This window comes from Tursiops truncatus, chromosome 6 (genome assembly GCF_011762595.2).
Source record: "Tursiops truncatus isolate mTurTru1 chromosome 6, mTurTru1.mat.Y, whole genome shotgun sequence".
In the NCBI taxonomy this organism is placed as follows: domain Eukaryota; kingdom Metazoa; phylum Chordata; class Mammalia; order Artiodactyla; family Delphinidae; genus Tursiops; species Tursiops truncatus.
The window spans coordinates 45,181,706-45,253,794 of NC_047039.1; the positions used below are offsets into that span (position 1 = coordinate 45,181,706).

Sequence of the window (72,089 nt, forward strand, 5' to 3'; positions counted from 1 at the left end):
ATTTGCAAATCATGTATCTGATAAGGGGTTAACATTCAAAATATATAAAAACCCGTATAACTGAATAGCAAATAATAATAATAATAATAATAATCTAACTGAAAAATTGGCAACGGACCTGAATAGACATTTCCCCAAGATATTCAGATGACCAAAAGGTACATGAAAAGGTCCTCAACATTAGGGCAGTGCAAAGCCACAATGAGATAACACATCACGCTTGTCAGAATGGCTATCAGAAAAAAAAAAAAAAAGAGATAAGAAACGCTGGCAAGGATGTGGAGAGAAGAGAACCTTTGTGCAAGGTTGGTGGGAATGTAAATTGATATAGCCACTATGAAAAACAGTATGGAGGTTCTCAAAAAAATTAAACAAAATCACCATGTTGAAGAGCTATCTGCACCCCCATGTTCATTGCAGTATTATTCATAACAGCCAAGACATGGAAACAAACTATGTACCCATTGATGGATGAATAAAGAAAATGTGGTATGTATATAAACAGTGGAATACGGTACAGCCATAAAGAGAAGGAAATCCTGCCATTTGTAACAATACTGATGGACCTTGAGGGCATTATGGTAAGTGAAATAAGTCAGATAGAGAAAGACAAATACTATTCATCTCATTTATATGTGGAATCTAAAATAAAACAGAACACTAAACTCATACAAACAGATATCGGATTTGTGGTTGCCAGAGGCAGGAGGTGGAGGGTAGGGGAATTAGGTGGAGTTGGTTAAATGTACAAACTTCCAGTTGTAAGTTAGTACCGGGGATGTAATGTACAATATGATGACTATAGTTAATAACGCTTTATGGTATATTTGAAAGATGCTAAGGGAGCAGATCCTAAAAGTTCCCATCACAAGGAAAAACATTTTTTTTTTCTGTAACTGTATGAGGTGATGGATGTTAACTAATCAGTTTGCAATATATACATATGTCATTATGCTATCTTAAACTTACAATATTGAATGTCAATTATATCTCAGTAACACTGGAAAAGAAAAAGAACTAAAGATGTTCAGGCAAAACGTCTCTTGGAAGGACAGGCTGTCATCCAATATTAGAATTGTGTTGTGTGGAAGAGATTAGATGGCTCCCTAGTAGTTCCAGAGAGGGACAAATGAAAGTTACAGGTAGATTAACTTCAATTCAAAATTTAAGAAAAAGAATTCTTTCTAACCATCCCCTGTCCACCAGTGGAATGGGTTATGTTGGGAGCAGCAATCAACAAGCTCAGCAGAGGCTGGAAGATGCAAAACACAGAAAGGGGGACTGAGACACCAGTACTGAAATGTGTGCACAATTTCAAGATGGCTACAAACCTCAGATTACTATGTCCCAGACTGATGACTTCTAAAAAAGAAACTCTAGGGTGGGATCATGCAGTCTGGCTTAAGAAGCCCTCCAGGTGCTGCTAATATGTGTATTGTCAGAAAAGACAACAGAGGGGAGAGCTTGGGGGAGGGTAATGGGGGTATGCCTGGAAGTTGTCTGCTGATGCTTCAGTTTTGTCAGTGAAGAGAGAACTGAAGTCACTCGCTGAAAGTGAAGACGGAGGAGGAGGTGTATGAAGAGCTGATGGAGGTTTTATGTAGGAAAAATAGGATCAGATTTTCACTTACGCAGATATTCACTGATCTTGTGCTAAGTACAAGGAACAAAGGATCCCATAATAAGTAAAAAAGATGTTTCCTGCTTTTATGGAGGCTTATCAGTAGTGAGAGAGGTTAGTCCAGAACTGAACAGCCCTTTAAATATTTGAAATGCTCACATAAGATTTTCTCTTAAATAGTTAGACATATTCAGTCCCTTTAACCATTATATACGTGGCATGGTCTTCCCAGTTCCCATACGCTTCTTTCGGTGCTTTTCAGGTGGTCAGAGTTCCCCTGAAAGTGTTGTGCCCAGAAGTAGACACACTGTCCCGGACATGACCTCGCAGAATTCAATGTCAGGTTAAAGAGGTTATTTTATATAAACTGCTATAGAGCAAGGCCTCCCCTATTCTCCATGCCTCAAAATGAATAAACCAAGAGTAGATAAGATGCCTATGGTAAAAAGTCCAAAGAGTACAGAAAGGTCCGAGGTAGACAGTAGGTCCCTTGGCTTGTACCTCAGAGGTTATCACTCAGCTTCTTTCCAGAAACTCTGTGGACATAAGCATAAATATGCTATCCACACACCCACACAAACTGCATTATTTTACTTTACGTATTTCTCTGGTTTCCACTTTTATCACCAACATTGTTTTATACTGGCACATAAAGATGTTATTTATTTGAATTAATGTACCTTATTTAGACCCCCCCCCCCCGCCCCGCCCCACACCACTGAGAATTTTAGCCGTTCTTAAGCTTTGGCGTATTATGAACAACTCCAGGATGCACTGAGGCTAATCTGCGAAGTATTTTCAGGTCTCAAATGTAAGCCTGCTGTTCCAGCCTTCTCCACTCTTTTTGGTTAACACTGAATATGAACTGTTCTGGTTATCTAATTGTCAAAATCATGAACAACAATGCAGAACAAAAATAAGCAGCTCACAATGCCAATACACATTTCTAAATAGATGCAGATGTACTAATTAGTAACTCAGCACTCTTCCAAGGGGCTAAGTCACTAAGCTAGAACTTTTCCATTATGCCCATAATCCACTGGGGAAACTTCGAAATGCTCAAAACTGATCACAGTGTCCACTTATTTTTGTAGCTAAGAAAAGGAGTGAAGAATCATAGAAGTGGAAGTGTTCTGGGAAGAAATGGTCAGCAAAGTCCTCGAGAATGAGGTAGGAGGAAAATTATATTATTGGCTTTGTTTAAGGAGTGAATGATGGGTAACAAAACGAGTACCATGTACTCCATTTGAGAAGTCTAAAAATGAGGCTGCAAGAAAAGGCTACTGGATCGAGAAAAGAACTTCTTTAACTTGGGAAGCACTGTACTTTGGGAAGGCAACAAGAAAAATGCCCACATTTTGGCCTTGACATCCTCAGACACCTACCAAAAATGAAGGAAAGTAAGGCATAGCATATATTACAGGGTAGTGAAAACAATCATGGGGTATAGAGCCAGAGAACCTTAGGTTCAGACCCATCAGGTCCTCTGTGGCTCCCTCATATGCAGAGTTGAAACCACTGCATCTGAGAATCCAAGAGCCATACTCACATGTAACCCACACAGCTTAGTATTAATGCTGAAGGGTGGGTAACTAGTTTATTGTTTACAATTAGCAGCTTATTATCTTGAAGACAGTTTCTTAGACACAAACACATTCATTCTACAATCTCTTTAAACAGACGAGATACATCACTAAAGGACCCAGTAACAGACCACAGTGAGAAGGAGTAATTTTGAGGGAAGTATGATCTCCCTGTGATAAGAAAACAAACCACATTCCTAAAAAATTGACAATAAAAAACAGTAAGAAGCTTCCATTTTCTTTATTAAAAAACAAAAATCACCAACTCATGGAAAATAATTCATCAAATCATAAAAAGGAGTAGAAACAAAAAATCAAATGTCAATTTAAAGAATATCTGACACACTATAATGTGTGTATACAGTCTCTTAAATAATTTAAGATTAGCTCCATATTAAACACCCAGCTTTTCTCACATTGTTGCAAACCCAAGTATTGTTCTGACTATACAGTCATTAATTATCTTTTTTAACAAAAATGAAGATTGAACTCAAACAGAACTCCTCTTAGTATTGCCATTTTAACTTTTGCTGCATTACCAGAAACAGTGCGTTTTCAAGAACTGGGTTTTTCTAAGCCCATTTTTATTTTATTTTTTTTAGTTTTTATTTTATTTATTTATTTATTTTTTTTGCGGTACGTGGGCCTCTCACTGTTGTGGCCTCTCCCACTGCAGAGCACAGGCTCCGGACGCGCAGGCTCAGCGGCCATGGCTCACGGGCCCAGCCGCTCTGCGGCATGTGGGATCTTCCCGGACCGGGGCACGAACCTGTGTCCCCTGCATCGGCAGGCAGACTCTCAACCACTGCGCCACCAGGGAAGCCCCCATTTTTATTTTTAAAACTTCACTATTTGATTATATTCATTGTAGAAAAATGTGAAGATATGGAAAAATATAAAGAAAATTAAAAATTTATCCAATATCCCTCCCCCCAAATATAATAACAAAAGAGTATATATCTTTCTATTCTTTGTAAATATTTAAAACAAAATTAGTACTGTAAAATGCTTCTATATCCCCATTTCATATTATACAGCAACAATTTCCTTAGTACGTTAAATATTATGTGAAACCATGATGTTCAGTTGGCTGCTTCACAATCTAATTAGAGCTTAACCATGATTACCTCCAGTTGTTGGATATTCAGATTGTTTTGAATATCTGCTATTAAAACTATGTTCTACATCCTTCTTTATACATAATTATTTGTATGTATCTCTGATAATTTCTTAAAGATAAATTCCTAGGAGTAAAGTAACCAGCACAAAGGGTATTTTTTAAGCTTTGTGATACATTTTACCAAAATGCCCTCCAAAAAGATTATACCAATTCACAGTCACATCAATAAATAGTCTAAGAGCTATTTCTTCACATTCCTTGGCAACATAGGAATGTTACTGCTTACCTTTACTGTTACAAATTTGGGGGAATGGTGAAAGGTGTCTTCTTTTTTTCTAATGTGTAAATATTTCCCCACGTTTTCTGGTTATTTGCTTTCCTTCTGTTATTTGAAGCAGTCCAAGTCTTTTAGAAGGCATCTCTGATGTGAGCAATGTCTTGTCTTATCACTTGTTCTTCCTTAGGGGGCAAGGGCACAGAAGCTGCATATCTCTTCTGTGTTTTCTCAAGCAGGAATTCCCCAAATGATTGGAGTTAGAAGGTTACCTTGTCTTCTGGGCAGCCATGCTATTTTAATGTCTTGGTAACATAACAGAAAACTGGGCCATTTTCTGAAAGAAAGCAGGCACAAATTATGGGACTTTGAGTGTAACTCCTAACTTTTTAGTTCTTCATTCTTCTTTCATGTAAGGTGAGGTTCAGAATGTTTATCTCAGAGGACTGTTCTGATTCTCACTTATCTCCATCCGCCTTCACATCCACTAGGACATATTTTATACACCAACCTCTAGCCTGGATTGTTGTTTATGCAACCTCCATCATTTGCCTTATTCCACTGAAAAACATCATTGAAATTTCTACGTTAGTATCACCAAATAGAATCGGAGCTTCTTCATTACAGCGTCTTACATATCTTGACATAGAGTGGGTGCTCACTAAGTGTAGTGAATTAATGATACACACTTCAGTGCTGAGAGAGCTGAAAATACTGCCCTGGAATAAGGGATTATTAGTATGGTGTTCCTTAATGCTATAGAATGGAGGCCATGATTCTTAATTTTGTCTAGAGCAGCAATTCTTCATTTTCTCTTTTCTACACATATTGACCCTCTTAAAAAATGCATACATACAGAAACACACAATTTTACACACACTTTCAGAAGCGTCACAGAAAGAACACCAATTTCTACTATCCATACATCTTTACTTAAAAATGCAGCTGAAATAATAAATTTATTGCTTGACAAATTATCTTTAAGTTCAAGGGACTATGGTCAAAATGGGGTCAGAAACCTAAAAAAAAAAAACGAAAAAAAACAAACCCAAAACACACCATCCCATCTTGCAGGTTATATTCTCAGCAGCAGCAAAAGTAGAGTCACATATCCTGCCAATCAACAGTGTGTTTATTTAGACAAGCCAAAGTCATGCTGCTCTATCACATTACACTCATTATGTTTAGCTAAATGTAACTGTTTCTAGTTTAAAGTGACATTCTCCAATTCTTAGAATTTGTTTTCTGTTCCCCTTTTCTTTATCCTTATAATAAGGGCTGCCTGTATTTCAATTATGATGAAATACTTCATGGGGGGAAGGGCTTAACATTTACTCATTAAAGAACATTTATCTCCTGGGTATATAGGCTGAAACCAATGGATGTGTTTCCTGCTCCTTATGGATTTAAAGTCTAGTAGGGAAGACAGATTACAAATGTCAATATTCCTGACTTTGCCAGTCCTCAAGGCTGAGAGGCATATTATTACAGTGGTGTGCTGGAGCCTGCTTGTACCAGCTTGTAAAAACCTGATTATGTACATCACTTCCCAGCTTACCAGTGGCTTCATGTTAGTAGCTTGAAGTCGGCCGTGCAAGAGCATTTATACCACAGCAGTCAGCAAACACTACAAATCTTGGCACCTCCATGCCCAGCAATTGGCAATCATTTACTACCACATAGTGTCCTTGTCACACTAAAACAGTGGCTCTCATTCCAGGGCTCCTCGGTAGTAATTCAGGTAGAGAGGGCTTTTATCAACTTTTCGAATCCTCTCTCAACTACTTTTCTTAAGACCTAAGAGTACAGATGTGTTCTAGGAGACTTTAGGATATACTGGCTACTAGGTGAATGTAACATCTGATCAATTTCAGGCAACTTCTTATCCAAGGTCGTTAATCAAGAGAGTCTCAAGATGTCCAGATAAAAACCACACATCTCTGAGCTCAGCAGTCAGTTCAAATTATATTCTGGGAATTAATACTAGAATTGAAGAGCTACCAATCTGCAACCCATCACTTGTTTATCATTAATTACTGTCTTAGTTTGATGCAGCATTAACTGTAAGTAGACATTCCCTGGCACCATTTCAGTATTGCTGTTGTCAGTGTTTTGGCTTTAAAGGCTGCCAACACTTTGCATGGATCTGCCAAAGAGAAAACAGCCTTGTCTGCAGTGTAATCCATGTACAGAGCAAATATTACCGATCTTCTGAAGTAAAACTTAGGGATATACTGCAAAGCAGGACAATGTTAAGAACCTGGTAGACTAGATAATAAAACTCTCCCCACCTTAACTTCCAGTGCTCTTGCATTACCAGCCAAAATGTGTATCTATTCCATTTATGGTTAGTAGTAGTAAATAGCATGAAAACTTGTAGAAAACATCTAGTCTAGTATAGAATACATAAGAAGATGGACCAAGAGTGAAATGCAAATTAAGAGAAAAAGGCAGCTGAGGGTCTATGGAAGTGTCTGCTTACAGATGGCTGAGGATACTTACCCTAATGTTATGGAGGGTTTCTGACCATTCCGTGGATCCTATCTGAGGTATGGTAGTGAGAAGTAAACTTTTGGCTTTATTGGCATTTTCTTTCAGGGTCTTTAAGACCCGGTCTACAGAAACCTAGAGAAACAACAACACGGGATGTTAACAGCAATTTAAAATTCCACTGCTTTTCACAGAACATCTTCTTGAGTTCCTACCTGATCTGTTAAAGTCAGTTTACCCCAGTTTCAATCCCCTGAGCGCAAGCTCTGCATATATCAGGGAGAGCTCTTGGAGAAACCCAATGACATCTCTGAAAAGCACTACTGGTTTTCAGTATGGCATCCAAGAAAGTTTCTCAGATATATAATGTGTTAGCATGGCCTAAAAAGATTGTGGCTCTTCTCATGTCCATAGAATGGATTCCAATTTTAAATACTGTTGCTATACTGGATAAATCAGAAGATAAGCACATTTCTCTTTAGAGAAGTCTTCCAGCTAATAAAGAAAAATGATGGAGTCAAAGCATCAACCATTTTACAGTCCCAGTGAATTAATGGATGGGCTGTTAACATCACAGAACCAAAAAACCCAAACCAAACAAAGAAACAGTCCACTTTAATGAGCTTCCTTGTGGATTATGATGACCGAATATGATCAAATCTCTAGATCCTACTGCAAATTTACAGAAAATAACAGAGCACTGAGAAATTGGATAAACCACCCTCAGGAGATGATTTCACCAATTCGGATGGTGGGAAACTCTACAGGACAAATGACCTGCTTTTCACAGAACATCTTCTTGAGTTCCTACCTGATCTTTTAAAAATACCTGGAAGAAAAAAATCACTTATACTAGTTGAGATAACTAGAAAATTGAACTTCGCCTGGATGTATTAAGCAATTATTGTTGGAATGCGATAACAGTAATGTGGTTATGTTAAATGTTTCCTAAAATGTTTATGGATAAAATTATGGATCAGAGTATAGATGAAATATGATTGGCCTTAAGTTGTTATGTTTCTGATTGAAGCTGGATGTTGGATTCCTGGACGTTCATTACCATTGTCTGTTTCTGAGTAAAGTTGTTTAATAAGAAAGCTGAAAAAAGTTACGTGTAAAACAGATGATCAGAAAGAGTACTTGTCATGTTTCACTATGCTTAGAAGAAACCCAAGATTCAGGGGCAAGGCATCAAGTCCAGACCCCTCCCACAACATTGAGATGTGTTTAGAACAAAATGATGAGCACTGTAGCAGAGGAGAGTCCCATCACTGTGCGAGGAGATCACAGCACAAGGTGGTGACCAGCTAGCTGGGTGCCTGGCCAGCTATGAATCTTCAAATGCAGGGTCATGAAGCAGCCAAGAGATTTACCTTGTATTTTACTCTTTTCCTCACACTTTGTGACTAATATAGATTCTGATCTCCTTTTTCTCTTTGTTTCTGCTGTTGTTCTTCACCCAAAATGTCCTTTCTACTAACTTCCTCACAATAAATTCTAACCTTCTGTTCAACATCCAGCTTAAATCTCAGAGAAGTTTTCTTCAGAAACTATCCCCCTCCCCCATTCCATCACACCTACCATCTGATGACCACCCTCTCAGGAGCCAGCACTATACTAGATGCGCTACATTTATCATATGGCTTAATTCTCCTAATAATCTAATCTCCTAATAAATCTGCTAATAATCTGCAAGGTCAGAAATGTAACTACACAACCCCCACCCATGCGAACAGGTTAAATAACTCAACCAGTATTACAAGTAAAAAGAACAACAGGAATTTGAAGAAGGGTTTAGGCAACTCTAAAACCTTTTTGCCATGCCAGGCTACACATCTGGTTTAAAGCACAATGACACACATAGCTGACTGAGATGATGCCATCTTTGTCTATGTTTTCCTGGTGGCATTTAATATTATTTGCTTTCGTGCCTTACCACTTACAAAGAGCTTCGGTTTTTTTTTTTTTTTTTTTGCTTTTAACTGAAGTAGCTCCAACTGACTGTTTTCCAAACCTCATGTGGGCTACTAAACGAAAGTACCATTCGCTCTGCATGGGGGACAAATGTTACTAGACCGAGCAGAAAGCCACAGGCAGGAAGCAATCTGCTCTTGCGGAGTGGCAGAGGCTGGAGTCTCCTATTAATTGGAAACAGCTTCTCAACATCATGAGGCTGAGCTGTCCCTTAGGTGACCAAAGCTGCCAAGTCAGAGACTTTGTTGAGTCAGGATTTGCAAATCTCTTACATAACAAACATCCTAGTTGTCAGCAACAGTTTATTACACTGCGGAGTCAGGATAAGACATTCATGCAAAGAATCTGTGTTCATCTATGACCCAAAATCCATACCCACGGATGGACAGGCAGCTAGAATATCTTACTCCATTTTACATGAAACTGGATGGTGAAACAAGCAGCCTGAGATGGTGGTAAGGTCCCTTTGGAGAAGATGTCACCTTCCCTAAGTGTGTTCAGAACCGCCACCCCAGCACTTCTTCCTTCAAAATTTCTTGGCTGTAGTTTTATCACTTTCTCTTTTGAAAATGAGATAAATGACAAGACAAATGATCTGGTTTTTTCAAGTAAAATGCAAGGAATGAAAAGGGAGGAGAATATTACAGTAAAAGATTTAAGAGGCATATCATTCAAATGCAATGTGTGGATTATAAGGGATCCTGATTTGAACAGTTAAAAATTATAAAACGAGGGAAAATGTGACAAATCTGGACATTTGATTATATTAAGGAATTAATATCAATATTTTTTCATACAACAATGGTGTGGTTTTAAAAAATTATTTTAAAAGAAAGGCCTTTTAGAAAAATTTACTTCAAAATAATTAGGGTAGGGGAGAGAAAAGTGGGTAGGGGCATATAAATAAAACAAGATTTGACATGGCTGATAACTGTGGAAAGCTCAGTGATGGTAACTGGGAGTTCATTTTACTAGACTCTACTTTTGTAGATGTTCAAAGTTTTCCACAAAGAAAATATTTGTTTTGGAAGCCTGACCTCAGTGGCCCAGTGTCCTCAAATACCAGCTGGATCTTGCTGTCTTTCCTGCCAAAAACCCTCATTGACCTCCCATCTGAAATCCTTACACAGCCTACGTGGCCCTGCCTCCCTCTTCTCCCTCCTCTCCTCTCCACTCAACTCAGGCACGGCCATCTTTCCCATCACACTTAAACCAGGAAGCCTTCCTGGATTTCAAGTATTTGGTTGGGCCAATTTGATATGTACTTCTGTACCTTATCACACTATTTCTTTATAACCCTGAGCCTTCTCACATTGGTTTGCTTGGCCTCTACCCAGCCCCACAAAACCCAGAATGTTGGCTCCTTATGGACTTGTCTGTCTGCTGTCATATTATTATACCAAGCACAGTACCCAGCCAAGGTAAGTGAGACAAACAGGAATACAGACAGACATGAATACAGAGTCCTTTTACCAGGAAGAGGTACGTAATAGTAGGGTTTTCACCCTACATAATAAACAGTAGCACAGCATACAGAACTTATAACCAAGTCTTTATCCTTAAAGTAAGGGCCAAGTCTCAATATAATTCCCAACACACCTACATGTTTACAATGTACTGTTCCCCTGTTGATCCTTGGATAAAAGTGTCTTTTTATTCTCTATGAAGATTTCTGTTCTTCCAGTGGGAACTACAGAAAAAAATCTGTTAATACCTAATGACAGTGTATAAAAAGCTGACTTTAAAACCTGGTAGAATGGCACTTTCTGCAACTAATGTAATATAAACAAAGAGTTAAGACACTCTCTTACTGGCTCACACAGCACGTGGAAACCCAGGCCATACAAGTTCCAAAGAGAATTTCACTTACTACTTCCTCATGCTCCTTCCAGCAATCATAATCTGTTGCCATGGCGATACTTGCGTAGCAAATTCCAGCCTCCTTAGCAAGAATCACCTCTGGAACTGTGGTCATGTTGATAACATCCGCACCCCAGGTTTGGAACATGACACTTTCTGCCCGGGAGCTAAAACGAGGTCCCTCAATTGTGATCATTGTCCCTTTTGAGTGGCACCGGAGTCCTAGCTTCTTAGCGGTCTCTATGAGGACCTAGAATGCAAAGAACCAAACTCAAAACATACGAACATACAAACAGAAGGTCAGCTTAATTTATTTTTCCTCTGATTGTTTAAAAGATTGTTACTATAAATACCTAGTACCTGTAGGCCCTCAAAGAGAACCTAGGAAATCACAGAAGGGTGTTTCGTAGACCCTTATCCTTACATAGTGCTCTGTCCTGCCCCAGCCCCTAGCTCACAGCTACAAGAGCAAACAGTGAGGTTTTTCTACACACCAGGCATTTGTTTACATGCTTTAATCTCACTTCTTAACAACTTTAAGAGACTATCATGGATTGTGAATGGGGGCTTGAGCCTGAGCTCTTAACCTCCAAGTCTACACTAAGGTGCCTTCCTCATTCACATCTCAGAGATGTGCAGAGTGAACTGTTTTCAAGCTCCTGAGAAACTCATTCTCACTGGTCTTTTATACAAAACCTGAGGGCTTTTGTGAAAGCTTTTTGGGGGTAGAAAGTGATTTCATAATCTCTTTTGCCTATTGCCTCTCTAAAGACATACAGTAAAAAACAGAATGGGGCTGTGCTGATTTCTTCTATCCAGAGATAAACTTATCTTGGCATCCCTTTAGAGGCAAGGCCACATATGAGTTTAGAAACATTATTTAAAAGTTTGATCACTTTTTTTAGTGTCTAATAATGTACGTCTAATCTAATTTCATTATTTTCTTAGCCTGTGCTTCAACATTCCTTTTTAATTAAAAAAAAAATTAGTCTTTTAAACTTAACTCTTAAAGCACTGCCAAGAATTCACTTACCCTTACGTACGTCCTAGTTTTTTCATCTGTAACATGGGAATAATATTATATAACTCAGAGATACTGAGTTTTGTTTTTTTTTTTTAAAGAATTTATTTATTTATTTATTTATTGGCTGTTTTGGGTCTTCGTTGCTGCATGTGGGCTTTCTCTAGTTGCAGCCAGCGGGGGCTTATCTTTGTTACGGTGCATGGGCTTCTCATTGCAGTGGCTTCTCTTGTTGCGGAGGATGGGCTCTAGGCGCGGGGGCTTCAGTAGTTGTGGCTCGCAGGCTCAGTAGTTGTGGCACACGGGCTTAGTTGCTCCGCAGCATATGGGATCTTCCCAGAGCAGGGCTCGAACCTGTGTCCCCTGCACTGGCAGGCGGATTCTTAACCACTGTGCCACCAGGGAAGCCCCGATACTGTGAATATTAAATGAGCTAAGGAATATATATAGCAAGGAATCTAAATGCTTAACTGGTCTTCTAATTATTAACACTGGCAGCTTCTACACATTTCCCAAATAATTTGTCAAGTTTCCTATGATACCATTATATAAGATGGAGTGACTCAAAGTCAATAGAAGGCTCCAATCTAGGCCAAAGGCTTGCCTGCACATGTCTGAACCACATAAGCAAATTAACCTATTTCCTTAAAAATAACACATTATGCTATGGCAAGACGAGAAAGAATTTTAAGAGCTTCGGCAACTCCAAATTTAGAACCATGACAAGCCCTAGATGACTAGCTGATGCTACATCATGTTTATTTATCCTATACATGCTGAAAATAAGATTCTGCTAAATAAAAACTTTTCTTTAAGGAGTATAGGTATAAATACAAGGGCTTATTAAATCACTCTTTCCCCTGATGTCCCCCCCCACTTTCAAAATTAAGATATAACCAGCCCAGTCCTGTCTTCATTAAATGTCTTTAAAAATCTCAAATAACTGAGCTGTACGTCTCGGCCAAACTTCAGAGTGCTTCTAGAGATGTGTGAAGGAAGATCACAACTATCGCAGGCTAGTGGCAATGTGCCTTGTACGTCTTCACCATCACCCTGGGTGGTGGGTGCCACGATGGGGAGGAGGAAGTAGAGGCTTATCGGCCTGGGTGGGCCAGGCAGTGACAGACCCTGGGCCCTTGCCACCTGGGCAAGTACTCTGCACTCCCACACAAACAGATAACGCCACCGTAAGGTGCCAGAAATATAAACTACAGGCTGAGAGGTCTCTTTACTGTGTCAGGACTTTAGAAGAATGTGTTTCAGATTACCTTTCGACTAGAAGTACTATTTTTGGAATAGGTAATACTTGCACATGGTACAAAAACGTAAACAGTACAAAAGGATATTATTCTGTGACAAGTATTTCTTCTACCTGTGTACTAGCGACCCAGTTTCCCCATGGGAAACCACTGTTACCAGTTCTTCGGTCAACTTTCCAGAAACACTCTATTTGCATATAAATATTTTCATATTTATCTCTTTTATATACACATATTTCAACACAAGTGGTAAGATATAGTACAACCATAGTGTACCTTGCTTGCCACTTGACAATCTGTCATCGGTACACGAAAGTACACAATGACGTTGAAAGTTAAAGTGATAATTACGAAGGGGCAACACCACCCACTCTTTACATTTTTTGGACAATATTTTAAAATCTCTTTTAGGGTATATAAGAATAAAGTAATACTCTGAAGGCGTTATTTTCCCATTTTCTTAAACTGCCCTCCCCAGCACTCTTTTAAAGTCTTTATGTGAGGGTCCTTAGCTTGACTAGACTAATAATAGCTGAATTAATTCAGTCTCAAGGGAGGCCAAACTGCATTACTGGAAACTATCATCCAGCCACCACATTTACAGTGCTCTGCATACATCATTAGCACTTTTCCCTTACCCACCTCTACTCCTAGTACCCACATCACTGGGCAGTACCTCTGATTTCCTACTAACATGCATATTCTCTCCCTAGTCTATTTCTTCCCAAGCTGCCCCCATTTTGAAGTGGACAAAAATGTTACTGCACACATCTACCTTCCTCTGGAGAGCAAATTTATTCTGTGGACAGATCTGTGTTTCAGACTTACATTGTTCTGATATATTCTGCTGATAACTACCCAGGAACTTACACAGTTGATCCTTGAACAACATAGGTTTGAACTGTGCAGTCTACTCATACATGGATTTTTTCCAATAAATTCATACTACAATACTATACAATCTGTGGTTCGCTGAATCCTTGGATGCAGAACTGCAGATACGGAGGGCCAACTGTAAAGTTATACTCAGATTTTCAAGTGCATGGTAGGTCAGTGCCCCAACCCCTCACGTTGTTCAAGGGTCAAATGTATTCTAAACTCACACTTAGAAGTTAACCTGCCCTTTTTTTTGTTTTAAAGAAGTAAAAAAGGTGCTTTCACAGAAGTCACAGAGAATCAATATGCAGTGATATATCTGAAATGGCTCCAACGCCTGGCTTTGGATTCTAGATTTCTGAGACCAGAGTGAGGTTAAGGTGCCCTAGCTCTTAACTGTAAGGAAGCTAGTTTTACATGATTATACAAGGCTGAACATATACTACTTTCCACATTCAGGTGTTAAAATCACCTGAATGATTAACATGTTTAGGTATCTGTATCGTCTAAGTTATTTTATAAAGTAGATTTTACTAGGCAGTTTGTCTCTGACAATAACTTCTGACCTACTGGGTTGCACCTGACTTTCAAATCTTGAGTTATAAGAAAAGTACCATGGATGGACTTTTGAATTGTGGTAGCCATTTTTATTCTCTGAAAGCTAAGGCTGTGATTCCTCACTTTATATCACCATTGGCTTTTGTAGGGCTGCCCCTTTAGTCCTGAGATCTTACTATAATCCTGGAGAGGAAGCTGGACAGTAACAGCCAAACTCAGCTCAAAGGCAAATGATGCCAATCTGACAATTTACAGATTATTAATAACTTAATTCATAAAAGCAGTTAACAGTCACTGGATGTCTTATAACTAACAGGCAGCACTCAAAGCACTTTATAAGTAAATAACTCTTTTATCCCTCACAGTCCTACGAGGTACATGTTATCATCACCTTATTTTACAAACGAGGAAACCAAACCCGAGGTTTTGGTCCAAAGACACACACCAATTAAGCTGAAGAGTAAAGACCTGATCATAAGAAATCTGGTTCCAGATTGTATACTCTAGACATACTATGCTACCCTAAATTATTTTAAAAGGTATCCTGACAGCAAAATCAAAACTTAGTTAAGAAAAAAGAAAAAGTAGGTTGCAACTTTGAGTGATTCATCTTACAAATGACTGAGAGTAGTGGAGACATTATTAGCAAAGGGAAACAACTCTTCATAAAACCTTGAGTAAGCAGCAAGCTAGAGAGGGGAAGAGAGACCACATGCTTGGCCAGTTAATTCTACGTCTAGATGCCACCCCAAGCCCTCATGATTTATTCTGGTGCACCTTCCAGAAATATTACGAACCTCTCTTGTTTTAGGGCAGAACGGCTCAGCCATTGGAATATGACACACTCCTCTGGCACAGGAATGATTTCCGTCATAGAAGGTCTGAAGCCTTCTGGTAGTCCTACAAAATAAAATAAAAAAGGGTAGTTTTTAGAAAGCCACCTTCCCACCCTCTGGGGGCTGGTAATCAGTTGTATCTAGGTCGATATCTTGGGTCCTCACTCCAGAATCAATAGTTCTGGATAAGCTGAAGGAAACTTTTTTTTTTTTAAAAAAAAAAAACAACAACAAGAAAAAGAGCTTCTGGATGGTATTTGGCTTTTTTGGCTCTGGGTTGGTGGCAACGTGCTTCCCAACAGGAATTAAAGTGTCTGTGGTCTGGTGGCTGTGATAGGATAACCACACTGAACTGTAGATGCAACTCAACTGTGGTGTCAGGAGGCCAGGTAAAACACTTAAGAAGTCAACATGAAAATTTTCCATCATCTCAGATGTAGAGGATTGTATAGTGAACCCCATTATATATCACTTAGATTCAACAGTTTCCAAAATTTTGTCAAACTTGCTCCATCTGTTGCAAATCCCAGACTTTGTCACTTCACCCCTACTTCAGAAGGACCAAAATATGTGGAGTATTTTCCACGGCAATGTCATTATCACAGCTGATAAAAATGACATTAATTCCTCAGTATCACCTAATATATAGACCATGTGCAAATTTCCCTGGTGTCCTCAAAAAAAAAAAATCTTTTTTTAAACCGTTGCTTGATTAGTTTCATGTTCAAACACAGTCCAAACTTTGCATTTGATTGCCCTGTCACTAAATTGAGAGTAATTCCTGCCCTCTGCCCTCAACCTTATTTTTTCATGCCTTTGACCCACTGAAGAAAGCAGCCATTCATCCAGCTCCACATTTCAGAATCATTTGTCTCTTTGCTCCCTTACTTAAGCTTATGCGTCTACCCGCCAGAATTAGTTCTAAAGTCTCATGAAAGTTCTAAAGTTAACTTTCTGATAAAACATTTTTGAACCTGTAGGAGAGAGGGTAAAATTAAGCCAGTGGCAAGTCACCCAGCAACTTCTCTCTCAAAGTTTTCAGAATAAAGCACTTCCTATATCCATTATATTGTTCTAAACTTGAACTCATGAGTAATATAGAAAAGAAAGTCCTCATTTCCCTAGAGAGGGGAGAGCAGGGGAGGGACACGGCAAGGGAAAACCAACAGCTGAAGGCAAATCACTTCATTTCTGCTTCCGGGGGTGGGAGGGTAGGCAACGGCATGGAGAAATATTCTGGTTCAGTTTACACAGCTGGCATGTCCACCTATCAAAGTTAACCTGTTACTTCCTCCCCATCACATATTAAACAGTGACACTAGCTGGCACCAAAGCCACCTTGCTCAGAGATTAGGCCTCAGAGATTGGGAGGAATGAAAACCCAGTCTGTGCTCCTCTCAACCCCTTATCATACACGGGTCTTAAGGGAAAGGCTAAGTTAACCCCAAAGCAATTTCAGATGGCACCGAAGAACAGGTCAAATGACTCTTCCAGCCTATATAAACAGAGGCTTTTCTCTTTTTGTAAAACTGACTAATAAAATGGTTCCACATATTCCAGCTTTGGCTTGGTTTCAGCCTTCAGTGAGTCAAGTATTAGCAAAAATCCTACTTACAACCATGATTAAGTGTGAAAACAGGGCCACAAAACCCTTCAGTGGCTATACCCCAATAGACATCTATGCAGTTAACACCCCCATCTTATCTATCTCTGTCCCTCTCTATCTCCATCCCTTCTTTGCCTAATTACTCCTCTCTCTGTTTTGAACATTTACCTTAAGACATAATATGTATTAGTTATTCCTTATGTTATGCTATATACATGTGATACTAACTGCCTACAGTTTTAATTCCCTCTCAACTGGAACATTTTACGTTTTTCTCTTTAAACAAAGCTCCCTAACTCCCACCTCTAAGGCTTATAGCAAACCACCATATCTTCTCGATTCTTCATTTCCCAATTACAAAATGTAGTGTTCATCCACCCATTTATAAGAGTGTTATAAGGATTAAGTGAGCCCTGATGCCTAGATATCCCACGGCAGCTCAGAACTGAGGTCTGGGCTAGAGACTGAATTGGGAGTCAGCACCAAGGAGAAGCTGTAGCTGAGAATGGGGCCTCAGAGCACCCAACCTTGCAGGAGGGGTAGCCCCGAGGAAGAAATAGGGACTTCAATACCAGTATTACTAATAGGTTCAGGGTTATGCTGTTAAGATCCCAGGAGGGAAAGTGCCAATAAGAAACATCTCTTCACACAGACTGCCCACCTACTTGTGGTGTTCTGCATAACTCAAACAGTGACATATTCAAGGAAAAGTAATGATCTAATTTTAAATCACTATAAGTACTCCTATTTCACATAAAATAATGAGGCATGATTATGCTGAATGAAATTCAGACCAAGAGCAATGGGGTTTGCAATCACAAGTGAAGTGACTGAAGGACACCACCCAAGTGAAATCCTGAAATGAAAATATATGTGATTTTAAGATCTCCTGTCCTCCCCCTGAGAGTTTTTAAGGAGAAGTGAGAGCTTCTGTAATGTAGCAAGAAGCAAAGGACGTCCCACACGGTGGGGACTGTTACCTCATTGAGCCTGTGTTAAAGGGGGTTCCTGCCTGTTCACTCCCTATTTCCAGTCAAAAGAGCTCTTCTATAAACAAAACAGTAGTTCACTCTCAAGTGGAGTTTTCTGATGGATATGGAGAAAATATAGAAAATGTAGTTTTGTACCTGGATTTCAATCCTGTTACTGATTTTTCGTGTGGCCTTGAGCAAATTACTTAACCTCCCTGAGTTCTTTCTTCATAAGGTATTAGCAACATCCACTTACACCCTTGTTTAAAACAGGGCCGCAAAAAACCTCCGGTAGCTACATCCCAATAGGGTGATGCAATAACTCCTCCATTTATATGTCAAATGTACGTTTGGGGATAAACAGTAATTGTTGCAAAGTGCTACTACTATTGCCCTGAGGATCAATGAGGGAACGGATGCAGCATCCGGCCTACAGTATTCACCCAGGTCACATTACCGATGGACACAGGCGCAGCAGAAGCAAGCACATGGAGGAGCTCATCAATGGAAGACACTTGCAGATTTTTCTTGAGGGCAGAAACTAGGTGTGCAGCCGTGCCTAGGTGAGCACCTTTCCCTGATAAAGGGGGCCCTTAATGAGATCTCTTCTTCCTCCCATCAAGAGATAGAACTGGAATCTCTTCCTGGGCCACAGGAAAAAAATTAGCCTTAGACAACGTCAGACTGGCTGGATCCATTGGGAAGCTGTGTTTCAGGCTGTGGGTGAGAAGAACAGGAAGGATCACACACCTTCCAGAAGCAACCTAGACCAAGGATGAGAGTTTAGGGGTGGCGGCTCTGTCCTACCAAGCTATGAAAGTGGCATGTGGCAGCAAACAAAATAATGCCCCCCTACACCCCTGAATATCCACACCCTAATGCCCAGAACATATGAATATGTTACCTTACATGGCAGAGGGCAACAGAGGTTGCAGGTGGAATTAAGACTGCTAACCAGCTGGACTTAGAAAGATTATCCTGGATTAACCAGGTAGGCCCAGTATCATCACAGGAGTCCTGACATGTGGAAGAAGGCAGAAGAGTCAGTACTAGTGATGAAAAGGACTTGATCCGCCATTGCTGGCTTTGAAGATGGAAGGGGGCCAGGAGCCAAGGAATGAAGGTGGCAAAGAGCAAGGAAAGGGATTCTCCCGAGCCTCCAGAAAGGAATGCAGCCCTTGATTTTAGCCTACTGAGACCCATGTTAGACTCCTAACCTGCAGAACTAGATAATAAATTTGTGTTGTTTAAGCCACTAAGTTTGTGGTAACTTGTTACAGCAGCAATAGGAAGCTAATACATGTGCTCATATGGTTTAACACAGTTAACGCAATGCAACTCTGCCCCTAACTCTTGCTTCAATTGGTGAAGCCTCCTAGCGAGGCAAAGGGACTGCTAATTTCACCCCCCTCTCCACCATCAGCCTGGGATATATATCCACTGGAAGTAGACTTCAGGGACTGCCCAACTGACTGGCTTTACTGCTCCCTGGCTGGCTGTGTGCCTCCAGGAGAGAGTCACTCTGACCTGTGTTCACCTTATCAGTCTTCTCATATTTTAAATGGGGAAGTATGAAGGGTAAATACTGTGTGAAGACTGAATAAGAACACATGAAGCAAGTGCTCAGCCCGAGTAACTACTGCTGGTAGAAAATCTGCTTCTGTACTTCTCGTCTGCCAACTTCAGAGCAGACGTACTCGGGTCTCAAGTCAAGGGTACCCCCAAAACGGGGATATGTGATGAGAAAAGTTAGCAAAACAAACAACAAACTGCATATGGAAGAGTGAAGAAGACAAAATGATGTTGTGTACTGGCAAGAGAAATGAGTTCAAGGCCATCAGGGAGAGAATACCGGGCACTTTCAGACACAGTGGGGGAACAAAGCCCAGAGAAAGACTGACCAGTAGGTTCTTTCTGGATCAAGATCCTTGAATTGGCACAAAGACAGCCATTTGTTAATAGTTTTCCTTTGAGGAAATGCTGAGTTGCAAACAAGATGAGGGAAAATACTTTTCCCACAGCAGAAGCAAACACACCCGCACACTTCCAAGGTGGTTCTGGAGCACAGCACCTCCACGAGCCTCAGCACACAGGAACACGAGGCGGTTAATTTACTGGCAAAGCGGGGCCAAGGGCTGCTCGTACACAGCTTGGTTTCGGGGAAATGATTCTACCCATATCACTTAAAGTCTACCCAAACAGTCTATCTCATGAGTGCCCCTAAGTGAAGAATGCATCGTTTGGTGCATTTACTCTTAGCACTGCAAGCTGCAAAAGGGGAAGGCTGGTTGGAAAGGCATGCATATTGAAAACTTTAGTAATGTGTCAGATTGCCTTCTATTACGATTCTAACCATCTCTACCAGTAATAGGTATGTGCATTAATTATCCAGGGCCTGACAGCATCTCACAGGTGGGAAGAACTTAATATTTTTCTTTCCCTTCATAATTATCCAGAAATAACTTGACTTCATGTTCAAAAGACCAGAGATGACCAGATAATAAACATTAATACTTCACTGGGGAAAGGGAAATGAGCAGGGATGCAAAGTACAAAAGCAGTGAAGAAACCACCACAAAGGGGACAAGATAGTTTTAAGTACACATCAAAGATCATTACCATCAATGACAAAAGGAACTAGGAAAAAATTACATCAAATTACAGGAAGAGCTGAATAGCTGAGGTCTTCTACCCAGGGACAGCCCTTCTTATTCAGAAGTCTGCATACGAGCTGACACTCAGTAACAGATTCCGGGGCAAGCCCTCCCAGAGGGTAGCAGTTGTTTGAGCTTGGTTTCCAGCACTCCTGTGACTGTGTCTTCCTTCCTGTTATATTTTCTGGGAGTAGTATGGCAACCAGCTTTGAGGGGAGTCAAGCTGGGAGAAGTAAAAATGTTAAGAACTAACCCAGATGAGGGTAGTGGTGACAGATGACAGGGTGGATTCAAGACACACATGGGCACGACTTAGAGACCGACTGGATGTAGGGGTGACAGATCCACAGCAGCGATCACCCGGTAGATGGCAGTGCGATGGTATTACCAACTTAGCAACTTACCAAGTGGAGAAGAGGGAGCTCGAGACAGGGGAAGGTGTGGGGTTAGAAGACAACCAAGGGGGAAAATTAATGAACTGTGAATTACAAAGTGTGAGGTGTCTTTGGGACCTTGTCCTGTATCTAGGAGCCAGTATGGATCTCAAGGTGGAGGCCAGAGCTGGAAGTCCATGTGTCAGGAGTGGTTGAGGTCATAGGGTTTGCAGATGAACCTAATTCAAACCCCACAGGTCCCACTTATTAGCAAATGACCAATATTTCTGAGCTTAAGTTCCCTCAATTTAAACTGAGGAAACGACCCATGTATGTGGTAAATAGGGTTAATTGATTTGTGGTACTTGGTAGGAACTCAAACATTGGGAGCTTATAGCATTTTTTAAATAACAGTAAGGATATAAGGTGAGAAGGTAGTTTGTAGAACAGAGTTAACCTCACACAGGGAACAGTTGCTCCCACTTCAAGGACAGCAGCAAGATGACAAAGAAGAACAGGGAGGCAAGTAACTGGTGAAAGGGAGGGTGAAGGAAGATGGCGAGATTGTGCCTAATACCATCTGTTTTCTTGTAAAGAGGCAATGTTCTCAACCAAGAGCGAAGGATATGGGCAGGAAGCTGTGAGAGAACAGAAAGGGTTCAAAGTAGCTGCTGACAGGAATGGGAGAAAGAGCTAAGCAAAGGCTTCCTGTATAATTCTTTATCATAAACCTCCATTTCTATTGGTAAGAACAAACCCCGTGCCCAAGAGGCTGAAAGACTGAGAAACTGACATCATTACACACCTCAACCTCTAGGCCTACCTTCCAAGGATGGCTAAGAACTTTGTACTGTAAAACCCTGGGGGAAGCCCAAGGCAGGGCTATGTCTTTGGGAGAGGGAAATAAACTGACATCATCCCTTACCCCTGTGGTTACAGCGGGACTTTCCTGATGAGTAAGTGTGCATCACCAGCCAACGCTCATCCCAACCCCCAACCTCTCCCGATTCTAGCGAGAAAATAATTCTCTTAAGAGGGTGGGCATCAGAACTCTTAGGAATCAATCCAACACCCTCATTTAGCAGATGAGGACACTAAGTGACACAGGAATTTGGGGGCAGAGCCAGGATACAATTTTGGATGTCCTCACTTCCAAGCTGGGGCTTCTTCCACCACATTCTTTTAGTTGAACCTAACCAGGGGCCTCAGGCCACTGTGTTAACAGCATTTTGCAGAAAATACTTGGCATTAGGAATTACATCCTGCCTTTTTTTAATCTTAATTTTTTGGCCATATTTTTCTCACTGTTAAAAAAACAAAAAACAAAAAACCCCCAAACACCTTAAACATTCCTGATAGAGGCCGCTATTAAAAAGAAAGAATCTTATTCTCATCCTTACAGATGTTACCCAGCTTCACCTTGAGATATTTCTGGTAGTGACAGAAGCAGTTTAAGGGACCCTACTAGTATGCATCTTTTTTTTTTTTTTTCGCGGTATGTGGGCCTCTCACTGTTGTGGCCTCTCCCGTTGCGGAGCCCAGACTCCGGACACGCAGGTTCAGTGGCCATGGCTCACGGGCCCAGCCGCTCCGTGGCATGTGGGATCTTCCTGGACCAGGCCACGAACCCGTGTCCCCTGAATCGGCAGGCGGACTCTCAACCACTGTGCCACCAGGGAAGCCCTTTTTTTAACTTAATATAATGTGGGCATCTTTCCAAACACTCTGCATATCTAATTGTTCCTTTCATAAATATGGTGAGGGACTTCCCTGTTGGCACAGTGGTTAAGAATCTGCCTGCCAATGCAGGGGACACCAGTTCAATCCCTGGTCTGGGAAGATCCCACACTCTGCAGAGCAGCTAAGCCCATGCACCACAATTACTGAAGCCTGCGCGCCTAGAGCCTGTGCTCCACAACAAGAGAAGCCACCTCAATGAGAAGCCCACGCGCCGCAACAGAGAGTAGCCCCTGCTCAACACAACTAGAGAAAGCCTGTGCACAGCAACGAAGACCCAACGCAACCAAAAATAAATATATAAATAAAACTAATTCTTTAAAAATAAATAAACAAACAAATAAGGTGAGTTGAATTCCCTCCAATGATGATACTCAGGATTGATGGTGAAAGGAGAAAGGTCATATGTGGAAGTTGCTAGAATCTCCTGCCCATGTGTACCTTCCATGGCACGGAAAGTTACTAGTCTAGGGTGGAAGAGAGGCCATATAATCAGTCCCCACCCCCCACAGACAAATGAATTTCTAGGAGTATCTAACAACAACTGGGTCGACAATGGAGGGTATGTGCAACAGAAGGAAAACAGGAAGAGACAACAAAATGCCTCATGCTTTGAAAAAAGCATCTAGGGGAAACAGTGTTGCTTGCTCTATAATAGCAAAAATCTCATTAGAAATCACTTCTATACTCCACTTTATAATGTATCATCCAAGTCAGGCCTTAAAAGTGGGGTGGGATGCGAGGGATGGTTATGTCTTTACCTGCAAGGCTGAAAAGCAAAAACAAAACAAAACAAAAGCCAAGTAAATGCATAGTTATGCCTCTAAATTTCTAAGTCTTGTCTCAGAATTTGGTTAGTCTTATACGGAGCCCTCACCAAACCACAGGCAGGGAGGATCCAGCTTCATAAAACACCTACCACTGATCCTGCTGGGCTCAAAGGAGGGAGGTGCTTCCACCAGCAGGAAGGGAGGTAACAGCAGAACCACTGAGCAAGTAAAGCCGCTGGCTGTCCCAGCTGCTTCCTGGACAGTGGCAAATAGATACAGGAGATCAGAAGACACAAGGATGCAAGCAGGTATAAAGCACAGTAGAGAAACAATCTGAAAAGCCTTAGTGGAACCCTGAGAGTAGCTAAGCTTTCAGATTTCTGTCTCTGTTTCATGTGCAAAGCCAGATTATGGGGAGGGAATCAACTTGGATTCCCTATGAGGTCTTTTCTCTCCGTCACTCAGACAGTCTTGCTTCCCCACCAGAGACACTGTGAGAGCCAGATGTACCCTACACGGGCAGAGGTTTGTACCACAGGAGAACTACCCCAAATTATGAATCTTGGGAGTGTCTCCCTTATAAGATCGTTTTAAAGTAGAAATAGCCTCACTATCCTAAAACAGATGAAAGGTCAGACAGACACATTCTCTCCCCAGTTCACATGGACTGTTTAATAATGGTCAAGAAGCAGAACAAGCCCCATTCTTAACCATGTTTTATCATGAATTGCCAAATGACTTATGGCTCTGATGGTGGGGACCTCCACCAAGTAGAAGAAATCAAACCCAGTGGGCTTCCCTGGTGGCGCAGTGGTTGAGAGTCCACCTGCTGATGCAGGGGACACAGGTTCGTGCCCCGGGCCAGGAAGATCCCACATGCCACGGAGCGGCTGGGCCCGTGAGCCATGGCCGCTGAGCCTGTGCATCTGAAGCCTGTGCTCCGCAACGGGAGAGGCCACAACAGTGAGAAGCCCGCGTACTGCAAAAAAACCACAAAACAACAACAACCAAAAATCCCCCAGTATATCAGGAGGCCCAAAGCAGGCACTGAGGACACTTACTGTGGGCGAGCCTCTTACAAATTCTTGGTATAAATTACTATTTAAAATTTTTGGTTTGTGAAGAATATTGCACATGGGGTCCAGGATAAGGGAAGAGTCAGGAAACCTGTCACTGTGCAACACACATGCGAAAATGACCAGAGAACACATTCTTTCAGCATTTAAGTTCTAGATCCACATACATTTTCCTTTCTACAGCAGCCCTAATCACAAATGAAAGATTACTTTCACTTTAAATATTAGCAAAGGTTATTTCCTTGCATGTTTGAGAAACAGATGAAAGGACTGACTACACACACCCAAAAATACTGGAACCAACTCCTCTCCCCACCTGTCTGCTGTCCTGATTTCTCCAGGTCAGCCACACCCAGGATTCCCCTTTTCTCATGCCGAGGCTTTCAAGTTTTCACAGGTTGGAATGTAGCATGAGCAAACCCAATGATTTTCAGAAGAGAATGATCTTATTTTCCTAAAAGAGCTTTCAGCCTGTCAGACACCTTCAAGGGTATTTTTCATTTTTAGCTTATAGGCATCTAATGATTTTAAAAACCATAAAAATCAAAGCTACCTGTCACTCTTAAATCTTAATGACTTCTAAGTTATGCACGGCATGGTTGACAAGCCAGGTTGGTGTTTTTTCCCCCTATGCTGAGCACTGAGGGCAAAGAAAGCAAGATGCTCTAGTTCTGCCATCTATTAAAAAAGAATAGCCATACTATTCCATTTTGATTCTTTATCACAAATGTATGTCAGGGAGATTAAAACAGTCCCTCTAGTCTTGGAAGACACTTTAGGATGAGGATATTTTTTCTAAGATGATGTGCTGGCAAAGTTATAGCAGTAGTAAGCAAAAATGTGTTTCCAGATCAATCCCTGGAGAAGAACCCATGGACAGTGCAAGGAAAAGGAGCTTAAGTGATAGAATTCAACCTGTAATTTTGAAGAGAGGACGATGGCCCACATAGGTAAAGTGATCTGCCTGAGGCCAAACAGAGCCAAGATGACCCTTCTAGAGTTCAGTGCTCCTGCCCCCACAGCTCTAATCCTCTGTGCACCTCTGCAGGATGCTGCAGTCCTATCAAATATTCTGGGGCTGTGGTTACAGCTATGGGCACTGAGGCTGTAAACAGCAGAGCCTGCAGCTCACCATTCATGCCTAATGATAGGACTAAGTGGAGGTTCAGACGCCTGCCTTAACACACCAGGATTTACTCTGTTAAAATAAAAAAGTGCTGTCAGTACAACACATGTAGGGCATTTCTCACAAGACAAAAAGTTCTGATCCTCCTCTCCTGTAAGACATTCTCAAGCCTGGGTAACAGAAACCACATAGCTCAAACAGCAGCAGTAACACTTAGAAGATGCTCTCCAATAGCAAAATAATGCAAGGCACATATGTCATTTAAAATGTTCTAGCACCCACATCAAAACGGTATAAGAGAAACAGGTAAAATGAGTTTTAGTACCTTATGTAACTTAATATATCAAAAATGTTATTGTTGCAATATATAATTGACACAAAATTTGAGATTTCATTCTAAATGTTACTTACTTAGGGGATCCTCCTTTTAACAGACCTTTTTTTCTGTTTTTACCAAGTGACGTTAACTAGCAGACATACTCCAGCCCAGACTCACAGTAAAGGCATTTATTGGGCAGGTACCACAGGCTAGATTCATAAAAGGCGCTCGCTAGGGACTCAGAACTCCCAAGGCAAGACTAAGGAGGCAGGTTATAGACATGGCACATAGAAGAAAACAGACACCGGAAGATTTTAAGGTCACACAGCTAATAAGAGCCAAGGCAGAAAGAAACCAGATCTGATGGCAACGCCTGTTCTCTTTCTATTCTCTTTGTGCCCCACCTGCTTTCTTGAGAGCCAGTATGTGAAACATTTACATTTACTACATGTGAGACAAAGATCTGGGAAATGCAACAGTGTACAGTTACACCACGTAAGTAACAAATTAATCCCAGGCTTAGTATCCAAGCCAAACTTTTCCTTCCAGTACCATCTACCATACTTTATAAATCCACATCATTCTAGAGTTTTGTGCACTGCATTATTAAAAAAACCACATTGCACCCATTTTCTTAGGTCATTACCCCCAAACACATGTCTTTGACGGCCATAGAGATTTTGATCAGGATGTCCCCTAAACACAAACTCCAGCCGCCTCCCTCTCCCTTTGAACAATCATGTTCATTCAGTCACTCAAAAAATACTGACTGAGCAACCACAGGCCAGGTAGTATTGTGGGTGTTGGGGATAAAGTGGCAAACAGGACATATGGGGTCCATGCCCTCACACGGTTTACATTCTAGAGGGGAAGATGAAAAACATACAGTGTCAGGTGCAGAAAAATGATAGGAAAAATGAAAGGGGAGGGGCATGTAATGATTTTAGTCTATCCTCATTATTTATTAGGTTGAACCACATGAAATTACTGATATTCAACCATTTCTAGCTTACAGAACCGGCAATTTCATTTGGTTCAAGCTAATAGCTTCATTTCATCAGGTAACATTCAATGCTTCTGATGGACTAGGGAATATTTAAATACCTGAAAAGCAGAAGACACACAGAACAGGACTGAATAAACCTTCCTTCCATAACAGTCAAGGTAGGAGAGGCGTTGGGTACAGCGAGCCCAGAGTTAACAGACTGGAAGAGTAGGATGGACTGAGGTGATGGTCGGGGTGAATGGATGGGGGACGCTGATAGGAGCTACCAAGTGGCTTACTCTCTGTGGTTCTTCTCCCCACCGCTCTGGCTCAAGTAGCAGACTGCAGTTACCTGTCTCCATCCAGAGCATTCTGGGAAGTGGTTACTTCCCCCAGGAATGGGAGGTGGGGGCAGCAGGAGGATGGGATCCCTAGGAGACCACCCCTTTTCTTTTTTTTTTTTTTTTTTTTTGCGGTACGCGGGCCTCTCACTGTTGGGGCCTCTCCCGTTGCGGAGCACAGGCTCCGGATGCGCAGGCTCAGCGGCCATGGCTCACGGGCCCAGCTGCTCCGCAGCATGTGGGATCTTCCCGGACCGGGGCACGAACCCGTGTCCCCTGCATCGGCAGGCGGACTCTCAACCACTGCGCCACCAGGGAAGCCCCACCCCTTTTCTTATGACTTCTTCAACTACTTCTTTTTTTTTTTTTTCTTTGCGGTACGCGGGCCTCTCACTGTTGTGGCCTCTCCCGTTGCGGAGCACAGGCTCCGGACACGCAGGCTCAGCAGCTATGGCTCACGGGCCTAGCTGCTCCGCGGCATGTGGGATCTTCCCAGACCGGGGCACGAACCCATGTCCCCTGCATCGGCAGGCGGACTCTCAACCACTGCGCCACCAGGGGAGCCCTTCTTCAACTACTTCTAAATGCAGAGAAAGCCCAGGATCTTGGCAGTCCATTATTGTTCAATATTTTGGTACAGGAACATTGTAGATTCCTTGTGCAATTAAGTAACAGAAAATCCCTAGCTCAGGAACCAACTATTGATCTTAACATCACAAAAAGACAACCAGACATTACGTGCCTCCTGATATGATGCAGAAAGATTCTCACCAAGAATTCAAACTTGGTTCCAATCAGGCCTCCGGAGTTAAGCACTGGTTTACGGTAAACACAGGGGACAGGGGAAGACACTAAATGAGGCTTAAGGATGCAATCAGTAAAATCCAGCATGTGGGGAGACTATAGGACAAAAAAGAAAAAAAGCCTTCTCTGGACCCTCATTTCAACAAACCAACTACAAAAAAAAAGTCTGTGAGACAATAGGGAAAAAGAGAACACTGCCTAGACATCTAATACTAAGGAAATATTAACTAATTTGTTTTTTAAAAAGTTCTTTTAAAGTTACAAATTGATAAATGTTGAAGCTGGGAATTAGGAACTTGAGAGTTCATGATGATTCTTCTATTTTCTATCTGTGGGCCTGTGTCCCCTTTCCCACAAGTCCCCACACATTGTCCACTTGAGCTGAGAACGATTGTACAGGAGGAGCCTGAGCATTTTAGACGACTGCTCACCTGTCAATGAACTGATCAATAATGACGATATCGCCAGGCTGAATCTCTTCCTTCAAGGAACCGCAAGCTGTGGTCACTATGACATGTGTACAGCCCTCCTCCTTCAGAGCCCAGATGTTCGCCTGATAGTTGACTTTCGAAGGCATGATGGTATGCTGCCTCCCATGCCTAAGGAAAGAGAGTAAATATATTAAATATGGTAGAGGAGTGAGCAGGGCATTTTTTTTTTTTTTTTTTTTTTTTTTTTGGCAGTACGCGGGCCTCTCACTGCTGTGGCCTCTCCCGTTGCGGAGCACAGGCTCCGGATGCGCAGGCTCAGCGGCCATGGCTCACGGGCCCAGCCACTCCGTGGCATGTGGGATCCTCCCGGACCCGGGGCACGAACCCGTGTCCCCTGCATCGGCAGGTGGACTCTCAACCACTGCGCCACCAGGGAAGCCCGAGCAGGGCATTTTTAATACTCTTGGAAAAGAAAACTCATTTACAGCAGTGCCTTCCAGCCCTTCCCACCAAAATGCTTTCCTTGGCAGAGGAAGAGTGAGAACAGGCCAGGCAATAACCAGCCTACTTCAAGTATAAACTATGTGGTTTTAAAGTGCAGACTCGGGACTTCCCTGGTGGTGCAGTGATTAAGAATCTGCCTACCAGTGCAGGAGACATGGGTTCGAGCCCTGGTCCGGGAAGACCCCACATGCCGCGGAGCAACTAAGCCCATGCGCCACAACTACTGACCCTGCACTCTACAGCCCAAGAGCCAAAACTACCGAGCCCACGTGCCACAACTACTGAAGCCCACGCGCCTAGACCCCGTGCTCTGCAACAAGAGAAGCCACCGCAATGAGAAGCCTGTGCACCACAACGAAGAGTAGCCCCTGCTTGCCGCAACTAGAGAAAGCCCACACGCAGCAACAGAGACCCAACACAGCCGAAAATAAAAATAAATAAAGTGCAGACTCAATTTACATTTCATAGTTTACTTTCCTATCAAGAGTAGGTAATAGCTTACTTAGAATTCACTCTCCAGGAAAATATGCCATGTCTATCCTGTGGGGCACCAACACCCCAGAATCCGAGGCATCTGGTATCTCATAAGCCATGACACAGAAAACAAGAGGTGCCAAGGAAGAAACACCCAAAATAGAAACTCAAGTTTCCAGTCTCATCTCTCTATTCTTTTCTGCCTGATCACCCAAAGAAATTAATGAAACATTTAAAATATTAGATTTCCCAGTTGTTTATGATGACATCAGCAGGTATGGTCCAAGAATGGATCACCTCACTCATCATTACTGTTATGGGCTGAATTATGTCCCCTCCAAATTCGTAGGCTGAAATCCGAACCCCCAGTACATCAGAATGTGACCATATCTGGAGACAGGGTCTTTAATGAGGTAATTAAGTTAAAATGAAGTCATTAGAGTGGGTCCTAATCCAACACGAATGGCGTCCTTATAAAAAGACACAGACATACACAGAGAAGAACATGTGAAGATACAGGGAGAAGACAGTCAGGTACAAGCCAAAGAGAGGGGCCCGGAACAGATCCTTCCCTCCCAACCTCAGAAGGAACCAACCCTGCTGACCCCTTGATCTCTGACCTCTACCCTCCAGAACTGTGAGGAAACAAATTTCTGTTGCCACTCAGTCTGTGGCACCTTGTTATGGCAGCCCCAGCACACTTAACACAACCACTAATGATTTCGTGTCACGCTTCAAACAAAATCCAAACACTCTGCCATGGTGCTCGTATCATCTGGGCCCAGCCTACAAACAGCAACGTCAGTCCTTACCTTTATCCCTTCCCACCGGGGCTCAGCCTCACTGGCCTCGCTGCTTAGCTCCCACATCACCTCCCCAGAGGAGTGCTTTCCACGACCACTGCATCTCCATCACATCACTACCCCTTGACCTTATTTTTCTTTCTGGCACCTATTGGCCACTCAAACTATATATTTCCTTCTCAGTGTCCATCCTTCCCACTAGCATCAGCCCTGAGACGGTGAGGCCCTTATCTGTCTTCCCTGCTGGTGCCTAGAACTGGACTTGCCATATGAGTAGTTCAATCTGTTGGATGAAAAACTGAGTACTTACACACACACTCTTTCCCCCTATCTCTCTCACACACCCACACACACACCCACACCCACACACCCAGTGTGCCAGGAAACAGCCAGTAACGGGAACTTGATTTTTAAAATTACTTTTAAAAATTCACACGTTAGAGGGTATATTTATAAGCAGTATTTCACAGAGAGTTAAAATTATCCTGAGCTGCTTGAAAAAGTACGAACATCACAGGTAATGTTCTGCCACAGGAAGGCTAAGTGTCAAGAGACCAGTCGTCTTCACATGTGATAATATAGAAACAGGCTTTCAAGGAAGTAACAACACACAAAAATCTCACTTTGTACAATAATGATTAAAAGTTTGGGCTTTGAAGTAAAACTGCCTGGGTTCAAATCCTAGGTCTGCCACTTACTAGCTGTGTGACCTCATCAAAATCACTCAGCTTTCTCAGCCCCCCATTTTTTTTTTTTGATCTGTAAAATGGATAATAAAAAACCCTGCACCACAGGGTTGCTATCCAATATCCCTTGTATCATTCCATATTGTTTTTTTTTTTTTTTTTTTTTTTTTTTTTTTTTTTGCGGTACGCAGGCCTCTCACTGTCGTGGCCTCTCCCATTGCGGAGCACAGGCTCCCATATTGATATTTTGAAATAAACTTTAATGTCTCTTCTTCACCAACAACAGAATTAAGAATACGGAAATAATTTGTACATAATTGCAGACAAGCATTAGCATATGAGGGTTTTTACCCCAAGGTCATAAACGACCTCTCAGAAGGTGGAAGTCCATGAATGCCCAGAAAGTATGGTAGTCCCCGCTTATCCACAGGAAATGCGTTACAAGACCCCCCTGTGGCTGCTTGAAACTGCGTATAGTACTGACCTCTATATATGCTATGTTTTTTTCCTATACTAACAGGTGGGTGGTGTACACAGTGTGGATACGCTGGACAAAGGAATGATTCCTGACCCGAGCAGAGGGGGTGGGATGGCACAAGATTTAAAACTTATGAATTGTTTATTTCTAGACTTTTCCATTTAATACTTTTGGACCACAGTTGACTATGGGTAACTGAAACCGTGGATAAGAGGGGACTACTGTACATGCATTTTTTCTAAGGCTGGTCTCCAAATCTCTGATTAGATTTTCAAAAGAAATTCACATATCAAAAGGAGTTAAGAACCACTGCATAAAGTGGTTCACAGTCTGACACACTTCATTTCAGCTGGCAAGAGTATAAAACCTTCACCATGGGGCTACAACACGAACCATTTTCTCTTACAGTCTGGAAAAAATTAAGCGTTTCTCCAGCAATGACCACAGACCAACAAAGAAGGTTGCCTGAAATCAACCCTATGCGACCATCTAGAACTAAAATTTAGTTTTACTGGACTCAGCAAAGCCACTTCCGTTTCAAAAATGCAGTGTGGCAGACAGACCCTAGGGTGGTCTTCATTTTCATGCTCTGAATAATTCCTTCCTTCTCGACTGTGGGCGGACCTGAGATGCTTTCAACCAACAGAACACAGCGGAAGGTGCTGGGATTTACTCCCATGATCAGGCCCCAGCCTGCCAGCATGCACTACGTGGCCCTCCTGCTGGCCTTGCAGCAGTAAGCTGCTGTCTTGTGAACTGCCCACGGGGAGGGCCACAAAGCAGGGAACATGGACAGCCTCTAGGAGCGGACGGCCTCCGTCCTTCAACCCTGAGGAACTGAGTTCTGCCAACTCCTACATGAGCTTGAACGAGGACCTGGAGCTCCAGATAAGAACAAGCACTTAAATATACCCATGTGACACAATATTTACTTGTGTGACCCCGAAGAGGACCCAGATGAGCTGTGCCCACACTCGGGTTAGCTGGAAACTGTGGGATGATGTATGCTATTTCAGGCTGCTAAATTTGTGGTCATTTGTTATGCAGCAATAGAAAGCTAATACATGCAGTCTGACTAATTTCTAACTGTGTGATAAAATGACTTGCTCTTCTCTTTAGGGAACAGCACGAGCCTTGTCAATAAGGCAATAAGGGTGTAGACACCACCGAGAACCCACTTCAGTGACCTGAAACCCACTCCCCACAAATCTAGAACTATTACTACACAAGGGGTCATGAATGAAGCAGTTTTTCTCGATCTTGTTAACTAGAAGATAAAAGACAGAAAAGAACAAAAGAAAACATTTCCTCTTGCAGCTAGAACTGAAAGCAGAGCTTCAAGTTTAGTCAAATCATTGCATCACTCATTGGATTGTTCTAAACCTTTTCCCAACTTAAGGGGGGATAGGCAGGATCTTTAATCTCCAAAGTCAGTAAAACCTACCCTGAAACTGTAAGCGATAAAGATGACTCAGATGCTATGGCTCCACCGACACATTAAAAACTCATACCTGCATCATGACTCTTTTCATAATTTAAGTTAAATTTAAAATGTTCTTTAGTAGTAACATTCAAAAGCTTGAAATACGTTACCTTGCAAGAAGGACGCAATCAACATTCTTTATCTTCCCCAAAATTAAGGCATCAGAAGGCTGCACACAGTGAAAAATGGTTACAAGTCAGTGATTTAAAAACACATATAGAAACAATCAAAAAGCTGCCATTTCAATTGTTCATCTGTAGTAGGAGTCATAGAAACTTGGGGTCCGAGGGTATATTTCAAAGAAGTGAAAGAGTCTCGATTTGATGGATCAACTTAGTCACTCAATATTTACTGAGCCCTCTCTACCAGTACAGAGATTCGTAAGACTTAGAAGCGTGCGTGGGTAGGTACCATTTAGTAAGATCTATTTGTAGCAAGCACCCCTGGGGACTCTGATGCCACACTGATCATACACAGATGTGTCAAGGCTATTTGGCAGGTTCAAGAACAGGTGTGAGAGTGAAATGCAAAAGGAATAGGAGGCCCCTATCAGGGAATTTAAGAACTCAGCACTGGAACCGTTTGCTGTGTTAACCAGGTCTAAGATGGCCACAAGATGACCTCAGGTAATGGAGGAGAAAGTCTGAGAACCTAGGAGGTTAAGAAAACATGAGGCTAAGAAGTGAACAAGCTGACAGCAGGACTTGGAGGATACCGGATCAAATCTAAGGACTTGGCTGAAAAGGAGGGTTTGGTTGGGATTGCCAAATACAGGGATCTTCGTAGGAGGATCAGAGGAAACAGCATTTGGAAGTAGCCCTATGGAGTTAGGAGAAGGCAGACACCCTCACCCTAGCTGGGAGAACTAAACAGCCTCCTTTTAATAGAAAAGGAGGAGTGTTTTATTTCCAATTCAGTTATGCAGTTGTGTTCTCATTCCCCCCAAATCCCCCTTTGGGCCAGGGCTTACTAAGAAAAGGCCATTAGATATCTCCTCCCATTTGTTACAGACTGTGGTATGACCGATAGGCCCCAAATTAGAAGCTGATTTGAATGCAGTGATCTGGAGAGTACAGTTCCTGTGTTTGAAATGGGCATCTGGCTTCTAGGGATATAATTAAGAAATTATTTGTACACATTTAAAAGCCATGTTCTCAGTCGTCAAGTCCAAGGCAATCTCAGGGATACTGTCTCAGATGGCAGAGCCCAGTAACAGAAACTCGTGGCCTATCTCAGCCTGGGGCAGGCAGCCCTGTGCTGCCAAGACAAAAGCAATTTTTAAAAATTTTTTAACTTAAAAATCAAGCCAGCAAGGAGAAAGAAAAAAGCTAGTATGTCTCCACTAACTGGATATTAACCTTGCCAAATGGAGTGTCCACATATTTTTCGGTTCTTCCTTCTAAGATTTCTGGATCATCCAGGCCTGTCCCACCAATTATTCCAATCTGAAGGAGACAATAAAAAGATATCACATTTGATCAGTTTGCAGTAGAAACAAAATCACTATTTTAAGCAAATTCGTTTATCCATACTCATATGCTCTTCTCCATTCCTGGTAAGCCCTAGTTATTTTAAAAATCTGAACATTCCTGAAAAGCAATCATTTATTCAGCAAACATTCGAAAGCCTTCTATATTCCAGAAATAACCAAAGCATGAGTCACCTTTTCGGACTAAATCACATTTTTGCTGACTATCTAAATAACAAATTAGCATGGAAACGTACTTCAACTAGTTTAAATCATAAAGCCAAACCTAAAAATAGGTAAATATGGTTGGAGAAAGTACTTTCTAACCAATTTTATTATCTCTACTAAATACGTGATGGAATAAATGTTCAAAAAACAACTAGGATAGAAAATATTCAGCATTTCCATTTGGTAAGGATTTCTCCTCATTACCGCACTTGATAAAGAAACGAGAGATTTTCTTTCCTGTGCCACTAAAATCAGAGCTGTAAGGGATCACAGATAGAGGAATCTGGAATAGCATGAAAAGTTAACCTCTATATTTATGAAATCCAACTGTCATTCATATACATGTAAGTGTAAGTAAGTAATTCAAAGGTCTGTAGTTCCAAATTATTTTCAAGTGTCTTATTGCATTTTTCAGACATTAACTTAATTGTCCTCGTCTTCAGGAAGTAATCTGAGTCTAAAAACCCTGATATTACCCTATAGAGTTAATCTAATTTGATGATTAAGACACTTGAACAAAAACAATTACAAAGATAACTAAATATATTAACTAAACTGTTAACTAAAAATGAAATAACTGAAATCATTAGGAAGGTTTCCCTGGGTTGATACTTCCTAAAGGAAAAATACTATTTAAATTGTCAGCAACAGGCTACAGAGATGAAATAGAAACCTAATAAAAAGTCACCTGAGCATTTTTTTTTTCAATGAACAGCTTTAAATCTATTGTCACTTGAGTAAAATTTCTACTCAGCGGAAGTAGCTCCTTGAGAACAAAACTCCAAAGTTAAAAATTAACTGAACATCTGAATTAAATAATTTTGAGATCAGGTTACACAGTTGATTTATACTAGTATGTGGGAAAATAGTTACCTCTCTGGCCCTATTTCCTAGAAAAATAAATCAACGAAATAAGAAAAAGGGCGATTGAGTAAGATTTTTACAAAGAACTGCAGGTTACATGATTTAGTACTTGGAAAGCATCTCACGACTTCCTCAGGTGGCTAAACCAGTTTTTGAAGTTGCTGCCACCTTGTGGTACATTGTTGAAACCACAGCAGGTTACATATTCTACAGCAAGTCAACATTTTTCTTTGTTACAACTTAACATTGTAGGTAAAGACTAATCAATACAGGACTGCAGTTTTCAAATCAACAGAAGTGTTCACTTAAGTCAGTGGGTTTAAATTCATTTCAGTTCAGTAGAAATTTTTTAAATCGCACTATTTTATGAAATCCTAACCCATCCTCTAGCTGGTGTCTTTATTTTATCATTTCATGTAAGGCCAAAGCACCACAGATCATAGTTGGGATGGGGTAGGGGGTGCAATGAACTGTCCAGCCCATGTCATCACCTCAGACCGCCGAACTGAGCTGCTGACTTTGAAATTACTCTCAGCCTACCCTCTGGGGACTCTACTACTCATGGAAACGTCTGGTGTTTTTTTGCTTCCTTTTTTTTTAAAAATACTACCACTCTGACTTGGCTGTTTCTGGCCGTTCCCCTGGGCCATGCCATCTCGCATTCTGGATCTAACACTGGACTCAGACTCGTACATACAAAACAAACCAGACTTGGTTTTGAAACCACCTTCTGTTTAGGCAAGCCAGCCCAGCCTCACAGCAGTGAATAAGAAATGCCAGTTGGGGTCTTGCTGAAGTTCAGTGCCCTGGAGCCCACCCTCAGCAGCCCCAAGCTTCAGCCCAAACCACTCTGGCTGCATGATGACCATGCACTGGGTAGCTGCTAACTCAGCCCTCAGTGAGGAATATTTAGTACTGAGTGTGAGAACAAGAGCCGTTACAGCTCATCAGAAAGGCCAGGATGTGTTCTCTGGCACTGGAGTTATCTGCAGGAGAGCCCGTCCAGTCAAACTGGCTCAAGCTGTTTCTCAAAACCCATATCTTGGAAGGGACACAGGACAAGTGTAGCAACTGAGTACAGCCACACCAGGGAACTCAATCCCTAACCTTTTTCTTGCTGCAGACGGAGGCCAGCAGTGCCAAGATATGGCAATGTCGCCACCTGCTGGCTCCATGGTAAAGTATAACTATGGGACGAAACTCCCAAGCACCAGTGGCCTGTCATTCCCCTCCAGCCTCTAAATTCAAATGGTCAGCTCAGTACCTGCCTTGATAAAGTAACTGTGTCTTTGCATTTACATGTCACAGGCACTGTGGCCAAGTTCTCCAGGGGCCTTACCTCATTTAATTTTCACACAACCACCCTGTAAGATGGGCCCTATAGTGTAACACCCATTTTATAAAAGAGGAAAGAGAAACACAAAACTTAAAAGAAATTTGTCCAGAGAGCAAATTATAAAGAGCAAAGCTGGGATTGGAACCCAGGTCTTCCATACTCAACCACTATGATGTACTACCTCCCAGTATCCCCTGGAATCCTTGATAAACACCACAACCTATTAGAAATTTGTCTCCATGTTATGAAGAAACTGATCCTCAGAGTTCAAGTTCTGGACCAAGGTCACAGAGCAAGCATGGAAACAGCAACTCTGGGCACCTGAGTGAACCACCTTGGAAGGGAGGGGGCTGTCCATGCATGATCTCATGCATACTTACCAGGCTTCCTAGGCCAGAGGCATCGCCCTCAGTCCAAGCAGTCCTAGGAATGCTTAGGAAAAGTGTTCAAGGTCTGAGATGGAATTTCTGGGCCAATTCTGCCCAGCCAGGACTTCTTCACTACACAAAATAAAGTTCTGAAATAAGGACCCCCTGGTCCATCAAGGCCATTGCTAGATTTTAACAGCAAGTTGATTCATCCCACACTTTTCCACTTGCAGACCACCAAGTCAAACTCCTCAAAAAGAAGAGATGGTTTGACTTCCTCTCTGAGACTGTGTAAGCATTTTATCTAAATGTTGGCTTACCCAGCCAGAATGGTTACTTCCAACGATGCCAAAAGGGTTCACACCAACCCCTACCCTGTGTCCACTTCCCCTGGTACCAGCCACAGGAGATTTCACATACCCCACTTGGTTTCAACAGCCGCTCACCATCACTTTATACTACATGGAGGAACCTAGCACCCCATGAAGTGGAGAATTTCATTCTTTTCTTATGGCTAATATTCCATTGTGTATACATATACCACTTCTTTATCCTTTCATCTGCTCATGGGCACTTAGGTTGCTTCCATCAACATTTGTTATTTGTAGACTTTTTGATGATAGCCATTTTGACAGGTGTGAGATGATCTCATTGTGGTTTTGGTTTGCCTTTCTTTGATGATTAGCCATCATCAAAGGGCAGGATTTGACTATTTTTGGAAATAGAGTCTTTGAAGAGGTAATTAAAATTAAATGAGGTCTTGGTGGGGGGAGTGCTAATCCAAAATAACTTCAGGTTCAGAACATCTGTAGTTTTTATTTAACCAACCTCTCCTTGCAAAGTCAAGATATTATTCTAATGGGCAGACACCCTCTTTGAAGATACAGTTCACTTCCGGAAGTGGTCAGTGACTTTTTGAGGAGGATTTTCCTCAAAGCTTACTGTACTCTGTAGCACTCTCCTTCACTTGTAGAAGAACATAGGATTCTTCCTGGTGCTCCTCCTGGGTCAGCTGCTGGATACTAGAATCCCCAGGGGAGCTTTCAGTACCAAAGCCCAGGTCCCAGATTCCAGATATTCTAATTGAGCAAGACAGAGTTGTTATTTTTCTTAAAGCTCCTCAGGTGGTTCTAATGTGTAGCCATAATTGAACACCCTTGCTCTAGGGCCCAGATCATCAATTTCTAAAATCTGGGCTAGCTGAGCATCATAGGCTGAATAATGGCTCCTGCAAGAGAGCCTGTCAGCATTCTAATTACGAGAACCTGTGCATGTTACCTGTGTGATTAATGATTTTGAGATGGGGGGATGATTCTGGATTATCTGGGTGGACCCTAAATGTAATCACAAGGGTCCTTTTAATAAGGTCAAATGAGGAAGAAGGCGATGTGATGATGGAAGCAGGGGGAGAAAAGGCGATGTAATGTAGGGCCCAGAGCCAAGGAACGCTGGTGATCTCTAGAAGCCGGAAAAAGCAAGGAAACATTCTCCCTTAGATCCTCCAAGAGGACCTGCCCTATTGACATCTTGAGTTTAGCTCCATAGGACTCATTCTGGACTTGTGACTGCTAGAATTGTTAAGCGACTACACCTGTGTTGTTCTATGCCATCCAGTTTGTGGTGGTTGTGAGAGCAGCCAAGGAAACTAGTTCACTAAGAAACACCTGAGGAACTTGTTAAAAATGCAGATGCCCAGCCTTTTCAAAGCTCCATGGCCAATGGTTATCACATTTTAGCGGGTACCTGAATATACTGAGGCTCTTGAAAATCCAATTTGCTGCCCACCTCCCTATTTCAGATTCAGCAGGATTGGGGAAGGGCCCAAGAATTTGCATTTCTAACAAATTCCCAGGAGGGTGCAGATGCAGCACAGGCTTTGAGAACTACTGCTTTAGATGCTTTTGAGGCACAGACTAGAATACCATGATTATAATCACAATCAAAAAACCTTCCTCAGGGATTTCCCTGGTGGTGCAAGGGATAGGAATCCGCCTGCCAATGTAGGGGACACGGGTTCAATCCCTGGTCTGGGAAGATCCCACATGCCGCGGGGCAACTAAGCCTATGCGCCACAACTACTGAGCTTGAGCTCTAGAGCCCATGAGCCACAACTACTGAGCCCACGTGCCACAACTACTGAAACCTGTGTGCCTAGAGCCCGTGCCTCACAAGAGGAGCCACCTCAAGATGAAGCCCGCGCAACACAATGAAGACACAAAGCAGACACACACACACACACACACACACACACACACACACACACACACACACACACACACACACACAAAAACCCCTTTCTCAAAGTAACAACAGCAAAAAAGCCCCCATCTCTGTTTTTCTCTGCTGCTCAGGACACCAACCTGGCTGCTGCTTCATCTCCTCACCAGGCGGTCTCTGTCTCAGGGATTTACAGCCCAGGGGTCCTCAACCAAGTGCTGAGGCTCTCCTGAGAGGTGCCTGGAAATCCACGGGGAAATTTCTGGCTGCCACAATGACTGGAGGGAGTGCTACCAGCATTTTGTGGGGAGAGGGGACCCAGGATGTGTTCTATGTCCTACAATGCTCAGGACAGTTATACTAAGGGAGGAATTGTCGTACCCCAAATGGCATTGTGTCTCTAGGCAAAAAATGAAGGCTCATTGGTCATTTGGTTTCTGACTGGGGCCTGTGGGTTGTCTACCAGTTTCTGAAGGTCACTCAAGGACTTTCAGTGTGAAGGCCTTTGCTGGCCGCACTCAGCCATCGAAAAGGAGAGTTTCAAAGGCCTGTTCTCAACAGTCTAGACTTGCCCGTCCCCCTTAATATTGATACCATTTTGTTTATAGCCCACTACCCAACTATGATGGGACCATATCCCCTCCTTGTCATAGCAACCGTGTAAACAAGAGTTATTTTTAATCCCTCAGAGTAAAAGCTGGGCAGCTGCCTAGGGGAGCCATGGCCCATTACAGGAGCCCTCCGGAATGCCAGAGATCCGGTTCAGCCCTCTGCATGGCCAAGCATGCCACTGCCCGTGGCTGTTGCCGGAGGACACTGTCTCCCTGAGGTCCTCCCAGACAGTGGCTGCTACTAATACTATGGGAGAGTATCCACTGGGCATTCGGCAAGCAGCTTGCTTCATGCAAACACTCTACACTCCCCCTTCCTTAAGGCTGCATGGCCTTTGTCAACAGAATAAAACAGGGCACAGGGACCACATGTCAGATTTCAGAAATGGCTCACAACATGTAGTTGGCGGAATGCCAGGCTCTAGGCCAATTCTATCACTACCTAGGTCCAACTATAATTCTGGACTCCTTAGGTGACCTTTCTGGGCCTCAGCTTTATGTCCACAAAAAGAGGTTTGTGTGGTTATATGGTCTTAAGGAACACTCCAGCTCTATATTTTATGATCTGGGGATAGGATATGGTTTCCATTAGCTTATTTTGCTCTGGACACTAGCAGTTCATGTTTTCTATATAGGATGTTGCCTCAGCAGTCTGGCAGAAGTGGTGTAGGAATCATGGATTTGCAACAGCAAAATTATCACCTGTTCTAACCCCAAAGAGAGAAATCAGCAGGCAGGCCTAGCACTATTTGTACCTATTAATTTTATATTCAGCAGCTGGCCAAGAACAAAAATGTACATCATTCAATATTTACATCAGGGCTCTGATCACAGTGCCCATTCTGCACTTAAATGCACTGCACTAATCTTACAGGGAAACTGTGGTAGGGAGAATGCAAAACCAGGTTAAAGTGAGACTGTTTTAAATACCACCGCTCTCTATTTTTAATGTCACTTTAAGTGTATTCCTGTAAAGGAAAGGCAATAGTTTCCTGCCTGCCCACTGAAAACTGTGGCCTATCATAATTTAATTTTTGGAGAAAAGATGTTCAAAATTAATCTCATCTCCCTCACTCAGAAGCACTACCATTTAATAAGTTTCAGCCATGTGCTAGAAAGACAATACAATTCTAACGTCCCAGCAAACCCTGCAGTAATGTTCCCATTTTACTGAAATGAAAAAGAGCTTCATAAAAATTCTGCTTTGTTCTCCATGACTGATAAGGAAGAGGCATTCTACAATATTTGTTTAATGCAAGATTCTTTTCAAAATGGCAAAGGGAATACAGTATCTAAATGTGACTGCAACTCTCCCCAACCCACCCCCTGATATCAAGTGTCTGAAAGCTGCAAGGGCCTACTAAGCTAATCACTCTGGTTGATTACACACTGATCTCAGAGATTTGCCTTCTCCAGGGGGAACTGAACACAAAACGCGGAGTCAAGAGAGAGACTTGAAGGCGACGGGCCTTCCTATCTCACGGCCAAGAATTTCTAAAGCCAAACAAGTCAACTGAGTTTTTAGCTGATCATAAACAGCCTGGAAGAGATCTTAACTTTGATCCTGTTTATTTCTGTGGACTGGAATTCTACAGTCTCTCCCTGCGAGACATCAACCAGGAAGAAGTGCGTCAAAGCCCCAGGGAAACTTGTTGCAATCCTCGGAACTCGTGCCCTCCTCCGGCCAAAGCTCCCACTGCACAATGATGCCTTGTACCGAGACCTGTGAGGACCAAGGGCACAAGGAAACTGATCCCTAACTTTCAAGGTTGCCAGCAAAGCAGTTTAAAGCCAGAGGCCTCCAGAGAGTGGCCCAGCATTCCTATACTCCATTTCGGTGTTGTAAAAAACTCTCAAGAGTTCCTAAAGCAGAGAAGGCCTAAGTTTAGAACACACAAAAAAGCCGGAAGCTTGCAAAAGAGCAAGCATGCAGTTTTCCCACGTGGGCCGCGGGCAGAGAGCCAAGTCAGAGCGGAAGCTTTGAAGTCGGTCAGGGCTCAAGGAGTCCGTCTCAGCGGTTGCAGGTACCCACCCACCTGGCACACCCGCTAGACCCTGCCAGACGCATCTGCCCAGAAAGGTGCTCGGGAAGGGTTGGGCGCGGGCGCAGCACCGGTCCGCTGTCCCTCTCTCTTAAGTGCTTGCCTACCCGCTGCGCGCTGCGAGTGCAGCTGAGACCAAAGGTTGGGGGACGACTCTGCAATTGTTCCCTCTCTCCCGCTCGCCGCCCCTGGGCTAACCGGCCTCAGACCCTCCCCGCCGCGGCGGGGGCGCACTGGCTGGGCGCACGGCCCAGAGGCGCGGTCCCCCCGAGCGGGAGCGGGATCGTACAGGGCACGGAGGACCGCAGCAGCCGGAACGACTAATCTCACCTTCACGGCCGCGGGAGTGGCACCTGAGGCCATGGCTGCGCGAGGAAGGAGCGACGGCCTCGGGCGGGGTGGAGACGTGCAGCGGCGGAGCGAAGCGGTTTCAGGCGCTGGGCCCGGGGTTGACCAACGAGGTCCCGGGGGCGGCTGTGGCTCCTCCTCTTCCTCCCCGGGACAGCTGGATTGGCTGCTGGTGTGGGCTCTCCCCCGCCACCCCCCCACCTCAATTTGAGGTTCCAGTGTCCCGCCCCGTTTGCAGACCTTTCTGGTTCTCCGTTGATTTTTTTTCGACCCCCAGTTATAACTAACGGGCTCATGATAGAATAATGGAGACCGCTGATTGAGTACTTATGTTGTTCCAGACTCTGTGCTTTGCACTTTAATCAGCTCCGTTAACCATCACAAGAACGCTACAAAGAAGGAAGAGCAGCACTCCGGCTCCGCCTCGTCTCAGCTGCAAGCTCGGCCTTATCTGTAAAACCAGGCCCATTCTCGGTGCAGAAGTTCTCGCGGGAGGGAAAATCGTGGAGAGGAGGGAACAGGCTCTTCGCCAAGGTTACCTCCAGCTGCTAACGCGGGGCGGGGCGCGGTTGGCTCTTCTTATCACCGTGATCCAACCGGGGGTTTGCTCCTTTCTGTTAATTCGTGGGGGACAGAGCAGGGGAGGGGTTGACCCAAGACTCAGGGATGGCAAAAAGAAAATAAACAGAGTAACGTGCTGCTGGATAAGCTTTCTGACCTACAAACTCTGGCTGTTTGAGGTCAGGCTTTCAAGGGGATAAAATATTACCTAACTCCCAGCCTGGGTCAACAGGGCCGGGGCCATCTTTAACCTTACCCACACCAGCCAAAATCCAAGCCAACTAGATTTCAGAATCCAGACTCATGTCTTCATCACTCAGCACTGGCTGGTCACCCACCCCCCACCCCCCACCCCCGTTATACCAGCCCTTCACTGGGATAATCCCTTAGTCTCAAAATCCCCATCCCTTCTCTACTGGGATAATCCAATTTAAACTCCCTGGATGGATTAAACTCTTCAACAAAATGCTGGGTGACAGTGATGTTCTGATATACAGAAACTTTGCAGATTACTCTGGGGGTGGGAGAATGGCTGTGGAAGGGTAGACTTTCCTCTTTCCCTATAGCAGTAAAACACTGAAACACGATGCAAGCATAATTTCATTCAAAACATCACTGGGTGCTTCCTGTATACTGTTCACTTAAACAGTAAAGACTTTCACTCTCTCCTTATCATTTGCTCTAGGTTTAAATTTTCTTGCAATGTAATTTTTCTTCTATTTCTTTTAAGTCATAAAATGAAATAGCAAAGAATAAAAGTAGAAGATTGGGGTGCTCCTTTGAAAGAGCAGGAGGCTGGGAGTTCCTCCCAAATGTAGTTTCCTAGGAGCCTGTCTGCTGCTTGTCCTATTGTTGGTAGCCCACTACTCAGAGGGGAACCATTGCAGGGACACAGGTACTTGGGTTTTATGGCTGCTTCACAATTAGGGGATCTTGACCAACTTATGTGCTTTAATGTGACCAGCAAGTCCAGTTTCTACTCAGCACTGCCTCCCTGCGGAGAGTTAGTTAGACCCTGTAAACAAGTTAAATCCTGTAAGCATTAGAAGACCCCTAGACAAAGAAGGAGTTGGAAACCTGGAAGGGTTAAAAACAAAATTCAACTGAGTAAATTGGAAGTCTGACTAGCTTTATTAGGCAATTCATAAGGGCAGCATCCCACCTAGCTAGAACTAGAGCGCTCTCAGAAGTGTACACAATGGAAGGTTTTTATAGGAAGAAGGATGGGGCAGGGAGCTATTAGCAAAAGAAAAGAAATGATTATTTTTAGGCCAGGACATCTTTTTGGATGGAAAGGACCAGCAAGGGTTTTATCATGCATATTGCCTCTTCTTCCTCTGTAGTGGGGGAGGGGAGGAGGGAGAGATGGATGGAGAGGACCCTTGTGACAGATTACCTCATTGGTGCTGATCAGAAAATTTCAAACTATTTCTGAGGAAGGTCGAAACTGCGGTTAGGTTAGGTATTGAGTCTAATTTTGGTTTCATGGGCTTTTAGCACAAGCAAGTGATGCCATTTTGGGCTTGTAGTTTTCTTTTTAACAGGGCTAAACTGGACTTCTGGACTTTTCTACTTTAAATTTCAGGACAGGGCTCAAGCATTTGCTCTTGAACTTGTGATGTCTGTGAAGGGAACAGTGTCCCAAGTCTGGTCTGGTTTTTTCAGTGATGTAATTTATAAGCCATTTCTGGGAAGAAATTAGCATTTCTAGACAAAATTTAAACAATTTTTTAACTTCTCAGAAAACAGGCACCCACCCACCAGCTGACTGTAAGGCACTATTTTGTTCTTTGTGTATGGGGCATGGAGTTCAAGACAAATTGATCCCCCTTCCAAGGGGACTCTAGCAGTTTTCATCATTATGCATTTTGAGAAAAGAGCATACAAATATTAGAAGCATGGGACTGGCCTGCTGTAGGTAATTTGAACTGACAACAACCACTGTAGAGTTTTCTTAATAAAAGAATCGATTTTAGAAGAACATGTCAAATTAAGTTTTCAGAAAGTTAAAAACATTCAAACAAATACGTAGTTGGCACATGTCAGAGATGTATTTAACTCATTAATAAAGGAACCAGCAGGATGACAAAGCTGATTCAACGGAGGATGTAAGATGCTGCAACAGCAGAAAAGAGAATGTTAGAATAAGATGGAAAAATTAGATACAAAACTGGTATATATTTTACAAGGCAATAAACCTCTAGCCTTCGGGGTTATCATGTCTGTGAACAGATACCACCTGAATCTTCAACTTTGAAAAAAGATTGTCACTTATCTATCTTAACAAGCAAGATATCAACCACCAGAGTCTGAACGCTTATCAGTAAGAAACAATAAAACAAAGTTACAGCCCTCAGGTAAAGGGTCTGCAAACCTTGCCTACAAAGAGGCAAAAATTGAGGAGTGTGTGAAACTCAAAAACATAAACAATATCTGATTGAATGAGCCTGGCTGTATTCCAGTACAACCTTATGGATGCTTAAATTTGAATTTCATATACTTTTCACATGTGACAAAATATTAACCTTCTTTCTTATTTTTTTAAAATCTTTATTGGAGTATAAATGGTTTACAATGGTGTGTTAGTTTCTGCTTTATAACAAAGTGAATCAGTTATACATATACATATGTTGCCATATCTCTGCCCTCTTGTGTCTCCCTAGCTCCCACCCTCCCTATCCCACCCCTCTAGGTGGTCACAAACCACCGAGCTGATCTCCCTGTGCTATGCGGCTGCTTCCCAATAGATACCTATTTTACATTTGGTATTGTATAAATGTCCATGTCGCTCTCCGACTTTGTCACAGTTTACCCTTCCCCCTCCCCATATCCTCAAGTCCATTCTCTAGTAGGTCTGTGTTTTTATTCCTGTCTTACCGCTAGGTTCTTCATGACATTTTCTTTTTTCTTAAGTTCCATATATATGTGTTAGCATATGGTATTTGTCTTTCTCTTTCTGACTTACTTCACTCTGTATGACAGGCTCTAGGTCTATCCACCTCATTACAAATAGCTCAATTTCGTTTCTTTTTATGGCTGAGTAATATTCCATTGTATATATGTGCCACATCTTCTTTATCCATTCATCCGATGATGGACATTTAGGTGGTTTCCATCTCCGGGCTATTGTAAATAGAGCTGCAATGAACATTTTGGTACATGACTCTTTTTGAATTATGGTTTTCTCAGGATATATGCCCAGTAGTGGGATTGCTGGGTCATATGGTAGTTCTATTTGTAGTTTTTTAAGGAACCTCCATACTGTTCTCCATAGAGGCTGTACCAATTCACATTCCCACCAGCAGTGCAGGAGGGTTCCCTTTTCTCCACACCCTCTCCAGCATTTATTGTTTCTAGATTTTTTGATGATGGCCATTCTGACTGGTGTGAGATGATATCTCATTGTAGTTTTGATTTGTATTTCTCTAATGATTAATGATGTTGAGCATTCTTTCATGTGTTTGTTGGAAATTTGTATATCTTCTTTGGAGAAATGTCTATTTAGGTCTTCTGCCCATTTTTGGATTGGATAGTTTGTTTTTTTGTTATTGAGCTACATGAGCTGCTTGTAAATTTTGGAGATTAATCCTTTGTCCATTGCTTCATTTGCAAATATTTTCTCCCATTCTGAGGGTTGTCTTTTGGTCTTATTTATGGTTTCCTTTGCTGTGCAAAAGCTTTGAAGTTTCATTAGGTCCCATTTGTTTATTTTTGTTTTTATTTCCATTTCTCTAGGAGGTGGGTCAAAAAGGATCTTGCTGTGATTTATGTCATAGAGTGTTCTGCCTATGTTTTCCTTTAAGAGTTTGATAGTTTCTGGCCTTACATTTAGGTCTTTAATCCATTTTGAGCTTATTTTTGTGTATGGTGTTAGAGAGTGATCTAATCTCAAACTTTTACATGTACCTGTCCAGTTTTCCAAGCACCACTTACTGAAGAGGCTGTCCTTTCTCCACACTATATTGCCTCCTTTATCAAAAATAAAGTGACCATATGTGTGTGGGTTTATCTCTGGGCTTTCTATCCTGTTCCATTGATCTATATTTCTGTTTTTGTGCCAGTACCATACTGTCTTGATTACTGTAGCTTTGTAGTATAGTCTGAAGTCAGGAAGCCTGATTCCTACAGCTCCGTTTTTCTTTCTCAAGATTGCTTTGGCTATTCGGGGTCTTTTATGTTTCCATACAAATTGTGTAATTTTTTGTTCTAGTTCTGTGAAAAATGCCAGTGGTACTTTGATAGGGATTGCATTGAATCTATAGATTGCTTTGGGTAGTAGAGTCTTTTTCACAATGTTGATTCTTCCAATCCAAGAACATGGTATATCTCTCCATCTATTTGTATCATCTTTAATTTCTTTCACCAGTGTCTTATAATTTTCTGCATACAGATCTTTTGTCTCCTTAGGTAGGTTTATTCCTAGATATTTTATTCTTTTTGTCGCAGTGGTAAATGGGAGTGTTTTCTTGATTTCACTTTCAGATTTTTCATCATTAGTGTATAGGAATGCCAGAGACTTCTGTGCATTAATTTTGTATCCTGCTACTTTACCAAATTCATTGATTAGCTCTAGGAGTTTTCTGGTAGCATCTTTAGGATTCTCTATGTATAGTATCATGTCATCTGCAAACAGTGACAGCTTTATTTCTTCTTTTCTGATTTGGATTCCTTTTATTTCCTTTTCTTCTCTGATTGCTGTGGCTAAAACTTCCAAAACTATGTTGAATAAGAGTGGTTAGAGTGGGCAACCTTGTCTTGTTCCTGATCTTAGTGGAAATGCTTTCAGTTTTTCACCATTGAGGACGATGTTGGCTGTGGGTTTGTCATATATAGCCTTTATTATGTTGAGAAAAGTTCCCTCTATGCCTACTTTCTGTAGGGTTTTTATCATAAATGGGTGTTGAATTTTGTCAAAAGCTTTTTCTGCATCTATTGAGATGATCATATGGTTTTTCTCCTTCAGTTTGTTAATATGGTGTATCACGTTGATTGATGTGCGTATATTGAAGAATCCTTGCATTCCTGGAATAAACCGCACTGGATCATGGTATATGATCCTTTTAATGTGCTGTTGGATTCTGTTTGCTAGTATTTTGTTGAGGATTTTTGCATCTATGTTCATCAGTGATATTGGCCTGTAGTTTTCTTTCTTTGTGACATCCTTGCCTGGTTTTGGTATCAAGGTGATGGTGGCCTCGTAGAATGAGTTTGGGAGTGTTCCTCCTTCTGCTATATTTTGTAAGAATTTGAGAAGGATAGATGTTAGCTCTTCTCTAAATGTTTGATAGAATTAGCCTGTGAAGCCATCTGGTCCTGGGCTTTTGTTTGTTGGAAGATTTTTAATCACAGTTTCAATTTCAGTGCTTGTGATTGATCTGTTCATATTTTCTATTTCTTCCTGATTCAGTCTTGGCAGGTTGTGCATTTCTAAGAATTTGTCCATTTATTCCAGGTTGTCCATTTTATTGGCATAGAGTTGCTTGTAGTAATCTCTCATGATCTTTTGTATTTCTGCAGTGTCAGTTGTTACTTCTCCTTTTTCATTTCTAATTCTATTGATTTGAGTCTTCTCCCTTTTTTTCTTGATGAGGCTGGCTAATGGTTTATCAATGTTGTTTATCTTCTCAAAGAACCAGCTTTTAGTTTTATTGATCTTTGCTATCATTTCCTTCATTTCTTTTTCATTTATTTCTGATCTGATCTTTATGATTTCTTTCCTTCTGCTAACTTTGGGGTTTTTTTGTTCTTCTTTTTCTAATTGCTTTAGGTGCAAGGTTAGGTTGTTTATTCGAGATGTTTCCTGTTTCTTAAGGTAGGATTGTATTGCTATAGACTTCCCTCTTGGAACTGCTTTTGCTGCATCCCATAGGTTTTGGGTCATCGTGTCTCCATTGTCATTTGTTTCTAGGTATTTTTTGATTTCCTCTTTGATTTCTTCAGTGATCACTTCGTTATTAAGTAGTGTATTGTTTAGCCTCCATGTGTTTGTAGTTTTTACAGATCTTTTCCTGTAATTGATATCTAATCTCATAGCCTTGTGGTCGGAAAAGATACTTGATACAATTTCAATTTTCTTAAATTTACCAAGCCTTGATTTGTGACCCAAGATGTGATCTATCCTGGAGAATGTTCCATGAGCACTTGAGAAGAAAGTGTATTCTGTTGTTTTTGGATGGAATGTCCTATAAATATCAATGAAGTCCATCTTTTTTAATGTATCATTTAAAGCTTGTGTTTCCTTATTTATTTTCATTTTGGATGATCTGTCCATTGGTGAAAGTGGGGTGTTAAAGTCTCCTTCTATGAATGTGTTACTGTCGATTTCCCCTTTTATGGCTGTTAGTATTTGCCTTATGTATTGAGGTGCTCCTATGTTGGGTGCATGAATATTTACAATTGTTATATCTTCTTGGATCGATCCCTTGATCATTATGTAGTGTCCTTCTTTGTCTCTTGTAATAGTCTTTATTTTAAAGTCTATTTTGTCTGATATGAGAATTGCTACTCCAGGTTTCTTTTGGTTTCCATTTGCATGGAATATCTTTTTCCATCCCCTTACTTTCAGTCTGTATGCGTCTCTAGGTCTGAAGTGGGTCTTTTGTAGGCAGCATATATATGGGTCTTGTTTTTGTATGCATTCAGCCAATCTGTGTCTTTTGGTGGGAGCATTTATTCCGTTTACATTTAAGGTAATTATCGATATATATGTTCCTATTCCCATTTTCTTAATTGTTTTGGGTTCGTTATTGTAGGTCTTTTCCTTCTCTTGTGTTTCTTGGCTAGAGAAGTTCCTTTAGCATTTGTTGTAAAGCTGGTTTGGTGGTGCTGAACTCTCTCAGCTTTTGCTTGTCTGTAAAGGTTTTAATTTCTCCTCAAATCTGAATGAGATCCTTGCTGGGTAGAGTAATATTGTTTGCAGGTTTTTCTCCTTCATCACTTTAAATATGTCCTGCCAGTCCCTTCTGGCTTGCAGAGTTTCTGTTGAAAGATCAGCTGTTAACCTTATGGGGATTCCCTTGTGTGTTATTTGTTGGTTTTCCCTTGCTGCTTTTAATATGTTTTCTTTGTGTTTAATTTTTGATAGTTTGATTAATATGTGTCTTGGTGTATTTCTCCTTGGATTTATCCTGTATGGGACTCTCTGTGCTTCCTGGACTTGATTAACTATTTCCTTTCCCATATTAGGGAAGTTTTCAACTATAATCTCTTCAAATATTTTCTCAGTCCCTTTCTTTTTCTCTTCTTCTTCTGGGACCCCTATAATTCGAATGTTGGTGCGTTTAATGTTGTCCCAGAGGTCTCTGAGACTGTCCTCAGTTCTTTTCATTCTTTTTTCTTTATTCTGCTCTGCATTAGTTATTTCCACTATTTTATCTTCCAGGTCACTTATCCGTTCTTCTGCCTCAGTTATTCTGCTATTGATCCCATCTAGAGTATTTTTAATTTCATTTATTGTGTTGTTCATCGTTGCTTGTTTCATCTTTAGTTCTTCTAGGTCCTTGTTAAATGTTTCTTGCATTTTGTCTATTCTATTTCCATGATTTTGGATCATCTTTACTATCATTATTCTGAATTCTTTTTCAGGTAGACTGCCCATTTCCTCTTCATTTTTTAGCTCTGGTGAGTTTTTATCTTGCTCCTTCATCTGCTGTGTGTTTTTATGTCTTGTCATTTTGCTTATCTTACTGTGTTTGTGGTCTCCTTTTTGCAGGCTGCAGGTTCGTAGTTCCCGTTGTTTTTGATGTCTGTCCCCAGTGGCTAAGGTTGGTTCAGTGGGTTGTGTAGGCTTCCTGGTGGAGGAGACTAGTGCCTGTGTGCTGGTGGATCAGGCTTGATCTTGTCTTTCTGGTGGGTAGGTCCACGTCTGGTGGTGTGTTTTGGGGTGTCTGTGGCCTTATTATGATTTTAGGCAGCCTCTCTGCTAATGGGTGGGGTTGTGTTCTTGTCTTGCTAGTTGTTTGGCATAGGGTGTCCAGCACTGTAGCTTGCTGTTCGTTGAGTGAAGCTGGGTGCTGGTGTTGAGATGGAGATCTCTGGGAGATTTTCACCATTTGACATTATGTGGATCTGGGAGGTCTCTTGTGGACCAGTGTCCTGAAGTTGGCTCTCCCACGTCAGAGGCACAGCACTGACTCCTGGCTGTAGCACCAAGAGCCTTTCATCCACACAGCTCAGAATAAAAGGGAGAAAAAGTAGAAAGAAATAATTAGTAGAAGTAGAAAGAAAGGAGGGAGGGAGGGAGGAAGGAAGGAGGGAAGGAGGGAAGGAAGGAAAGAAAGAAAGACGATAAAGTAAAATAAAGTAAGATAAAATATAATAAAGTTATTAAAATAAAAAATAATTATTAAGAAAAAAAATTTAAAAAGAACAAAAACGGACGGATAGAACCCTAGGACAAATGGTGGAAGCAAAGCTGTAGAGACAAAATCTCACACAGAAGCATACACATACACACTCACAAAAAGAGGAAAAGGGGAAAAAATCATAAATCTTGCTCTCAAAGTCCACCTCCTCAATTTGGGATGATTCGTTGTCTATTCATGTATTCCACAGATGCAGAGTATATCAAGTTGATTGTGGAGCTTTAATCCGCTGCTCCTGAGGCTACTGGGAGGGATTTCCCTTTCTCTTTGTTCTCACAGCTCCCGGGGTTCAGCTTTGGGTTTGGCCCCGCCTCTGCGTGTAGGTGGCCGGAGGGCGTCTGTTCTTGGCTCAGACAGGAAAGGGTTAAAGGAGCCGCTGATTCGGGGGCTCTGGCTCACCCAGGCCGGGGGGGGGGGGGGGGGGCCCGGAGTGCAGGGCGGGCCTGCGGCGGCAGAGGCCACCGTGACGTTGCACCAGCCTGAGGCGTGCCCTGCGTTCTCCCTGGGAAGTTGTCCCTGGATCCCGGGACCCTGGCAGTGGCGGGCTGCACAGGTTCCCGGGAAGGGGAGTGTGGATAGTGACCTGTGCTCGCACACAGGCTTCTTGGTGGCGGCAGCAGCAGCCTTAGCGTCTCATGCCCGTCTCTGGGGTCCGCGCTTTTAGCCGCGGCTCGCACCCGTCTCTGGAGCTCGTTTAAGCAGCGCTCTTAATCCCTTCTCCTCGCGCACCAGGAAACAAAGAGGGAAGAAAAAGTCTCTTGCCTCTTCTGCAGCTCCAGACCTTTTCCCGAACTCCCTCCCGGCTAGCCGTGGTGCACTAACCCCCTGCAGGCTGTGTTCACGCTGCCAACCCCAGTCCTCTCCCTGCGCTCCGACCGAAGCCCGAGCCTCAGCTCGCAGCCCCGCCCGCCCCGGCGGGTGAGCAGACAAGCCTCTCGGGCTGGTGAGTGCTGGTCGGCACCGATCCTCTGTGCGGGAATCTCCCCGCCTTGCCCTCCGCACCCCTGTTGCTGTGCTCTCCTCCGCAGCTCCGAAGCTTCCCCCCCTCCGCCTCCCGCAGTCTCCGCCCGCAAAGGGGCTTCCTAGTGTCTGGAAACCTTTCCTCCTTCACAGCTCCCTCCCAGTGGTGCAGGTATCATCCTTATTCTTTTGTCTCTGTTTATTTTTTCTTTTGCCCTACCCAGGTACGTGTGGGGTTTCTTGCCTTTTGGGAGGTCTGTGGTCTTCTGCCAGTGTTCAGTAGGTGTTCTGTAGGAGTTGTTCCACGTGTAGATGTATTTCTGGTGTATCTCTGGGGAGGAAGGTGCTCTCCGCGTCTTACTCTTCCGCCGTCTTACTACCCCGACTAATCTTCTTTAGATATTTTCCCAATCACTTAAGATTGTAAAAACCATTCTTCATTTGAAGCTATGCAAAAACAGGTGGAGAGCTGGTTTGGCTGAGCAGGGCTTGGGCTGTTGTTTGCCATTCCCCTCCCAGAAGGAGATGACCTTTGGGCAGACTTGTTGAACAATGCTTTAATATGTCTTTGAAAAGGCAGACAGTAATCTTTTTGGCTTATTTCCAAGTTTTAGATAATTTTTTCTTAACAATCCCCAGAATCAAAGTATGACAAAATTTCTAATAATCAGTGGTCTCCCTTTTTGATCGGTATAAAGAATCTTCAACAAGACAATAGGAGTCTCAAGGGTCTGTCTATGAAAGTAGCATCTTGCCCTACTGTTCTGGCCTATAAATTCCTACTGTTTACCTGTACCCTTGTCTTTCTGAAGACAATTCTAAAAAAGTACCGATGCCATCTTACAACAATTCTGATTATGGCACTACATGGATATTTCAATAGCTTTCTCTATTTTCATGTAATCCCTTGTACATACCTTGCCAGCTTCTATCACCTAGCCAACAAGGTACTGAGATGGTGTTGCCAATAGCTGTCCACACCAGGTCTTGAGCAATGGTCCTTCCATGTCCCACGTTCCCTTGTCGGGGAAAAATCTACAATGGTTTATGTCTTTAAATATGACTAAATTACATGCTAATTTAAAAGACTTTTCTAAATCATTCCAGGAGCATCAAATATTGAAGAAGAAATGTTCACACAAATGCATGAAGTATATCATCTCAGCTGACCATATCAGCTTTCCCACTGAAGGTCACATCTCTGCTACTGACCAGTGTGTCAGTGCTGGATGGGTACTACAAAATAGACCCAGGCTGGTGGTAACCCTTCCTCAACTGGGCACGTTAAAGCTGTCAAGTTGTCATGGCTGAAGCAACTCACATAACTCCCCACCACCTTGTAGAAATTTGCTGAAATAAAAATTCTGAACAACCTGAGTGTGTCCTTGCAGATCCCCAATTCTGTGTGACTCAGATCTTTTTACAATGTTTCTGTGTCACAGATATTATGGGTAGGGACATTTTGGCCACCACTTTTGTCAGTGGATTAGAGTTTGGCATTGGAAGCTTAGGTAAAAAGGTGAAATTGTATTAGCAAGCAGCCACTTTGGATGTAGCAGAACATTGATAACAAAATATCTTAAGAGGGGGCTTCCCTGGTGGCACAGTGGTTGAGAGTCCGCCTGCCGATGCAGGGGACACGGGCTCGTGCCTCGGTCCGGGAAAGATCCCACATGCCGCGGAGCAGCTGGGCCCGTGAGCCATGGCCGCTGGGCCTGCACGTCCGGAGCCTGTGCTCCGCAATGAGAGAGGCCACAACAGTGAGAGGCCCGCGTACCGCAAAAAAAAAAAAAAAAAAAATCTTAAGAGGACAGTAAGAAAATCAATAGTAATAATAATAAATTTTAAAAATTGTTGCCCCTTCAAATCCCAGTCAGGCAAGCCCATGCAGACATGAAGACCCCAGAGATGTCTCAACTGGTATAAATTCGGATTCAAAGACTGCAATGTCATCATTGCATACAGTATAGTCATTGGAAAAAAAAAAAAGTCAAATAGACACAACAAAACTTAACAAAATTGTGTTCAGAGAAATTTTTCCATAGGCAGTTCTCTAAATACTTAAATTCTTTTTCCCCTGCCACGAGAAGAAAAAAACAATTCTTAAAAGGAAACAGTGCCTGGTATTTATTAGGATAAGAAGTAAAAGATATGCAAATATGTACTAGGCCAGCCTTAAGGTAACATTCTATTTTTAAAAAATTAGTATAGCTTGGTAAGTATATAAAAGATCTATCTGCACCCCAAGTTCTTTAACACTCCTGGTTGTGGTAAATAACTGAATGAATTAAACTATTTTATTAGTTTTTTGTTTTTTGTTTTTTTTTTTTGCAGTACGCAGGCCTCTCACTGCTGTGGTCTCTCCCGTTGCGGAGCACAGGCTCCGGACGCGCAGGCCCAGTGGCCATGGCCCACGGGCCCAGCTGCTCTGCGGCATGTGGGATCCTCCCGGACCGGGGCACGAACCCGTATCCCCTGCATCAGCAGGCGGACTCTCAACCACTGCGCCACCAGGGAAGCCCTCAGACTGTTATTAAGCCCAGGCATCACAGATTTTGTACAACTGAACTGATGGATTCTAGGGACATTTAAAAACAGATTTCATGTAATTTTGCCTTGAAATTCTTCTTTGTTCTTTCCTTGTCACATTGGTCAGTTTTGTGTCCCAGTCATCTGCATACATCATGGTTTGTAGGTGCATAGGATGGCTTATATTCATTCATCGAATGAATAACTGAGTGAACGGCTATATGAGTGAATGAATGGAGGAACAAATGCATTAATTATTATGTTTTTAGTGTCAGCAAGAGAGAAAAGCTCGGAAATGCTAAGGAATTTGAACAGCAGGGGGCAGCAAACATTACCTTTTTTTGTTTGTTTTTAACCCTACAAGTCAACATATGAGAAAGAGAGTGAGAGAGTGAGAGAGGTGTTATAATTTAAAGGGCAATTCTAAACTGACAAGTGTACTCAGCTTCAGTTGCTGGTAGAACAACGCACGGAGTTTTTCAGAGTTCTTTCCTCAAGGACCCCAAACTCTTATATAGATGGCCAGCAGATGGCAGCACTTTTCATGGGTCAGGAATATAGAACAGCATTTTTCTGGGGAAAAAAGATATACAGGGCATGAAATCTTTATTTTAAAAATTACAGAAGTAAAATAAATACTTACTAGAGGATTGAATTTTCTAGTCACAAATATCTTGATGAAAGGAAGGTAGAATTTTAACCATGAGTACATTGTTCATTTTGAAGCAAGGTGATAACTAAAATGTTTTAAAATGTCAAGTTTGAGCCTTACAAAAGGTGAGCTGTAATTGATGGCAATCATTTGGATTTTACTGGGTACTTTTACAATGTTCCTTTATCAGATTTTTCAGTGATCTTTTCACAGATGTTAGCCAAGAGAAAGACACATGCACGTAGACACAATGCATTTAGATTACTGATTAATAGCACTAAATGACTTCCTACGTTGTCCTTGGCTACATTATTTAAGTTGTCAACAAAGTACCTCAGTCTCTTAGTATTACCATGTCTTCAGCTTTTCTAAACATTTAACTACTTTAGTTGGAATATTTATAATCAGATTAAAAACAGTAACAACATCTGTAGTTTGAGTACTTGAACTGCAAAGGAAAATGCAGACCTACTGGTTTTTTGTTTTGTTTTGTTTTTTTACATCTTTATTGGAGTATAATTGCTTTACAATGCTGTGTTGGTTTCTGCTTTATAACAAAGTGAATTAGTTATACATATACATATGTTCCCATATCTCTTCCCTCTTGCGTCTCCCTCCCTCCCACCCCCTAGGTGGTCACAAACCACCAAGCTGATCTCCCTGTGCTATGCGGCTGCTTCCCACTAGCTGTCTATTTTACTTTTGTTAGTGTATAGATGTCCATGCCACTCTCTCACTTTGTCACAGCTTACCCTTCCCACTCCCCATATCCTCAAGACCATTCTCTAGTAGGTCTGTGTCTTTATTCCTGTCTTACACCTAGGTTCTTCATGACATTTTTTTTCTTAAATTCCATATATATGTGTTAGCATATGGTGTTTGTCTTTCTCTTTCTGACTTACTTCACTCTGTATGACAGACTCTAGGTCCATCCATCTCATTACAAATAGCTCAATTTCGTTTTTGAGAGTGACAGCACTTACCCTGAAACTTCAGACAGGCCTGTGAAATTTCCTTCTGGGTAAAAGAGCAGAGGCCAGTCTAGCACTTAGTTTATTTTTAGACCTTCCATTCCTTAGCTGTGCAGGTAAATAATAAGTGCTTGAATGAAAATAAAAAGCATTTCATTGCATTTCTGCGTGTAATGAAATGTCCCCGTCGTTGGTTTTTTGATTTCCCACATGAAATTCTACTTGGATTTTACTGCAATAACAAAGAGCACTAGAAAAAACAGAAGGGTCATATTTGCTTAAATTGCTGTTTGCACCAAAAGAAACTCCCTAATGGGGTTATCACCGGGTCAGGCTGCACTCTGTTTTTCACCGAGGCTGAATCAAGGGCAGATGAATTCAGAAGGCTAGGTGAGTTTAGATTCCTTAAACACCATTATTTTAATGAAGTTTTGCCTTCTTGGCAAAATAGCCTCTCAGCTTTTCTATTTGACTGGCAACTGAAAGATACATAAGAAAGGGATTAGAAATACTAAAGAGTGGTCAACTATTAGGAAATGACACTTAGATTTAATTTTATTTCCAGCAAATAACACTGCTCCATATGGGAGGAAATATGGTCTAGAAGTGTGGCCTCTAACTCCAGGGTATTTGGTGTTGAATCTTGTCACACCCTGTGCTTCAGTTTCCTCATCTGAAAAATGAGGAGGATAATACCAGTCCGGTGTGAGAGTTCAAGTTAATACTTGTCAGGCATTAGGAATGCAGTTAAGTACTATATGTGTTAGTGATGATGGTGATGTACCAGGTACTGCATTAGGTACTGAGAATACAGAGATTGATAAAATACTGTCCCTGTCTTTGGGGAGCTTAGAGTCTCTTAGGACGAGTCAGGTAAATAAAAAAGAGCAGTAAATTACAAATGTAATTGAGAAGTTATATAGAGTTTGGAGAGAGGGGTATAAGGCACAGTGTGGTGAGTATGGCCTAAGTAGGGGTGAGGGATATCTTGAGTAAAGGCCAATGAGCTGAATCACGAAATATGACTTCCATGTTCGCAGGCAAGAAAAGGGCGCAAGAAGAGGCTTACAAACATGGGACTGAAGGCAGTGCATTTACAGAGCTGCCCTTCTCAGACTATGACCGGAGGACAGGGTATGTGCCCTTCTCAGACTATGACCAGAGGACAGGGTATGTGCTTAAGGAGAGATGAAGCCCTACAGGTGGCAGACATCAGAGTCCAGCCTTGCAAAGTGGGCCCTGCGGCCTGAATTTGGATATTAGATTGGTTTTGTTTGGCTCATTCAGTATTTTTCTTAAATAAGGTGTCAACATTTAAAATTTAGAATATTTTACATGGAAAAATATGGATTCCAGGCTTTCTAGAAAATCTAGAGGGTCTGGCAATACTGTTTTAGTTCCAGCACAGCACTATACATGACGTGTGTACTGCTCAGTTTGCCTCAGGCCTCTCCTCCCTCGGTACAGTCGTCAACCTCCAGCCCATCAGCATTTATGTTTTTGATCTTTATATTATATGCTGAGGAGTTCTGATTCTATTCTATAGGACATTCAGAGCATTAAAATGTTTTATGTAGGAGATTATACTGTGATCTAATTGCATTTTCTTGTGGAGGATAAAACAAAAGTTTCATCATGAGAAGTGACTGGACACACAACAGGGCAATTGAATATCACTGGCTCTTACTATAAAATTTTATTAGTAAATAGAATCCATTCTCTGAAAACTGTGACCTTTAATCTTGTTATGGAGGAGGGATCAATCTTCCAGTCACCTCTGTGTTATTTTTATTTTTAAAGGTATGCAAGAGGTCTAGGATTTTAACAGGAGAACTCAATCTAGTTTGACAGCTCCTTTAAGGATCAGTAGATGGTCCCTTTAGAATTGATAATGAAATAAAATCATATCTTAGCTCATCTGGAAAGGGCTAAAGGGAATGTATACATTTCAGCAGGGGAGGGGGATGGTACAAAACAACAGTTACCGAGCAGCAGCAAAGTAGTTCTAAAGAGTGGGTTTCACTATCTAAAAGCCACTCTTACTGTAAAGACAACTCCTCATCTTCAGATAATCTGTGACTTCCTGGGGAAAAGTCACATAATTTAAATTGAGGTGTTAGATACAAATAAACCCAGGAAAAGAGCCATTAATAGAATCTTAGAGTTGGACGGGACCAACGAGATGTAAATATATTCTAACCTTCCACTCTGCATAGAAGTTAAATCCTAGCAAAACTATCATAGCTTTAAAGAAGTAAATACCCATTCCTATGCCAGACAGCAGACACTATCCTCCATTTCACTTCACAGTCACTTTAAGAAAAACCAAAAGCACTGACTGAAAAAAACATGCACTTTAAGATGTTGAAATTGAGGTCTGTGAGTTCCTTCCTATACTTTTGTTCAAATTGTTAGGAATTTCACACTGAACCATATTTTATTTACAAAACATTCTCCACCTCAATGAATCTTTATGCCCTTTCTAAGTAGACTCACTTTCTTAAAGATAAGTTTAAGACACTATGGTTTTTTTTAAGGAAAGTCTCAATTGGCATCAAATAATATGTGTCATTCATATTATATATAAATTTTCTCCCTCAACATAGCCTCTTTAACTATATTAAATTTGTTATATTATAAATTATGTGTGTGTGTGTGTATATACACACACACACACATAATTTATAATATAACAAATTTAATATAGTTAAATATAGCTAAATAACTTTCCCCCTCGGCATAGCATTAAAGATGGTTAATGTAATTTAGTATTTTGCACTTTGTAGAAAAAATTCCATTAGGAGACTCTCAAAATGTTTTATAAATATGCATGGAGTAGATTTTTTTTAAAAAATCTACTTTATTATTTATTTATTTATTTATTTTTGACTGCCCTGGATTTTCATTGCTGCACGTCGGCTTTCTTTAGTTGCATCGAGCGGGGGTTACTCTTCATTGTGGTGCGCGGGCTTCTCATTGCAGTGGCTTCTCCTGTTGTGGAGCGTGGGCGGGCTCAGTAGTTGTGGCACACGGGCTTAGTAGTTGTGGCTCGTGGACTCAGTAGTTGTGGCTCACGGGCTCTAGAGCACAGGCTCAGTAGTTGTGGCGCATGGGCTTAGTTGCTCCACAGCATGTGGGATCTTCCCAGACTAGGGCTTAAACCAATGTCCCCTGCATTGGCAGGCGGATTCTTAACCACCACTGTGCCACCAGGGAAGCCCCATGGAGTAGATTTTAATCATTGTCTTTTTCCTCCCCTGGCCACTAAGAGAAAGCAAGACAGACGGTTGAAATGACTTATGCAAAGTTGAGAAACATTAGCAAAGTTTAGGCCTGACAGGCTGCTGACATCACCCTGTCCCAGAATCCACAATGTCAAACTGCTGGTCAGTCATGTAGAAGGCATTTCTGCAGCTTCACCTCTAAGTGGATTTGCTTGGTAGTCAGTAAAGTAGGGAGGATAAATTAGTGACTTCCTCCTACCTACTGGACAACTTGCTGAACATCTCATACACTATCCAGGTCACCCCGATGAGAATTAAAGGAAAAAAATCAGCGAAATCCAAACGGTCACAAGTACTCCCAGAGAATAAAAGCAATTTATAACCCAAAGTTCGTTCAATGAAGCTTATTTTAGCTGAAAGTTAATCTTTATGTGTTTGTTTTCCTTCTTCTTCTGTCTCAGATTTCTTTCATCACTGCTGGAGACTTGTAGGAAAAGTCCCTGAAATATTTAAACCATAATATATTAAAAATTTAAAAAGAGCTCCCTCTCTTCTCCTTTCCTCAGTCTCCCCCTGGCTTGCCTCACTCTCTTTCTTCTGATCTTCTCTTTGTCTTCCCGTCCCCTTTCCTTCCACCTATCCTTTCTGTCCCCTCCCTGCCCCCTTCATCTCTCCCTTTAGGCTGAGTCCTGGGCTTCTCCTCGGAGCCTGACTCCTTAGATGAAAAGGGAGAGTGGAGGGTGAGAAGGAGGGCGAGGGGAGGCTTTGTGAAGCTGCAGCCAGGACAGAGCAGGAGTGGGCAGTGCTGACTCCTTATACAACTCCGTTTACCTGTTGTGCTCCTGCAGATGCCATTCGCATAGGACATTTTCAGTGGTGTCCGCCTGGTGTTGGGGTGATAATCGGTTGGCAAGTGGGGTCAGTGGAGCTGCAGTGACGGACTTGACTTTCTTCCTCCAGCAGCACAGTCCATCCCTGGGAGGCAGGGAGAGCCCTCGGTGCTCAGGTGCAGACCCTGCGCCTAGAGGCGTATATGCCTCCTCCAAGGGATAAGCCAAACACCAAAAATCACACCAGCCTTCAGCACGTTCATCAGGCGGTGAGTCTTTCCAGTGTCGAGTCAATACCAGTGGGGTTTGCGAGACTGGGGAAAGCTTCTGCCAGACTCCAGGGAGACAGCAGCGCTTTCTTAGGAAGGTCTACGAAGGTGACACCATTTCCCATGGATGCCAGGGTTGTAGCAGCCTATGTGTTCCTATGAAGCTCTTTAATCTCGATGTTACTGTGAATTTTAGATGCTGCCGTGACTCACCTCTCTGCAACAAGTTCTAAAGACAGGGCCCAGCTTTTGCCCTAATCTGATGCATGAAGCTAATTCAGGATCCCTCTCAACTACCACAATCTCCAAGACTCTATGATCTGAATCCGAGTCCCCTGTGAGAGGCAGTCTCAGACTTGTTCTGTTTTCAGGCCCCCTTTCCTTTCCTTTCCTTCATTGAGAGATGCCCCTGGGATAGCCTTTGAAATCAAATTGGGCTGAAGATTGGTGGACATAGCTGGGTCCAAGGTAATCTTTCCCCTTTTCAGGCCCTAATCAGCAGTCACATTGATTGCTGCTTAAAAAGGCAGAGTCTGTGGAAGACTGAATTTGTGATTCTGTGTGTTCTGGAGGCAGGAGCTGAAGGAGGAGGGAGAGGCCTCCGAGGCTGAGAACAGTGGATGTGGGAGGGGCCATAAATGATGGGTTAGTTGAGTGTACTAGGCGGTGTAACACAAATCTCTTAAGTATCAGTGCCTTAAATCAATTAACAATGGGGTCACTTATGTCAAAGTGATCTAAGATGGAGCTGGGAGGAAGTAGAACTTAACACATGTCCACCCCTGAACACAGCATAGAGTTTGGATGCAGCCACCCTCAGACCACCTGGAACTTGTCTTTTTTACTCCCTAGAGACCACGGCTTAGCAACCAATCTGCTGCCAGCAGGTGAAAATGCCTGCCAGCAGCAATTGTAGTTCTGTAAAGATAACCTACGTAATTTCTCAGGAATATCTTTGTTGACTTTGTAAGCCCCCACTATTTTCTATTTATCCCGGAGCACATTTGAGTTGCCATTCGAATCGGTGTCTCCAGAGATGCAATTCTTAGGACTCTAAATAAACTCTTTTTCTTATTTGTAAATAAAATAAAATAAAATAGAATGTTGATTCTTAGGAATGAGCTAGAAAAGAGGACTAGTTTGGAGTGATGACCCAGTATTCTGGGTCTGCTGAAAATGTTACCACAACCCTCTGGTCTCAGGCTATGCAAGAGAAATCAGTGGATTGTTCCTCTAAAAGGAATCTGAACTGCTTATATCTGCTGGATGATACTCAGATTTACCTTTGTTTTTGAGTGAAAGCAAAAAAAGAATGCTATGACAATGGGCAAAAATGCTCAAGGAGGGATTTCCTACAGGCTTTTATTTATGAAATGGGAAAAAAACCCCAATCATTGTAACGTATCTTTTTAAAAAAATTTTATTGAAGTATAGTTGATTTACAAGGTTGTGTTAATTTCTTTTGTACAGCGAAGTGACTCAGTTATACATATATATGGTCTTTTTCATGTTCTTTTCCATTATGGTTTCTCACAGGATATTGAATATAGTTCCCTGTGCTACACAGTAGGTCCTTGTTGTTTATCCATCCTGTATATAATAGTTTGCCTCTGCTAATCCAAAACTCCCAGTCCTTCCCTCTCCTACCCTCCCTCCCCCTTGGTAACCACAAATCTGTTCTCTGTATCTGTGAGTCTGTTTCTGTTGCGTAGATATGTTGACTTGTATCATATTTTAGATTCCACATATAAGTGATATCGTATGGTATTGTAACATATCTGTTTTTAGCCTGTGTCTTTGCATTTATTCACCCAGGAAACATGATTTCCTATGATCTGATTGTAGTTTTTCTACAGTTGAATTGTAGCAGTATTCACCAGATAGATGTGAACACATGAACCTTATGTTTACCTCAGTGTGCACGATAGAGCTGATTGTCCCTGACAGCTGGCTGTATTAACTCTCCCTGAAGCAGTTATAGTGGAGACTGGTTTATTAGGAATGATAGTAGGAATGGAGAAACAAGGAATTGTCCTTGTTTTCCAAGCTCCTTTTAAATAAATAATTCTTAAGAGTTAGAGAAATCCCCATGGAATTTGGCAAAGAATTAAAGAGATCTATTTCCCACACCTTTAGCTTTGTCTGAGTAGAAAAGTTTGCAGAAAATTCCTTCTTTGTTAATCATTTAAGCAATATCTCAACCATAGTATAGAGCAGCTTGAAAAAGAAGAATAATTCATTGTTATGTCATCATGAGGCCAGATTGCCAGGGGTTGAATTCTGGCTCTGTGCCTTCTGACTATAGCTGAGTGACCTTGAAAAAAGTTATTAAACCTCTTTGGACTCCAATTTCCTCATTTATAAAATGGAGATATTAATAATACCTACTTAATTGTCTTGTTTGAGGATTATGTTAGGTAAAATACATAGAGTACTGAGAACAGTGCTTGACACTAGTAAGTGCTTAGTAAATATTAGCTACTACTATTATTAATTTTGAAATAATTATATTAAAAATGTTAGTTCCTTTTAATCTTAATCTGAATTCCACATATTTTTATTGAATATAATCTCAGTGCACATACAAGTTTAAACTTACTTATTTTTTCATTGATCTGCATAAGTATTTTTTCATGTGGTTACATAGACTTCATAAGTTTACTTTTAATAGCTCCATAACGTTGTTCCACTGTCATGTACTGCAGTAGTCCCTTATGGGGAATACATTCCAACACTCTCACTGGATGCCTGAAAACATGGATAGTACCGAACCCTATATATACTATGTTTTTTTCTGTACATAGAAACTTTATCCTATGATAAAGTTTAGTTTATAAATTTGGTACAGTAAGAGATTAATAATAATAAAATAGAACAATTATAACAATACACTATAATTAAAGTTATGTGAATGTGGTCTCTCTCAAAAATATGGTATAAATTTAATATCTTTTCCATCTTAACTATCTTATCACACACTGTGGCCATAACTTTTGTGGTTTGAGGTGCAACAGCAAAACTAGCATGAATTTCTTTTTCTTTCTTCAAAATTTCACAGAGAGAAGATTAGTTCTTACCTAGATTTTAGCAACCTCTGCATACATGTTTTTCCTTTCCTTATTAAGTCAAGAACTTTCACCTTTTCACTTAAAGGAATCACTTTACAGCTTCTCTTTGGCACATTCGAATTGCCAGCATCACTACTCTTGTGTTTTGGGGCCATCATTAAGTGAAATAAGGGTTATTTGAACACAAACACTGTGACTGCGATAGTTGATCTGATAACTAAGATGGCTGCTAGGTGACTAAGAGGTAGGATAGCTGGACAAAAGGATGATTCACATCCTGGCTGGGATAGAGCAAGATGGCGTGAGATTTTACCTTACTACTCAGAATGGTGCGCAGTTTAAAACTTATGAATTGTTTATTTCTGAAATTTTCCATTTAATACTTTCGGGCTGCGGTTGACCATAGGTAATTGAAAGTGAAACCACAGATAAGGGAGGTACTTCTGCACAGTAGTCCAAGGATTCCATATACCTTTCATAGTACTGTAACTATCCCTTTGTTATAATTTGTACAAATTGTTCCTATTATGATTTTACAGTTGTAAATAATATACAATGAACATCTTGGAAAATTGTGTATTCACTATATTGATTTTTTTTTTTTACCGAGGAGCTAGAAGTGTTAAATATAAAGGTATGAATGTTAAACAATAACATTTCAATGTAAGTTTTTAAAATGATTACCCTAAATTACAATATTACATGTTTTGTGCAAATATTTTGCACCACACTTTCACTAGAATTTGGATTATTATTAATCTAGTTTGGCTCATTTAATAAGTATAAACTAATATTTTAATTGTTATCTTAAGTTTATTTCCTTTGCAATTTATATCTCTTTTTGTGTGAAGTTGTTCATATCCTTTGACTATTTAACTATTGGGGTTATTTTTCTTATACACTTTAATATGGAAATTAACCCTTTTTCACTTTTGATGAAAATATTTTTTCTTTCAATTGTTTTGTGATTTACATATTTGTGATTTTATAAATTTTTGTATATTTGAATATTTTCCTTTGAATATTTTTATTGCATTTGGGTTGCATCCAAATAGGATGATCTTGTTCTATTTTCCTTCTTTTTTTCCCCATAAATAAATTCTTAACTTTATTTTGATATACAGCATGAAAAAGATTTTTAAAAAATAATATTCTAGCAAATCACCATGTTAGATTAAACACTTGGTATTTGGGTTTTCGAGACACATTATTACAAATATGGAAGAAATACAACAGGGTTCTACCACAAGAGATTGAGAGCATACAGCTGATTTTTTGAGCAGAGAGTCTCTTCTGTTTGCTTTTGCTTTGTGTTAGATTGCCCCAATTCCAAACGACAAATTCCAAAGAAAGGGAAAAACCTGCGCCCCCAATAGAGCAAAAAGTCTAGAACTAAAGACAACGTCGAGGTTTCCTTGTGTCCTTGAGTTAGCTGATCTAATTTTTCTTTTTGTGAAATGAATCTTAAGCGCATACACTGTTCACCCTTCTAAATTAAGGGATGCTTAACGTACTTAGTGCAAGCTAGAAATATTGATTTCTTAATGTGCTACTTAATGACATATATTGTGGCACCAATTCCTGGCAGAAACTATTTTAATTTTATTTTAACAAGTAAAAATTATTTTAACAAGTAAAAAAATGCTCTTTGTGGTTAGAAATGTAAGTGTACTTAGCAATAGGTGCAGCCTGGTAAGATTACAATCCAGAATTGCTAACAAAATATTGTGCCTCACTTGGATACTTAACTCTAGATGCAATAAAACCTTGTCTTTAGCTTTTTAAGCATTTCATTTCACTACATCAAACATTTATTAAGCACTTCCTTTGTAGCTAGCACTATGCTAGGTGCAGGGGGTAAAATGATAAGTTAAAAAAAATTCTGCTAGGGCAATTTAAAGCCTAATGGCAGACAGGCACATAAATAGATAATGCAACATAACTCATTAAGTTCTGAGATACAGACCATTTAACTGCTTATATCAAAGATTTTAAGGAAGGCTCATAGTTAACACCTTGTAGGACTATTCTCCTACCCCTTTTGACACTGTTCTCGGTCTAGCTTAAAAGGGCTTGAGACTCACAGGCTCCCACCCCACCTACCCAGTTCCTCCACTTGCTTCATCACCACATGCTACCTAGGCAACCTATCCCAAGAAGGAAGGTATACTTGGAATTAATTTTTCTACCTTTCCCTGAGAGGATATGGGACTAATTACCACAAGTCCAAGCCTCTCAGATCAACATAGGGGCTCTCATCCATACATTTCTGTATATCCCTTTATCTGACCCACTCTCTCATTCCTTCCCAAACTGCAGTCCCTGCCAGTGCAGCCTTTGGAACTCAGAGCTTGAACCTCTTTTACCTTCAAACTCTTCCCTAAATTGTCTTCTCTGAATTCTCTTCTCAATTATTCTCTGAATACCATCACCTTCTAAGACCTGACTCTCTCTGCTGCATCCTGCTTACCTGCTGCCCTTTCAAATGATGGCTGTTTTTTGCTTCCACACCCCACATTTCCAGATCCTGGAGGTAGGCATAGAAAAATAGGTATTCTCCTTGTTTCTCGTCATTACTTTTCTTTCAGAAACCCTAGTTCCCTTGAGATTATGTTAGACTGCTTTCATTTCCTATCGACTCAGTCATTCTGCTTCATGCATGAACGATTTTAGCAGCTGGCTCACTGCATTTCCCTTCACCACTACTCTTGAAATCGAGTCCCCCTAAAACCAAGTTCCCCTGCCAAGTTTATGATTAACCTCTCTATCCAAAACTTTATTCCCTTTCTTGTCCCATCCCTTTTCCCCTCAGGATTGAGGAGTATCAAGCAGGACCCTGTGGGGTCTTCTTGGGTACAAAAACCCCTCCATGTCCCCCATTTCTTATTTGTAGAAAAAGGCTTTAGTCTCCTAGACCTTCCCTGAGTTCCAAAGAGCAGACTCAAGCAGTTACTAATTAGGGAAGATGGGGAACACAGAAAGGAAAAGTAGTCAAGCAAGAAAAGTAATGACAATAGTTCAGATTGTAAAACAGAGTTCTAGTTTCTCCTCAAAGCATATACATAACAATTAGTCACATATCTTTGAGTTGTTCTGCAGAAACTAAGACCCCCACCCAGGTGGAGGATGGTGACTACATGCTGACCACAAGCAAGTAGACCCCAGACTGCTTGGAACCAGAAGGTTGATGATTAAGATTCCTGAAACATCACCCTGTTACCTCACCACTAGCCAATCAGAAGAAAGTCCACAAACTGCAAACCTCACCCCAAATGTTGCCTTTAAAAACCCTTCCCTGAAAGCTATCAGGAAGTTTGGGTATTTTAAGCATGAGCTACCCATTTTCCTTGCTTGGCAGGCTGTAAATTAACACTGTACTTTCCTTCATCACAACCCAGTGTCAGTAGATTAGCTTTGCTGCACTGTGGATGAGTGGACCCAAGTTCAGTTCAGTAACACTCTTGACATCATTTCTGGTGACTTCAACATCTGTGTAGATCTTTGGTCCTTAAAACTGGCTGCACATTTGAATCAGCTGGGGTTGTTTTAAACATTACCTGTGCTCAAGCCTTCCGCAAACCCCAGAGATAGTGATTTAATTAGTCAAGATGGCATTCAGGTATTAGGGTTTTTGTTTTTGTTCTTTAACTCTCAGGTCGATCTGAATGAACAGGTAGGATTCAGCACCACTTACTTAAGGAGATCAGTTCTAGTTCTTTGACCTCCTCACTCCAATATCTCTTCCTCCCTTCCACCATCCCCCTGACCATGTTCACCTACTCTCACAGTCATAACCTAGATTTTATCATTATTAATAACCTCCAAATTCTTCTTTCCATCATTCAACTTTCTGATATCCAGAGTGTCTCTTCCTGCCTCCTCAAGGACACCACCATCCCAATAATTCATTGATCTACCCCATACCTTTTCTCTGTCCACTTCTCCCCTTTGTCCTTACTTCTTTAATTACCCAGCTTAAATTCCATGGATTGTCACTGTAACTCCTTTTCATGTGCCCTCAATTCTTTTGTCCTTCTCTGTCTCCATTGTGCTTTTTTGGCAAAATCCAAACCCTGGTTATATTCGACTCTGCCTACTCGACATCTGCATTCAAGCAGCTAAGTGTATTGCCACAAATCTCAACACTATAGGATAATTTTACTAGAATTCTCTGGTCAGTTTCCTGTCTACTTTTTCAAATGACTGCTTTATATCTTCTCTTTTTTCAAACCTCCAACACTCCCTCCCAGTCCTCACTCTCAGCTGATAACCTTGACTTTAAAAAATTTCTCTAAGAAAATAAAAGCAAGAACAAGAGAATTGCTTCCTTTCCCCTTTACCAAATCTACCAGTCTCCTTATCCTACCCTCATGCTCTGTCTTCCCTCTAGATACAAAGGATGAGTAGGTCCTGCTCTTCTGAAGGACAGTCCCTCCACTCTTGTGGCACCCTCTGAACATCCACTCCCCCCAATACTAGATCATTCCCATCAGCCGACAGGTAGACCTCCCATCTCAATTAAACAAAAGTGAACCTCCTAGACTTATCATCACACTCTGGCTCCAGCAGCTTTTCTGGGCTTCCCTTAATAGCAAGACTTCTTAAGAGTTTTCTGTACTCACTGTCACACTTTCATATTTTCATCTGCTAACTCTTTAACTTACTTCAGTTGGGATTTTGTGCTCACTACTCCCCTGAAATTGCTCTGTGAAAACCACCAGCAATCTCCATATTTCTAAAAGCAGCAGTCAATTTTCAATCTTCATTTTATGCAACCTCCCAGCAAATCATCATCTACTCTGAAGCAATTTTGTCTCAGCTGTCCTGCCTTCCATACTCTCCTGGTTGTCCTCTCATCTCACAGTTTCTGCTTCCCAGTTTCCACTGCACCTTCCCCCCCATCTCTCCAGATCTTACAATGTTAGAGCGCTCCAGCCTGAAGCTCTTGGTCCTGCCCTCTCACTGACTGTAATCACTCCCTAGGTGATCTCATCCAGGTACATGGCTTTAAATAACATCTTCATGCTGATTTTAATCCCCTTCCATCCTCTCCTCTAAACTCCAGTGTCTACCGGATACTTCCACTTGTATGTCTAAAAAGCATCATATGTTAAAACCAAAATTATTAATTTTTGCTTCTCAAACCTGCCCTTTACACAGATTTTCTTTTTTAGTATACGGCATCAAGTTACACAATTACTGAGTTACATAATCAAATATCTAGGTGTCATCCTTTATTCCCTCAAACTTTACTTCTCTTTTGTCAACCAAGCTGGTCAGCTGTACCTTCAAAACATACCTTGAGTCTGACACTTCTCATCATATCCATCTGTCATTTTGGTCCAAGTTATTATTATATCTGGCTGTGGTATTCATTAAATTCCTAGTTTGTCTTCCTATTTTTGTTCCTGCATTCCTCCAATCACTCTCCACACAGCAGCAGATGTTATTTTCAAAATATTAATGTGTTCAGTAAACCCGCTTAAAACCATCCTGTGGCTTGCTATTACACTTTGAACAAAGTAAATCCTTATCAAGTCTTATAAGGCCCTCTGTGATCTGGCTCCTGAATCACCCTCCTGACTTCATCTTTACCAGCTCACCTTTGCTTAGTCTGCTTGAGTCAAGCAGGCTGGTTTTGCTTCGTGGAATGCACCAAGCTTTGTCTCTTTCAAGTCTTTGTCCTTGTTGCTCACTCTGCTGAGAATGCTAGCCCCCTAGATCTTCACATGGCTCGTTCCTTCACTTAATAGAAGGGGTACCTTCTATGAAAAGAATACTCAGACTTCTCTATCTAAAATTAAGCCAAGGCTACCAAGTCATATTCTGTTCTCTTTATTTCCTCCTGAACTTAAATTAAATATTTATTTGTTTACTTTTAATTATCGTTTCTCTTGCTAGAATATAAGCCTCCTAAAGGTAGAGATCTTATCTGTCTTGTTTACAGTGGCATCCCCAATGCTTAAAATCAGAGCCTAGGATCTAGGAGATTCTCAGTGAATTATTTGTTTAATGAATGAATGAAAGGCATAAATCATCACTAAAACTGACCCAAGTATTCGTGCAAAGAGGTTACGTTATCGGTATTACTTTATTACTGATTGAAAGCAGACATATAACTACTCATGTGTTCCTGTACCACCTAAAACCATCTTGCCTACCTTTGAATACCGTTGCAGTTACCACACTTTGATTAGCATAATTCTCGACACTGTGAACATATGATCTCTGCTGACCCTGACTAGCTCAACTGGGGGTGGGTGCTCAGCAAAGAATCACCAATCTATTGTTTGATAACTGACCAACGAGTTGTCCTGGTTTGCAAATCTGGCCACACGGGGCATTACAACTTCATTAGGGTGAAGCCTGCTTCTGGGTAGAACAGAGTAGTTGGCAGTAGGCCATAATTACTGTCTCATTTATAACATTAGAAAATTTAAAATACCTTAAGTGCCCAACATTAGAGGATTGGGTAAATACATAATGTAGAATGTTATACAGTCATTAAAATGATGCAAATAAAGACCTTTGAAAGATATGCTTACTATATAGTATGTATTGTTGAGTGAAAGAAGCAGAAAGCAAAGTTGTTTACGCAGTATGACTTTGATTTTGTTATTCTCCCATCCCATATATATATATCCTCACAAGAAAAAAAGAGAAATATACCAAAAGTGTAATAGGGCTTTTTTCCCTGGATGGTGCCAATGAAGAGTGTAGGAATATCCCCATTATATGTGATTTTATTTTTTCTTATAGTTTTATGAATTTTTTCAAATTAAGTTAATGTAATTAAAATAGAAAACCATGTTACTTAGAAACCTTTCCACAAAAAGAACACTCTAAGATTTAATGCACTGTTTGAAACTATATTTAAACTTTTGCATTATAGGTACAATAAAATAAAAAAAAATATTACCTATGATTATGCATTACCTATGTTTCTATCAATTAGTGGATTAGAATATGTTACGTATGTCTACACACACGTGTGTGTGCACACACATGCACACTCACATAACTTCATCCTTTAGTCAATTCCTTGGCAGCTCTTGAACTGCTGCTTCAGTTCAAATTCTGAAGTGTGATTTTATGACAATTCCTTTAAATGATTGCCAAGCATTTGCTTGATTCTAAAGCATGTACAATATGATAAATAAGTCTAAGTGCAAGACTTCTTTTAATTCATGAGAATTAAAAAGTTAAAGTCCAGTTTTTTAAAGATCAAACTATGGAATAATGAGAGCTTCATTTTAACATTATTATTCATTTTATAAATTCAAATATATCCCTGCTTGGATTATAATGACCTCCTCTTTAACCCCTAAATGCTGCATGCATACAAAGTAGAAAACTGAGGTATTACACAGTAAATCTCAAAGAGTAATTTATTACAATTCAAATATTAAGGCCTAGGACTGACAATTATTTGAAATAATAGCTTAAAGTCAATAGAAGAGAGTAAATAAAAATGCATTTTGAGTTGAGAAATAAAAATAATGGGCTTAGTTTGTATTTAATTAGGAAGCTCTATAGTTTGTTTAAAATTTAGGTTTAGTCATTAATTCTTTTATTTATTTATTTGACAGATATTTATAGAGCATCTGCTATGCCAAAGTGCTAAGAATACAGTGGTGAAAAAGAGAGATGAATCCTACCTTCTTGAAATAGACTGTGGTTTCTTGAAATAGACTGATTTGTCAATTGATTGTACAATTTATTGGTAAATTACAATTATGACACATATTAGGAAGTTGAAGTGGGGTTAAACATTAAATTTGAGATGGAGTATAGGATCTCAAGGAATCTTTTCTTATAAAGCAGTATCTAAAGCTTCTAAACCACATTGGCCTAAAGCGCCCCGGCAGGGAGTGGGATCAGTTTTTCTTTGTTGCTTAGTTGAAAACTGATTGTACAGTTAGATACTGACATGCTTGAAATTCTATACTTACGTTTCCCCCAAGATATTCCACAGGAATGAGAGCAAAGCCAGGGACTTGCCGACTTGTGAGAAAGTTCTCCAGATGGTGTGCTCCTGATAACCACAAATAGCTTGGCTTCAAAGTATTATTTGTCTACAGACAAA

General features: G+C 41.4%; 1 protein-coding gene across 3 annotated transcripts; it reads right to left on the reverse strand.

Annotated features, from left to right (window-relative positions):
• Positions 1 to 3,429: 3,429 nt before the first annotated feature.
• On the reverse strand, positions 3,430 to 42,691 carry MTAP (methylthioadenosine phosphorylase). 3 transcript variants are annotated; one of them, XM_019934903.3, is made up of 9 exons: positions 42,559 to 42,691; positions 34,453 to 34,539; positions 33,205 to 33,263; positions 28,667 to 28,834; positions 15,434 to 15,536; positions 10,933 to 11,172; positions 7,101 to 7,223; positions 5,110 to 5,159; positions 3,430 to 4,935 (listed from the first exon to the last, which is right to left on the reverse strand). In XM_019934903.3, exons 1-8 carry the CDS (start codon positions 42,589 to 42,591, stop codon positions 5,112 to 5,114), a joined length of 861 nt encoding a protein of 286 aa, XP_019790462.1. In that variant the 5' UTR covers positions 42,592 to 42,691; the 3' UTR covers positions 3,430 to 4,935; positions 5,110 to 5,111. The 3 variants fall into 3 exon arrangements, with proteins under 3 accessions (XP_019790462.1, XP_019790464.1, XP_019790461.1); XM_019934905.3 differs by lacking the exon at positions 5,110 to 5,159; XM_019934902.3 differs by having other exon boundaries at positions 3,430 to 5,159.
• Between the last annotated feature and the right edge of the window lie 29,398 nt (positions 42,692 to 72,089).

Bases quoted from the DNA above. Each gene is read 5' to 3' on its own strand.
- MTAP (XM_019934903.3), bottom strand. From the start codon at position 42,591: ATGGCCTCAGGTGCCACTCCCGCGGCCGTGAAG. The intron at 34,540-42,558 runs GTGAGATTAGTC...TGTCTCCTTCAG, and splicing joins CCACTCCCGCGGCCGTGAAG to ATTGGAATAATTGGTGGGAC. The intron at 33,264-34,452 runs GTTAATATCCAG...CACTGTGTGCAG, and splicing joins TGGACACTCCATTTGGCAAG to CCTTCTGATGCCTTAATTTT.